This window comes from the organism of the source record quoted next, unplaced genomic scaffold (genome assembly GCF_019419815.1).
Source record: "Pyrus x bretschneideri cultivar Hongxiangsu unplaced genomic scaffold, Pyrus_bretschneideri_v1 Contig3, whole genome shotgun sequence".
NCBI classification, from domain to species: Eukaryota; Viridiplantae; Streptophyta; class Magnoliopsida; order Rosales; family Rosaceae; genus Pyrus; species Pyrus x bretschneideri.
The window spans coordinates 3,547,609-3,617,909 of record NW_025999612.1 but is presented as its reverse complement, the minus strand read 5'-3'; the positions used below and the strand labels follow the sequence as shown (position 1 = coordinate 3,617,909).

The 70,301-nt window shown below is 36.9% G+C and overlaps 6 protein-coding genes across 9 annotated transcripts; 5 read left to right on the top strand and 1 right to left on the bottom strand.

The window, feature by feature from the left end:
- Nucleotides 1–2,795: 2,795 nt before the first annotated feature.
- Nucleotides 2,796–8,863, bottom strand: LOC103963881 (general transcription and DNA repair factor IIH helicase subunit XPB1). The gene is made up of 20 exons (XM_048589607.1): nt 8,702–8,863; nt 8,563–8,609; nt 8,394–8,463; nt 8,123–8,285; nt 7,798–8,020; nt 7,627–7,683; nt 7,253–7,396; nt 6,847–6,927; nt 6,649–6,736; nt 5,884–6,221; nt 5,711–5,786; nt 5,421–5,614; nt 5,079–5,242; nt 4,919–4,991; nt 4,369–4,482; nt 3,958–4,038; nt 3,735–3,794; nt 3,529–3,612; nt 3,300–3,442; nt 2,796–3,192 (listed from the first exon to the last, which is right to left on the bottom strand). Exons 1-20 carry the CDS (start codon nt 8,709–8,711, stop codon nt 3,099–3,101), a joined length of 2,304 nt encoding a protein of 767 aa, XP_048445564.1. The 5' UTR covers nt 8,712–8,863; the 3' UTR covers nt 2,796–3,098.
- Nucleotides 8,864–21,317: 12,454 nt separating this feature from the next.
- Nucleotides 21,318–28,120, top strand: LOC103963883 (beta-adaptin-like protein B). Its single transcript, XM_009376762.3, has 15 exons — nt 21,318–21,479; nt 22,109–22,306; nt 22,969–23,082; nt 23,248–23,498; nt 23,633–23,768; nt 23,882–24,061; nt 24,193–24,285; nt 24,394–24,605; nt 24,702–24,765; nt 24,902–25,081; nt 25,380–25,472; nt 25,849–26,270; nt 26,569–26,758; nt 26,838–27,041; nt 27,593–28,120. Exons 1-15 carry the CDS (start codon nt 21,393–21,395, stop codon nt 27,890–27,892), a joined length of 2,724 nt encoding a protein of 907 aa, XP_009375037.2. The 5' UTR covers nt 21,318–21,392; the 3' UTR covers nt 27,893–28,120.
- Nucleotides 28,121–29,098: 978 nt separating this feature from the next.
- On the top strand, nt 29,099–32,816 carry LOC103963882 (serine/arginine-rich splicing factor SR45a-like). Of its 3 annotated transcripts, none has more exons than XM_009376757.3 (7): nt 29,099–29,289; nt 29,857–29,922; nt 30,034–30,117; nt 30,246–30,357; nt 30,968–31,117; nt 31,854–31,917; nt 32,438–32,816. In XM_009376757.3, exons 2-7 carry the CDS (start codon nt 29,900–29,902, stop codon nt 32,650–32,652), a joined length of 648 nt encoding a protein of 215 aa, XP_009375032.2. In that variant the 5' UTR covers nt 29,099–29,289; nt 29,857–29,899; the 3' UTR covers nt 32,653–32,816. The 3 variants fall into 3 exon arrangements, with proteins under 3 accessions (XP_009375032.2, XP_009375034.2, XP_009375031.2); XM_009376759.3 differs by having other exon boundaries at nt 29,103–29,289; nt 29,900–29,922; nt 32,444–32,816; XM_009376756.3 differs by having other exon boundaries at nt 29,105–29,289; nt 29,900–29,922.
- An 8,968-nt stretch (nt 32,817–41,784) lies between these two features.
- LOC103963884 (AT-rich interactive domain-containing protein 2-like) lies at nt 41,785–44,932 on the top strand. Its single transcript, XM_048589778.1, has 2 exons — nt 41,785–43,071; nt 43,576–44,932. Exons 1-2 carry the CDS (start codon nt 42,190–42,192, stop codon nt 44,443–44,445), a joined length of 1,752 nt encoding a protein of 583 aa, XP_048445735.1. The 5' UTR covers nt 41,785–42,189; the 3' UTR covers nt 44,446–44,932.
- Nucleotides 44,933–56,302: 11,370 nt separating this feature from the next.
- Nucleotides 56,303–60,568, top strand: LOC103963873. 2 transcript variants are annotated; one of them, XM_009376742.3, is made up of 8 exons: nt 56,303–56,522; nt 57,262–57,436; nt 57,573–58,003; nt 59,041–59,179; nt 59,433–59,566; nt 59,965–60,027; nt 60,121–60,192; nt 60,293–60,568. In XM_009376742.3, the coding sequence occupies exons 3-8, from the start codon at nt 57,812–57,814 to the stop codon at nt 60,377–60,379; spliced, it is 687 nt and encodes a 228-aa protein (XP_009375017.2). In that variant the 5' UTR covers nt 56,303–56,522; nt 57,262–57,436; nt 57,573–57,811; the 3' UTR covers nt 60,380–60,568. The 2 variants fall into 2 exon arrangements, with proteins under 2 accessions (XP_009375017.2, XP_018507067.2); XM_018651551.2 differs by having other exon boundaries at nt 57,249–57,436.
- An 840-nt stretch (nt 60,569–61,408) lies between these two features.
- On the top strand, nt 61,409–64,253 carry LOC103963870 (probable E3 ubiquitin-protein ligase RHB1A). Its single transcript, XM_009376739.3, has 5 exons — nt 61,409–61,551; nt 62,222–62,348; nt 62,618–63,053; nt 63,258–63,367; nt 63,466–64,253. The coding sequence occupies exons 2-5, from the start codon at nt 62,283–62,285 to the stop codon at nt 63,490–63,492; spliced, it is 639 nt and encodes a 212-aa protein (XP_009375014.2). The 5' UTR covers nt 61,409–61,551; nt 62,222–62,282; the 3' UTR covers nt 63,493–64,253.
- Nucleotides 64,254–70,301: the final 6,048 nt, after the last annotated feature.

Here is a 70,301-nt window from a genome sequence, read left to right as displayed (position 1 = left end):
AGTGAAAAGAAAAAGAAAGAACGAAAGAATCAGATATCTATTTCGAGTGAAAGAGGAAAACAAATAAACAATTAGGATTAGAGTGAAAGAGGAAAACAATTAGGAGAAGTGTTGAATCCCGCAAGCATTAATGTAAGATGGAGATTTGAAGATGCTGATAATAAGGTTAATTAAATATTTTCAAGATTTTTTAGCCTTTTATATGAATTTTTTTGTTGTGTCTCTGGGAATGCATGCCCAACTTAGAGATATAACTAGTTTCTTTAAATTTTAAAGAGATGGTGGAAATGCTAATATGTGTTGAAAATAAAATATAGAGAGAGAGAGCGAGAGAATATGGGAACAAAGAGAAAACAAGAAAGAGAGAGAGAGAGAGAGAGAGAGAGAGAGAGAGAGAGACTGGGGAGGAGAAAACAAAAGCGTGTATTTTCATTATCACTAGACCTCTCTATATAGGGTAAGAGTAACTTAGAGGAGAAACTCAAGTGTCTCTAACTAACATCAATGATCAATAAGTGATGAACTAATAATACTACACAATTCGTTATGAACATGGACAACCACATAGACAAAAATATTTACAACGCTCCCCTTTGAATGTCCGTGCATTAATGAAGTTATGTCCACCGTCAATTATAGTTGCCCAGATAAAACATTGCTCGGAAAATCCAGTGGGAAAAACCTAAGCGAAGGAGAAAAACCGAGTGCCATGATTATAAAATATTGATATATTATTGGATACGTATAATTTTGCCTCACTAAAACCTTGACAGGAAAAACCCAAGGAGATAAAAACCTAGTCAGAGGGAAAAAAAGTACAATGCGCACTTATATGTCCATTATAGCATATTGTCAATCCCCATGATGGATAACTCTGCTAAATAAGTGATTCCCCATTATAATAGTAAGTTTCCGTTGGTAATCATTGTCAAGTTTAAAGTAATGTGACTTCAGTCTCCAAAAAATTAAGTTTGGATAGAACTTGACCTGGAAAAGTGCGAAAGATTATCATGAGTTGACAATAGCCGTTTGTATTCTTCAAAGTACAAATACATACAAAATAAAATCTAAAATTCAAAATAAACTAGCATGAGTAGTTTAAACTCCATGGTAAATATAAACCATATATAGTCAATAATCCTAAGAATACTCCCAAGAATAACTTTTGGAGTTGAATTATAATTCACTTATTTCACGCTAAACCATATCTAGGGCTTTCAATAATCCTAAGAATGCACCCAAGAATAACTTTTGGAGTTGAATTATAATTCACTTATTTCACATAACTCAGTGTCATTCAACACTAGAATTTGCCTCTTACCAGTTTGGCAAAATATACATTGTCAACATTAATGAAAAAAAAGTGACTAATTAGTTGTTGATGATGAGAAGCAACTTTAATCAAAATTATCAATATCATCAATTTATGATCCAACAGTTCTTATGTGCATGCATAATTTATAATGATCTCATTGCTTAGCTATTGTGCGTCTTCAAGGCTTCCATTGTAACTTCTATGCACCGTTCTAAAAATCCTCGTCTAGCGCCGCCTAGGCCCTAGGCGGTTCACCACCGTCCCAATTAAATGCCTAGGCATTTGAAATTTTAGAAAGAGCGCCTAGACCGCTTAGGCACCCACCCAAACTCGCCTAGACACCCGCCTAGGTTGCGACTTACTTAGACAGAAAATAGATAACTTTCATTTTGCATTTTTTTTTTAATAAATTGTAAGAAACTTGCTGAATACTTAAATAACACACATTATATGCTTGTTCCCCCATGTTGTCATTATGTTTCAATACTTCATAATATATGTCATTCTATTTTGTAATTTATGATGTAGTTATATATATTTTAAGTATAAACAGACACTTATTTACACAAAATATAACAGATTTACTTAAATCCGCGTAGGCCCCCTAGCCTCCTAGGCGCTAGGCCTTAACCCACCGCCCGACTAGCGCCTAGCGTCTTTTAAAACCTTACTTCTATGACAAACGTCTCGAGATGAATTATTTAGAGAATTACATCATAACCTCCTATGGAACGTCATTTAAATTGGGCTTAAAATATTTAATCTCCACATCTTGGGATTTCAAAGTTTGGAACCCATATTCCATCATGCCTCAGGCATGCAATAGATTAACATACGTCACTTATGAGACAAAGCTGAATGTATCAATGATGAATCACGACGCTCTTAAAAATGTCATTCTTCTCCCTAATGGTGGACAATCCAAAAAAACATAGTAGATAAGAGCACCACTAAGATGGAAAAATTAAATTTGAATCCCAATTTGAATAGATGAGCAATCTTTGTGTACACAATCATTGGTTGGAAGATTAACTTGAACCGAACTAATCACGATGATGCATGCCATCAAGAGGCATCTCTCAGCCGAACTAGTTTCTTGGATCCGTTCCGTTGTGAGTAGGCATCGGTGGTGTTGTTTAAGTTGGTTGGAAGAGTCGTTTATTTAAGTTTCGTTACTGGTGACAGAAGGATTTCAGAGTTTACAATGTGATTAAGTGGCTTTCTTACCCAGCGGCCCCTGTTTTTATTTCCACAGTCTACGTATGGTGGAGAATGGTATGGATGTCTAGCAAAAATTGCCTTCTTCCTGTTCTTGGCCTGTTTTTTAGCATCAACCCTCCCTACTATCGTCTTTGCTCGATGTGTCTTCTCTGCTAAATGCTGAATCACATTTGCCTTGTTGCCGAAGAACACGTCCCATCAATGGATCGCGGACAAGGTCCTTTCGATAACACATAATTTGCCTATGAGCAAGTAAAGGTGGGGGAGATGTAAATTTGTTTTTATATCCGTTTTTCTAATGTATCGTACTCGCTTTCAAACAACTTGCGTTCCAAGTTTATCGATCTTCCTCCGCATAATAACTTCCATATCAAGCTAGAGTACAAGGGCACTCCACAGATCAGGTGAATTTTCTTTTACAGCACAATTTCTACCGAGAGCACACTTCGCCGCCAGTTTCCGAAAATTTACAAGATGTGGAACAGGGGTTGTTCCTATCCAAACATCGGAGGAGCATCACCTCAGATCTCTGCATATCTTTGTTTCTCTAGTCTCTCTCTTCTCAGGTAAAGCGTTTTTTAAACAAATGATGTCGCCTGGCTGGATCCTTGGGCTTACCCTTGATCTGGCCTTTGCCAAATTTGTTTCTCCCAGTGCTGGCACAGTAGGGTACACGGGGTCATGGTTAGCCAAAAAATGGTACATGCACCTTCTTCCTACTTCCTAACAAAGCAAAAACAAGGAAAACCAGATTGGCATATACCTGTATTCCATGTAAACCATCCCATTTGCACCCGACATAGCACTCATGGATCCACTGAAACGGCGAGCTTTATGAAGGGCAATGTCATCGGCGTCTTCTTCTAGTTGCTCCAAACCAACTGCATCATCACCAGCACTCAACACCTGGGGAAGATAAACAAGTCAGAAATTTCCATTTCTAAGAAATAATGTTTTGAGCAAAAACTTGGGAAACAATAAAAACAGGTAACCTTGGAGAGTAGTGACAGTTGGTCATTAAGATGGTGGTAGTTCAATTCTGGGCCTGAATCAGGCGGGGGCAAGCTTGTAATAATCTGTCAATAGTAAATAATACGAAAGATAATTACGGAACCGTAGAGATCAAGGAAAGATACAATTTTTTACAGCTAATGACAACAGCACTTCCGAGAGAACATAGATATATCAAATATTGTACCTTGAAACTATAACCTTGATCAATCAAAAACTGCTGCCGCTTAGTTGAATAGTACATTTCCTGTATTCCAAACAGATGACTAATTGAATACGGAGATATAACAATATGGAAGTTATATTATCATCTGAGCAATAATCTCATTTCTTGGGGACACTGTCAAAAAATTCTCTATAAAAAATTCCTTAATGTCGAACACAGGAAGAAGGAAAAAATAAGCACATACCTGTGTGTCCATCGATACGAGGGAATAAAAGAATGCATTGTACTCCTCTTTACCTCCTGCCATCCGGTCCTGAAGTCTACCCTGTACAAGAACACATTAAAATGAGATATCTAGTGATTGTGAATAGTGAATTCATGTGATCTCCAGATTTGAGAACACAGAAACTGCATCTTATGGCATTCACCAATAGTAATGACACAAAGAAAATAGCACAAAATTGCCTTGGCCCCCATTATATCAAAAATAAAAGAAGAAAACAAAATATGGTAACCAGGATTTTGTCAAACGGATGTATAAAGGGTGAAAAATACAGAAGTACAGAGTCATGGGGAAGAAAATGGTAACTAATTCCTCAAATAATAAAACCCCACTATCAGAAGAAGGTGCAATTATATCCGTAGGAACACAAACCTTAGCCCTCAGAATACGACCAAGACGCTGCGCTTCTTGACGTCTTGAACCAGCATGCGACGAAATCTGAATTATCACATTTGCCTCCGGAATGTCTATGGAATTATCACCTACCTGAAATTAACATAAAATTAATCAAACATCCTTTTTAGATCAAATGTTTAGCTTCAAATACAATAACCTTTACACAATAAAAATCCATATATCTCCCAATTGTCCGTGATATATGATATGTTTCAGTTGTCAAAAGTAGACAGACAACTCCTTTGAAAAGCAGCAATAGAAAGACCGAAACAATTCAATTTCTTATGACAAAATAGGCTTTTCTTTCTCTTTCCCCCTAAAAGCGCACAAGTGTTTCGCATCAAAGTAAATAAGTGATAAGCTAGAATAAAGCCTAACTGAAACACGAGATCCCAGCAACCAAGTAGTAATTATCACACAAATTCATTTAAAATAAATGGAAACTAATCTTCTTACAAGAAAAAGAAAGTGAAATCTATTTCATAAAACAAGAACATTATAAAGGATGACAACATTGATAGAGTACCTTAGACAGGAATATAGTGTTTACGTCACGACTTGTTTTAAAAGCTTCTAGGATTTTTGTCCTCTCCACATGGCTGACATCACAAAGATTTAGCCAGTATTAGATGCGACAAAACCCAAGGAAACATTGTTAATGAATACAAAATATGCCCATGAGCAACCTGGTGGCACCATAGATCATAGGTTTCCGAAGTTTCATTGCATACTCCACTAGTGCAAAAAGATTGTCAGCAAAGACAATAATTTTATCTCCACGTTGCTGTTCATGGAAACGTATAAGAAACTCGCATGCCCTAAACTTATTTGGATTCATCACATAAAGTGCCTGAAAATGAAAAGGAAGCATCAGGCGACAGCAACCAGAAACATTTTGTACCAAACAAAATTTGATATGTCACATGCTTGACACCAAATGACAAATGTTATATCTTGGCACAAAAGGAAATTATAAAAAATGAATAAACACCCGACCCTCAACTATGAGCACTTCAGGATGGACACACCTGCTTTTTCTTGGAGTTCTCTTTCTTCAAATATTCTGCAAAGAACTCTTTTGTCATTGGACACCATACTTCAGCGCACTGTACATTTGCAATAAATCCACCTTTTACCAAATCCAACCAGTTTGCTTCATACAATTTCGGACCAATAAGGAAGTTCAAATCTGTGATCCTCTCATCCTCTCTCACAAGTGTGGCTGCAAATATATTGATAAATAAATTAGGAATTCCAGGAGCAAAAAGATCAAGGACAAATGTAGGATATGGTCTGAAGCCATGATTATCACACTTACCAGTAAGCCCAAGCTTGCAGTGAGACTTAGTAATGCTAATGACCTTCCGAAACATTTGAGCAGGAACAACGTGCACCTAAATAAAAAGGAGGAAATGGTTAATGTTCTATAATGCATATGAGGTGTACATAATCTTACGAGTAAAGATTCATCCATGAAAATAATATAATTACCTCGTCCATGAGAAGCAATCCCCATTCTCTATTTCTTATTTCTTCAATAATCTTTTCAGATTCTTCTGACCTCTTTCCACCAAAGGCAACCATGTTATATGTTGTTACAACCACCCCAGCATTTCCACGGAACCTTTCTTTACTATCAGATGTGAAACGACAAATTTGATCATCGCGGATGGTTGACCACAACTTGAACTGAAAGGCCCACTGATCAACAGAGACAGCATTTGTTGCTAAACAAAGGCAGCTCTTTCTTATCCGGGAAGCTGCAGAAACACCAACAAGAGATTTTCCGGCACCACAGGGTAGCACAATAATGCCAGATCTTGCTCTCCCTGCAATGTTACATGATAAATTTGAAGATAAAAAGATCTAACTCTTAGCCAAAACGACATGTTTATTTCTTAGTATTAGAAAGACATTATGAACCAAAAAATAAAAACTCAAACAGAAAAACTAGGTCCTTAAATATTTTTCAGGAATTAAAATCAATAATAAAAGGGAAACAGGAAAAAGAAAAAACATCAAATAATGCAAGATAAATATGTTCTCTTTTCATTCAAAGGAACTAATGTCGACTGCTTAATGCTTATGCACAGATCTTTAAAGAAAAGTTAAAAATGAATAGTCCTTTACATGGTAATTCCAGCCAAAATTGAACAAGCCTGGTTAAATTGAATGAATTCAGAGAGCTCCCATGATTAAATGTTCAGAAAAGTAGATTACTTCTTCAAAGAATGCTTAAATTTTCAAGAAGCATACCGTTCCCAAACATTTTACTCAAGCTCTTCTCCTGATAAGGTCGTGGTTGAGCCTGAGGCTTTAGTTCCATATCTAGATCAGGGTTAACCTGCAGTGTGAAAAGAGTGATGGTTTTGATGAAAATCAAAAAACAAAAAAATGGTTGATTTATCAGCAACTAATAATTCTGTGCAGGAAGAAACTTGGTCATTAACTCACTGTATCATTTCTGAAGTCATACTCCTCCAACATGGGATAGTTCAAAGCATTTGGCAAGCAACGTTCCTTAACATTTTCAACCTGACAATCATACAAAAGCATGCTGATCTAATGCACATATCATCCAATGAAAATTATAAGATGAATAAAGTCTCACTAGATGGCAATATATTGACATTCAATGATTGCTTTCTCTGTTTATTGTGATGAAATCTAGGTACTTATCAACCTAATGGATGGGAACACGGTGCAGCAGGAAATATGCATAACCAAGGGCGTCAGTTTCAAGAAGATAGTGTAGGGGTAAGAGTCTAAACTGTGACCCTAATACCAACCATGACCTAGAGGGAGACAAGCTAACAATGAGAAACAAGGGGCATCATTTTTCAAATCACAAACAATCTACCTGTGAAGGATCAATTTCAAATGCATGAGTTTCTTTTTCTTCAGCTGCAGCTGCCAGTTCTGCTTCATTTAGCAAATCACTGGGACCAGCTCCAATTTCACCCATTGTTTTGCTAATGGTAAAATCATCAACTCCACGAGAACCCTATAAAAGAACTCCAATTTATATCAATGTTGAAATAGGTTTTTCCATGCACATCACACACTAGGGAAATCAAAGAAAACTACTCTTACAAACTAAATAGTTTCAATATAATGATCCACATATGCAAGTAAGAAGTTAAAACATATTACTGATGAAGACTTGGAGAAACAATATATATTAATAATTAACGCATGTACTCAAAAAGATTCTAGGAAGATCAATGTGCAAACCTCAGAGTTAAGCCTTGCTCTAGATATAACTTCGTCCTTAAGCAATGTCTTCAATACCTGCAACCGTTTCCAAGAACAGCTCAATAACCAAACAGATTGGAACAGCTCAATAACCAAACAAATCTGTATCCATAATATAAATGGAAAAATGCAAAGGCATAAAAAGCTTGCCTCTGGGAATGGGGATTCAACAAAATACTTATTCTTCTTAAGCACGAGCTTCACTTTGCCGTAATTGGCAGTAGAACCGTGTATAAATTCAATCATTTCTTTAGGGAGCTTGGTCTTTGACAGTTTATTCAAAACAGAAATGATGGTTTCTGTCTCAAGACCGACTGACACAGCCGCGTACAACGAATGTGGGGTCAAATTGTACTCGTGCATCGACTCTGGCCTATTAACCAAAACCCGCATACATTATAAATTTTCCTTAATTCAACAAAACAAAGAACCCGGCCAACAATTAGAATCTCGTCTGAACTCAAAAAATGGGTACCTGCAAACGGGTTCCGCAATGGCAATTAGGAAATCATAAGCCTGTTTGTACAAAGCAGAGAAGGTTTCGAGGAATATCCGGCCATCAGCGCAAGCCCATAAAGGCCGATTGGCGTGGTCAGGTTTCAGTTCTAATTTGGTAAAATCCCTCTTTTTCCCTTCACCTTTAATCAACCAATGACAGTCAAAATTCACCCAAATTAATTCAAGGTAACCAAAACCCATCAGAAAAATCAAAAACTAATTTCCAAAACAGAAAGTAATTTTAGTACCGTCGCGAGGATCATCGTCGACATCTTCGCCGCCGTAATATGGGTCGTCGTCTTCCACGTGAGCAATTTCCTGCAATTGCATACGACAGCTGATGTTGTGAGCAATAAATCGTAAGAAATTTATGTAAAATTACAGAAACAATTGGAAGAACAAATCAAAAACAGAAACCTTGGCGGAGAATTTGGGTTTTTTACTGGGTCTGCCTCCTTTATCACCTGAAAGATTGAAACAACAATTAGCACCACTAATCTATCTTAAATTCTGAATGAAATTAAAAATAAAATTAAGAAAAACAACTGAAAAATACCGTGTCCCATTGTTGGTTATGCAGATAAAATTGAAATTAAACCTAATTAAATTCGATTGATTTTGGTTTTGTTTTTGTTTTTGATTTTTCGTTTGGGTTTTTGGATCGAGGGATATTGGAAATTTGGAATGCTCTCTGAGTTCCGGTCAGGTTTTATTTATAGCGCAATGGAACCGCCTAAGCCAATAGTGAGAAACGATGGTCACCGAATCAAGACATGTGCGTGGCACGTGTTGGATCGTATAAAAGGACCTCGGTCCCGTTCACCACCGTCAGATCTAATCCAACGGTAGAGAAATATAAGTGTTTATTTAACATATTTTTGCCTTTTTACCTTAACACGAGTGAAGAGACACAATCGGACCTTCACCGACCGAGCTCTGGAATCTGCTTCCCTGTGTGATTTCTGAAGGTGCTTCAGAGCCAACGCCGCCATTCTGCCGCAGCTAGCATTTGTTTCTCTTCCAGAGCTCCACATTCAACGATTCTATCGTTTTCCGCAACTGATTCACCTCCTTCGGTTCGCCACCTTCCTTCTGGCTCGCTTAAGGCGGTTGACCTTCTGGCGGCGTGTTGAATGTGGCCGCGCTGGTGATCGAATCTGGCTCCGACGGTGAGAGAGAAGATGTGAGGAACGAGAGAGAAAGAGTCAACATAAAAAACACATATTTCTCCACCGTTTGATCTCATCCAACGGCGGGTGATCAAGCTTTCCCTAGACCACAGGGTCTAGAATTAAGACCTGGTTTGGTACTGAGGTGATTTTGAAAAAAGTTGGTATCAAAAAAAGCTAGGAGCTGTTTTTGTGTTTGGTAAACATTTAGCTTCAGCTTTTTTTCACAGTTTTGGGTGAAAAAAAGCCAAAAATAAGAAGCTGCAAAACCCAACTTTGAAAAATCGGCTTTTTTTCACATCTGTTTTACATAAAAGTTTACCAAACACTATAATACTATTTTTTTTTTCAAAAGCACTTTTACAAAAAAGTTTACCAAACACTCTGCTGCTTTATTTCACAGCCGCTTATTCTCACAGCACAGCAGAATCAGCTTTTTTTCAAAGCACAGCAATACCAAATCAGCCCTAAGACTGGTTTGGTATTGAGGTGATTTTGAAAAAAAACTGCTATCAAAAAAAGCTGGGAGATGTTTTTGTGTTTGGTAAACACTCAGCTTCAGCTTTTTTTCACAGTTTTGGATGAAAAAAAGTCAAAAACAAGAAGCTGCAAAACCTAGCTTTGAAAAACCGGCTTTTTTTCACATATGTTTTACATAAAAGTTTACCAAACACTCTAATACTGCTTTTTTTTTTCAAAAGCACTTTTACAAAAAAGTTTACCAAACACTCAGTTGCTTTATTTCACAGCTGCTTATTCTCATAGCACAGCAGAAGCAGCTTTTTTTCAAAGCATAGAAATATCAAACCAGCCCTAAGAATGACAACGGTTCGGTTTGAGAACTGAAATGCTATATCCATTCTCATAATCACGAAAATTAACCATATTTATAACCACAAATTAATCATTGGATCATTGGGTATTATCCATAACTATACTCACAGTGTAACGAACTGTTCATCGGTAACAGTTATATCCATCTTCATCAATACAAAAAATATATTCGTTCAATTGACGCATGATAATTTAGTAAATATTAATTTCATCACTAAATATTTGATGTATAAAATTATTTAATGAATGGATCTTGTGGAGTATAAAAATTAAAGCTAAACATTGATAATGTTGGCAGATCTTTGATATCTCCTAGAACTAGAAGTACTGTTGAATTCTTATAGATTTTGATTCGTATCAAAACTTTTGAACTTTCTCACAAAATGCAACTCATACAATGCAATTTTTGTATTCTTAAGGTAATAGATTCTGTGAATAATGAATATATATTATTTAATATTATATATTATTCTATTCTAATACGGGAAGAGATACAGATTGGAGATCCGTATAACCATATCCAAAACCATAACTAAATAATATTCATGGTTTTTTCCATACCCAAAATATACCCCGAATTTTCATATCAAAATTCAATTCATTCAGACAGTTATCCATTACTATCGAGTTTAACGGTTAGAATTATTATCTTATCCAGATCCCATGTTAGATTCCACATCGTCCAGGGAATGATCCTTATATGTATATTCTCATCTCTACCTAGCACGAGGCCTTTTGGGAGCTCACTAGCTTCGGGTTCCGTAGGAACTCCGAAGTTAAGCGAGTAGCACGCGAGAGCAATCCCATGATGAGTGATTCATAGGGAAGTTGCTCGTGAGTTCCCAGAAACAAAATCGTGAGGGCGTGATCAGGACCCAAAGCAGATAATATCGTACTACGGTGGAGTTGAGCCCGGGATGTGATGGGGGCTCGGGCCGGGATGTGTTATCCCAAATGTACGGGACTAAAATGAAAATTTGATAAACTATTCATTCATTGATCTTTTTTTTATTTTTCTTTTAAACAAATAATATTATCTACACTAAAGGGGAGGAGATTGGCTTAATCTCACAATTGGTTAGCAATAATATGATTCAAATTCGCCTTTAACGAGAATCGAACCTAAGACCTCTCACTTACAAGTCAAGAGGAATACTACCATACCGTAGTACTAAGTGGCGTTCATTAATCGTTTTAAATAAAAAATAATTCCAACACTACACTTATTATTAATTTTTGTCATATGTTCAACCTGTTATAAATTTATGTAACTTGGCTACTATACATGATGAACATTGTAAATTCATTGTGTATTGCGTTTATGTCAAGTCCAATCAATATAAACATGTTGAAATTTTTATTGGGAAGTTCTTCGTGCATAAGTATCAGGTTAGTGTGTCACTTAGTATTGCGATCTAGTAATATTATTCTTCACTTGTAAGTGAGAGGTCTTAGGTTCAATTCTCGCTAAATGCGAGTTTGAACAACATTATTGCTAGTCCATTGTGAAGTTAAGCCTACTCACTTTTCTTTAGTCTAGATAATATGATTTGTTTAAAGAAAAATATCGGGCCAATGCTGATCCAAAGTGTTTTTATCTCTTCTGAAAAATAGTCCTAAACAATGGATTAGGGCTCGTTTTCATAAGAACTTTTGCCAGAAGTAATTTCACTACGAACATGCTATATTTTTTATTATAAAAAATACATAAGAAACTCATGCATTTGAATTTCACTTTATTTTTTAAATTTTAATTTCTTTATATTCATGTGGGTCCCACATAGTGCCAAGTTATTGTCCATTTAAAGGTCACGCCACCGGTTAACAACTGACTTAACAACAAATTTAACTGAAATGTAAGACTTTCAAAATTTTGACTAAAAAAAACTTGACGATAGTAACCTTAAAATCTAATGGACTATCTCATAATTCTAAAATCTTTTAAAGTTCTTTCCAATTTTAATTAATTTGACTATACCCTTAGGATGCGTTTACTAACCCATAATCAGATCGAGGGGAATTGAATTGAGGAGGAATTGAATTGAGGGGGAATTGGAATGAGCTGGAATCAGAATTAAATTCTTGTTGAAGTTGTTTACCAAAATTGTTTGGAATCAGAGTAGAAATGACATTGATTTATATAAACTATTTACTAATTCATATGAATCGGAATAAAATCTAATATAATTACTAAAGTACCCTTGCTTAACTAATCTATTTTATTTGCTAATTATTTTTAGTAAAACTTTTACTCTTTCATTTTTTTATTTTTTAGAGAGATTTTTATTAGAGTACAAATTTAATATGAAATAATATTTTTTTATTTGCTTCCACATATTTGAGAAGATTCTTAATCACCCTAATTTATATCTTCTTCTCTCTCTCCCCCTCTCCCCAGTCTTTGTCAGCAGCCGCAGGATGCCCACCACCATCCTCTCCAATACCCACCACTACCACCGTCTTTCTTCCCTCCCTCCCTCCCTCCCTCCCTCCCTCCCCATCCTCTTCTTTCTCACCCTGCACCGCCTTAACTCACTCCCCTTCACCCACAAGGCTCTCCTCATCGCCAACCACCTTTTGCTCCTCTTATTATGCGAAGTAGATCAGCACAACCCGCAAAGGGGGCAAAAAATATCCCTGGTTCGTTCTCCCCCTCCCCCGATCCCAATATTACTTTGAAGCTTGAGGGTATTACCGGTACAAAACTTGGATTCCTGATGAACACAATTTCCATGAATCCAAATCCCTCCTCTCACCCAAGAATCCCACTCCGCCTTTTTCAGGAATTGAATTCCTGATTTTATGCGGGTCCCACTAATTTTTTTATTTCTAAAGTTTTGGTAAACACTTGAATGAATGGGGATGTTCCTATCATTTCATTTCCCTTTGGTAAACATACCATTAAAGTAAAGCAAATTTCAATAAAAAAAAAAAAAAAAAAAAAAAAAAGCAAATGGTGTCGTAGGATAGTTTAGATGAGAATAATATGGTCTTGTAATTAAAAAACCGGCCCGGTTTAGCTCAGTTCTCCCATTGGCTTGGATTTAACACAAGTAATTTTTCATCGGTTTTTTCTTTTTGTTCTCGTTCTTCTTTTACTGTTGTCGTCTCTTAGACGAGCATTTTGGTCTAAGGCATTGAGCTGCAGATGGAGAGAGAAAAAAGAGAGAGGAGTGGAGACGACTCCGGAGCAAAGAGATAAGCAGGCACGACTCCAAGTACTTCTCCACCACCAAGAAGGGCGAAATCCTTGAGCTCAAAGAGGACCTCAATTCTCAATACAAGGTCCCCTCTCTTTCCTTTTTCTCTCTCTACAGTCATATGTGCATATTCAAATTGATATGTGATCTACTTGTATTAGGTTTTCGATTTTTTTTTTTTTTTTTTGGAACAAACGATATTATCTACACTAAAGTAAGGGTGGGCTTAACCTCACAATGTGCTAGCAATAATGTGGTTTAAATTCGCTTTGAACGAGAATCGAACCTAAGACCTCTCACTTACAAGTCAAGAGAAATACTACCAGACCGTAGTACTAAGTGGCATTCATTAATCGTTTTAAATAAAAAATAATTCCAACACCACACTTATTAGTAATTTTTGTCATATGTTCAACCTGTTATAAATTTATGTAACTTGGCTACTATACATGATGAACATTGTAAATTTATTGTGTATTGCATTTATGTTAAGTCCAAGGTTTTAAAAAACGTTAAGCGCTAGTCGGGCGGTGGACAGGGCCTAGCGCCTAGGTGCCTAAACTGACACACCCCGATCGAGATCAGGGCATACTGGGCGTCACGCAGAAGTGACGTAACCATGTGCACAGTGCGGAAGCTAATAAAATAATAATAAAAGTACGAATAAATAAAAATCAGCTTTACACAAAGTAAGAACATACATGTGCAAGCGTAAGTGTGAAAAACAAAGTTCAGAGCACGAAGACCTAATGCAGTCCGAAAGAAATAACACTACAAAAACACACCCGAATGTGGTCCTACACTGGTGATAATCTGTCAGATATGCCGGGGAGATCCTCTGGGGAGCCACCAAAAGTGCTAGCCAACTAGAACCTGGAGGGGTGCAAAACAAAAAGCGTGAATGGGCAAAAACAAAGCTTTTCAAAAACCATTTCATAAACAAGATTCTAACCCCTCGCCGTAAAACCTGTATACTTCCCAGAAAAATAGAATATACATATATATATAAGTCATGCTCAGAAATATGCCATGCCAAAAGCCTCGAAATAAAATGCAAATGCTCAGGTAATGTCAAATCAATGTCATGTAATCTGTCAGTCGGAGTCACCTAACGTGACCTGTACGGCTGAATCTAGAGCTCAAATCTCCATCTCACTAATTATGCCTGCACACGAGTTGGAACCACCTAAAGTGGTCAGTACGACAAGACTGGGTGTATGATAAATATGCTCAAGTGCTACGATCACGTGAAGGTTAGGCGACTAATCGCGGGTCACCTACGAGTCGGAACCACCTAAAGTGGTCTGTATGACAGGACTGTGCACCTAACTTAGATTCAAGATGAGCGTGTGGTGCAGGACGTGAACATCACGTGAAGGATTGTCCCCAACTCTGGGTGGGAGCACTAACACCGGGGGTGCAGGTTATGAGCTTTCTATGCATCTCAAGTCACTACTGAACATAAACATAATTCATAACTCACATGGCACTTACCTGTGCGTCCACAGCACCAAACATATATATACATATGCGACTAATAATGCGTAAATAAATGGCCAACAATAAGCATGGCATAAAAACGTATAAACGTTTCATTTCACTTTCTGGAAAAAGCATAAGTATATAGGTATATACGGAAAACCAAAAGCCCACTCACTGGTATGTAGAAGGGTCGTAACCCCCTTACCTCGAGTGACCGCACTCGTCCTCGGGATATGTCTCACCTATATGCGAAACAACTATAAAAACGTTAATTTTAAAGCACATAACCAACATCACGAAATAATTTCTCATACAATGCTCAAATGGGGTGTATGAATACACCATCGTGATCTACTCAACCTCAGGAACATCCCCATATTTTTAGAAAAATTTTCTGACGCCGCACGCGCCGGCTAAGGCACGGCCACACACGCCGCCCACGCACAGGCACGTGCCTGGCACACTGACGGCGTCAGTTAATGCCGTCAGGAATATTCCGTTAAATCTGACGGATTCCATTAACGCCGTTAGGAATATTCCGTCCAAACTGACTAAATATTCCGTCGTCTTCTCTGGCCAAACTCCGACGTCGGTGAAACCGGGAAAACTTCAAAACTTTGTATCTTCTTCGTTTTTCAACCAAATTTCACAAAATTGGTACCAAAATGAAGCTTACAATAAGAGGAACAAATACATACCACTTGCAAGCACTAAAACCCATGGAATCTCACTGGGAAAACACCACCAACTCTGGCCAAGCTTGAAACTCACGATCCCGACGTCCAAAACCTTCAAACGAACCACCCCGAGCCTCCTAAGGACCTCACCAAGCTTCCTACAAGCTGAAATGGGTATGGTTGAACTCCCAAGGACCTCACGAGCACGAATATGTAATTTGTTTCCTCGATCTGTGAAGGTTTCAAGGGTTTTGGATGTCGTCCGTACAAGAAGAATAGGAATGAGAGAGAGAGAGAGAAGGCTCGGGACAGGGCAGGGAGAGAGGGTGAGTGAGTGTGGTCCAAAACTAGCCAAGCAACACTCAAAAATAACCACACAACGAAACAACCATAATGGGGGCAAAATCGTCATTTCACCCCTACGGTTCGAAAATCCGGAACAGGCTGTCACATAAACTGCGTAGGCAGATTTATGTAAATTTATTATATATCTTGTAAATAAGTATTTATTTACACTTACAAAAACTATACTTCTATAGATAACAAAAGAATGATAAAATGCAAAAATAAAAGTAAAAAAATACACAAAGTATATACGTCCAAAAAGACAGAACCCAAAAAGACCTTGTATGTTTAGTTATTTACAAAGAAAACCTTAACCTAAAGATAATAAAATATTCGACAACCAGCTCCTAGATATTTTGTGACACACCCCGACCCAGAAAGTCCACTTGGACCCTGAATCGAGCTGTGCTGGCCGACACCTGGAAGGTGACGAAGCCATAAAATGTGATAGTGTATAAAAAGTGAATAAATTTGAATCTAAAAGTGTCTAAGTACCAGAGTGCGCTACGAGTGGGAGCGAACCCATTCCACACGCGATGTCAGAGCATAAGTAAGGTACAGTAGTATGGGTAAGAATCATACCCTAAAAAATATCCATCAATACTAAGATTCGCCACAGATTCTTGTCGATACAAACTCAGCAGCTAAAACCTGGAGGGCACCAAACAGAAGGTACGAGTAAGCAATAAAACCAAGCTTCCCAAAGTTATTACCTCTCTAAAAGTAATGCCCCTAAATGTAAAACCTGTATCGTTTACCATAAGACAGTACAACGTATATACATATATCCAAACCATATTAAAAAATGACTAAAACCACGGTTTGCCATCAACTCCGCCATACATTAATAAGTAGGCCAAATGAACTAAATCAATAGAAAGTGATATATCAGTCAGAGTCATCTAAAATAACATGTACAACTTATCCATATCTCATCAATCATGGCTAGCATATAAGTCGGAGTCACCTGTAGTGACCTGTACGACTTATCCATATCTCATCAATCCTGGCTAGCATATAAGTCGGAGTCACCTATAGTGACCTGTACGACTTATCCATATCTCATCAATCATGGCTAGCATATAAGTCGGAGTCACCTATAGTGACCTATACGACTTATCCATATCTCAATCTCATCAATCATGGCTAGCATATAAGTCGGAGTCACCTATAGTGACCTGTACGACTTATCCATATCTCATCAATCCTGGCTAGCATATAAGTCGGAGTCACCTATAGTGACCTGTACGACTTATCCATATATCATCAATTATGGCTAGCATATAAGTCGGAGTCACCTATAGTGACCTGTACGACTTATCCATATCTCAATCTCATCAATCCTGGCTAGCCAATAGCTCAATAAGTATACCTGCACACGAGTCGGAACCACCTAAAGTGGTCTGTACAACAGGACTGGGTGTAAATAAATACGCTCAAGTGCTACGATCACGTGAAGACTGGGCGAATAATCGTTGGTCACTTACGAGTCCGAACCACCTAAAGTGGTCTGTACAACAGGATTGTGCACCTACCTTGAATCCAAGGTGAGCGTAAGGTGCGGGAGGTGAACATCACGTGAAGGACTGTGCCCTGGCCACGGACAGGAGCACTAACACCGGGGTGCAGGTTTATGAGCTCTCAATGCATCTCAATATAACATGTGGAATTCATGGCAACCAGTACGACAGTATCGAAGTTGCCTAAGACACAACTGTAGTCATGCTATAACTCAATCGATTCAACTAATACAATAAACTCACCTGAACTTACCTGGGTGTCCTGAGTTCACCTTTGCACTTGACAGCATTCCCAATAATTATACGCAAGTAATATACATATGGATATACCATGATGCAATTTAATACTCAACCATGTCGTAGCATTTTCAATTATACACAATACAATGAGAAGTGTACAATCAATAACGCCCTACACCCAAACTACTTATTTTCAGGGATAATTATCCATGACAACCCAATTAACACTAATTTAACAAACTAATTCACAAAACTAAAACTTGTCTTTACCAATTTCCTTCGCATTACTCAATTTCCCAAGCAAGGCTTTTGTCTCAAATATTTTATGACTGCATCTAACGTCTCGTTAGACTGCCTACGTACCCTAAACAGGGATCAAGCCATTCGTAGTTCATATAGTACTTCAAGCATTCACAATAATTATACGAAGGTAATATACCTAATCAATTTAAAAGTGTCGATAGAACTCTCAGCAATATGTACGATAAAAAGGAAAAGATGCACTCACCTGGAGTCCACACTATGATTCTCTAGCGCACGCATCGAGGCGTCATGAATGATCGGTCCCTGTGACCAATTATCAAATCACATCTCAGAACTCTTATCCGTAGAATATGTAATTCATATAAAACACAACCTCAACGACATTCTAAAATAGTTTGAGACCCATCGACCACAAGTCAACCGTCGATCAAAGATCGACAGTAGGGTTTACAACCCTGTATAACTTGACCCGGAAGATTCGCATATCAGATTTACAATCCGCAACTCCCAACGATCCACAATATGTTTCTAGAATAACATATTAAAATTTCATTACGATCCAACGGTCAGATCTCCGCCAATTGCCTAAAACAAGTGGCCGTGAACATTTATTTTACTAACTTACAAATCCAATTCAGGAAGATCCGTAAGTCGGATTCCTGATCCATAAATTCCTATGATCTTTAAATATTACGTATTATAATGTACCCAGTTTTGGTGACGATCCAACGGTCGGATCATCGATTTACATTTTTATCAAGTAACGTATTGTAACGAATTTAGGTTCCAACTATCAACCTACGTCATTCAAATGACAAAACTGAATTCAAGACATTTGACATAGCCTAAAAATAGCATTGGCGGCCCACTGGCCACGCACCGCCGCGGGTAGCGGTCGGCCACCCCGACTCGCCGGAAAATCCAACTATTTCCAAAAATTCTCAAACTTCACAGAAATGAAGATCTCAGTGAGTGGAGCAACTTTCATACCTGCCACGAAGTCCAAAAGTGGACGGAAGATGGTCAATTTTTCCCACAAAGCCGGCGGGTGCCTAAAACTTCCCGACGTCAATTCGTCGTCTACGGTGGTCCAACGGGGTCAAGGTTGGTTGGGTTTTGCTTCTGGGATGATGGGCTACAAAGCCCAAGTGGTGGCATCGGCCATCGCTTTGCCGATTTGCCGGAAAATTGAAAAGGGTGGCCGGAGCACCATTGATTTTCGTCAACTTTCGTGGCCTCAAACCACCCCATACCATGGTTAATCAAGGTGGTTCTTGGGTGGGTTTTGTAGAGGGGAACGAGAGCTTCAAGATGGTGGTGGTGGCATCCAAAAACTCCACCGGAGTTGGCCGGAATCGGCCTTGGAAGATGGACCCGCGGTGGGTGCGGGTGGACGGAAACCACCTCCTTTTTTTTTTTTTTTTCTTATTCTTCTTTCTTTCCTCCCTCCATTTCTGATTTTGGGCTTCACGTTAAATAACCAATTTCTAATTGGGGATTTAATTTAATTAACACTAAACCTTGAATAACCAATTTCGAACGTCCGTAACTATACCGTCATAATTCGGTCTCGCAAACAGCTTTCGCCTATACGTTCGTATCAAAGAGTACTACGAGGGTATGCTTAAAGAATAAGTCCCACATCTCTCAAGTCGATGGTCAACGGAAGTCAAAGTCCTTGCCTCTAGGGCAATTTCATAAATTCACACTTTTAAAATAAAATAAAAACGTAAAATTTGGAACGGGTTGTCACATTTTGTTTAATTTACTATATATTATCAATCCATTATTTATTAAAAAGTAATTTTCTTTATTCATTGAATCATTTCTGATTCTGACTCCTAAACCCAATTACTCTCATCTTTTTTTTCCTTATACCGTCAATTCCAAAGTCTCATCCATTCTCTTCACTTCTCCCTACCCAAACCCAATTACTCTCATCTTTTTTTTCTTTATGCCTTCAATTCCAAAGTCTCCATCCTTTCTCTTCGCTTGTTCCTTGGTTTAAGGAAGCCTTGCCCAATTACCCTCTCCATGTGATGTCATTCTGTCATTGAACAAACAAGCCTTCATCTTCATCAAACTGTAGATCCCGACCAACCCAACCCAAAAATCAACTGAATTGTGTAGGTCAGTGTAGTGGTGAACCCTGATGGCGATGGTTTCAAGAAGTTCCAGACAACTCTCTCTCTTCTTTCAACAACAAATTGCAGATCTTTCTCTCATTCCTCAACAGATCACTCTCTTGTCGTCAGTACAAATAGTTTTTTTTTTTTTTTTGTTACAAAACCAAAAGGCCGCCGGGGCCGCAGCCTAGCCTGCGTTGCCCACCCAATGACCGCCTAGCTCGCCCATCGGCCGCCTAGATACCGATTAATAGCCCTTCCGATTTGTTGAACGATTTCTTAATAATCGCGACGGAGGCCCGCCGTCCAGCGCCTAGGTGGTCGCCTAGGTCGCGTTTTAGAACACTGGTTAAGTCCAATCAATATAAACATGTTGAAATTTTTATTCAGAAGTTCTTCGTGCATAAGTATCGGGTTAGTGTGTCACTTAGTATTACGATATAATAATATTCTTTTTTATTTATAAGTGAGAGGTATTAGGTTCGATTCTTGCTAAATGTGAGTTTGAATCAAATTATTGCTAGCTCATTGTGAGACTAAGTCCACCCACTTTCCTTTAGTCTAGATAATATGGTTCGTTTAAAGAAAAATATTGGGCCAATGCTGCTCCAAAGTGCTTTTATCTCTTCTAAAAAAATAGTCATAAACAATGGATTAGGGCTTGTTTTCATAAGGACTTTTGCTAGAAGTAATTTCACTAACATGTTATATTTTTTATTATAAAAAATACATAAAAGAAACTCATGCATTTGAATTTTTTTAAGTTTAAAATTTTTAAATTTTAAATTTATTTTTTTAAAAATTTTTAATTTCTTAATATTCATGTAAGCCTCACATAATGTCAAGTCATTGTCCATTTGAAAGTCACACCACCAATTAACGACTGAATTAACTGAAATATGAGACTTCCAAAATTTTAACCTCAGGTACTATTCTGAGATGAAAAAAACTTAATGTATTAAATGTTAAAAAAACCAAAGAACTTGACGATATTAACTTTAAAATCTAATTTAACATTTCATAATTCTAAAATCTTTTAAAGTACTTTACCATTTCATAATTCTAAAATCTTTTAAAGTACTTTCCAATTTTAATTTGACTATACCCTTACAGTAAAGCAAATTTCAGTTAAAACAAAATAGCAAACGGTGTCGTAGGATAGTTTGGAGGAGAATAATATTGTCTTGTAATTAAAAAACCGGCCGGTTTAGCTCAGTTCTCCCACCGGCTCGGATTTAACACAAGTAATTTTTCATCGGTTTTTTCTTTTGTTCTTGTTCTTCTTTTGCTGTCGTCGTCTCTTAGACGAGCATTTTGGTCTGAGGCATTGAGTTGCAGGCGGAGAGAAAAAGAAGAGAGAGAGGAGAGGAGACGACTCCGGAGCAAAGAGATGAGCGGGCACGACTCCAAGTACTTCTCCACCACCAAGAAGGGCGAAATCCCTGAGCTCAAAGAGGAGCTCAATTCTCAATACAAGGTCCCCCCCCTCTCTCTCCTCTTTCTCTCTCTACAATCATATGTGCATATTCAAATTGATCTGTGATCTGCTTGTATTAGGTTTTCGATTCTTTGTTACGGCGTTTCGTTGCCAATCTTAGATTGATTTTAAGCAGATCTGTTAGTTTGCGATTTGAGTTGTTGCTTAAATTGCTGTTCGATTTCTTCGAGTTTCGTTACTTGCGACCTTAGGGTTCTGGAATTGTGCGGATCCGATACGGAATGTGTGTGTGTCACTTGTCATGAGGTTTGTGTTCTGTTTGGTGCTGGAGAAACTGATGGAAATGAAAACGAAAATGAAAACTTGCTCTTTTTGTTTGAATGCAATTCCATTTGTTATCTGATAATAGTAAAAATCGGAGCGTTTTCTCGTGGTGCAGTGAATTGTAGTTTTACATGATAAATTTACATTTCTGATATCGGCATAGTTTATGAGTTCATTCCTGTTATTTGTTTGATTCCCTATCACAATGACCACGACCGCTCGTTGCACCATCATATTTGATCTTTTCATTATAATCTTGGGTCTTTGTTTCGGCTCCAAGTTATGTTTCTGGTGTGCTTTATCGGAAACGTTGAGAACGTAATCGTCTTTTATGCGTGGTACAGGATAAGAGAAAAGATGCGGTCAAGAAGGTGATCGCCGCAATGACTGTTGGGAAGGATGTTTCGTCACTTTTCACAGATGTAGTGAATTGCATGCAAACAGAAAACTTGGAGCTGAAGAAGCTTGTCTATTTGTATCTAATAAATTATGCTAAAAGCCAGCCTGATCTAGCAATACTTGCGGTGAATACATTTGTCAAGGTAAAACTGCTATGAAATCTTCAGTGTCTTACAGTTCATGCAGTTATTTTTGGTGTAAATCTTGATTTCAAAATCTGTCCCAACATGTTGGTTGCTGATTTTGAAATTTATATCTTCTCATAGTTTTGGAGTACCACACATTTCCATGTAATCGGGTTAGGTCAATTCAGACATTTTACAGATGACTTGTATGCTTGTAATTAGGGGAGAAGAAAAGACAGGTGTAATATAGCCATTTGATTATAAGTTAACGGGCAAAGCATATGTGATAGATGCTGAAATTGCAAGGAGTCAAGGTTGTACATTAATAATTCAAACGTATAGGTCTTGTAAAGAAGAGAATGTTATCATGCTAAAGCAAGTAGAAATTTGATTTTTCACTCCATATTTAAGTTTCAAGTCAGTAATATAATTTCTTTTTTCTTTACCCCCTTTGGTTCAGTTAATTTTCCGTCTTTATAATTGACAAAGCGATGTTCCAAATATGATCTTGAGGACAGCCAAATTGGTAATATGGCATTTCCAAAGGATATAGGAACACACCCTTTTTTTTTCTTTTTGGAAAGGATGAGCTTAATTCCTATTTGTGTTAAAAATGAAGAAAGCATATATTTAATGATTTTTTGTTCTAATTGCCTTGTTTTGCGTGATCAATTATGCAGGATTCACAGGACCCAAATCCTTTGATTCGTGCATTAGCCGTCCGGACAATGGGTTGCATTCGTGTTGATAAAATTACAGAATATCTATGTGATCCCCTTCAGAGATGTCTCAAGGTTGATTTTTAGTGCTTATACATTTTTGCATACTTGCTTGTCGGAACTTAGTCTTAAGTTTGTTAATATTTGCAGCTTCGGTTGTTTACTTTTCAACATGTTGTAAAGTATTTTCTTGGCTTGTGTCTTGTTATCTGTTTCTTAGTTTTCTATACTTCATGACAGGATGATGATCCTTATGTGCGGAAGACAGCAGCCATATGTGTGGCCAAACTTTATGACATAAATGCAGAGTTAGTTGAGGATAGGGGTTTTCTGGAATCCCTCAAGGATTTGATATCTGATAATAATCCTATGGTTGTAGCAAATGCTGTGGCTGCTTTAGCCGAAATTCAAGAGAATAGTAATAGACCCATCTTTGAGATCACTAGTCACACTCTGTCAAAGCTCCTTACCGCCTTAAATGAATGTACAGAGTATGTTTACTTTTAGTAGTGCCGACTTCAATTATTTTTATGTACTGAATACTATTTATGCGGCTAGATCATGTTAGCTTCTTGTTAAAATCCTTTTTATTTGTTTATCTAACTTGCTTATGATAAGTGTTCAGGTGGGGTCAAGTTTTCATATTGGATGCTCTTTCTAAATACAAGGCAGCAGACGCTCGTGAAGCTGAAAATATAGTAGAGCGAGTTACACCACGATTACAACATGCTAACTGTGCGGTTGTACTTTCAGCTGTTAAGGTGGGGATTCCATTTTCTAATGTTCTGAATCATTATGTTGTTGTTAATGCTTTCAGTTATCATCATTGGTAACCTCTGTAATTGTTTTGCCTTTTCCATATTTTTACTTGCAGATGATCCTCCAACAAATGGAACTTATAACTAGTACTGATGTCGTCAGAAATCTTTGCAAAAAGATGGCTCCTCCACTCGTGACACTACTATCTGCTGAGCCTGAGATACAATATGTTGCATTGAGAAACATCAACCTTATAGTGCAGAGACGACCCACAATCCTCGCTCATGAAATTAAGGTAAATAAAAATTAGTTTTAGTGTAGAGTCTTGTTGTTTGATCCACTTTAACAAGGAGTTGATACTTGTTATCAACTATGTAGCCGAATCGTAAGCAAGGCAAGCTCCCATAACGCTCGATTCTTTTATAGGTGTTCTTCTGCAAGTACAATGATCCAATTTATGTAAAGATGGAAAAGTTAGAAATCATGATAAAGCTTGCTTCAGACCGAAATATAGACCAGGTATGTAGATCTTGCCAGGAGTTACTTTTTCATATTAGACTTTAATGGTTGAAAGTTGTCACCTCTCAAAGTGGAGTTAAAATCATGCTTGCTCCAACATTTCTGCAGGTTTTGTTGGAGTTTAAAGAGTATGCTACCGAAGTAGATGTGGATTTTGTCCGAAAAGCTGTCCGTGCCATTGGTCGCTGTGCCATCAAATTAGAAAGAGCAGCTGAGCGGTGCATTACTGTTTTACTGGAGCTTATTAAGATCAAAGTAAATTATGTAGTTCAAGAGGCCATTATTGTCATCAAAGATATATTTAGAAGATATCCAAATACGTAAGTTATGGGCTTTCATTTTTTTGAATTTTGAATTTTGTTGATGAAGGAATCTTCCCTTACAAACTTTGTAATGGATTGCTATCTTGATTACAGCTATGAGTCCATTATTGCAACTCTGTGTGAAAGCCTTGACACTTTAGATGAACCAGAAGCCAAGGTACTCAAGTATCCCTGGCTTAAGATTTATGTTTTTTCTTTTTGCTTTGCTATAAAATATTTCACTGCTTAAGCCTTCTGATTTGTACTTCATGTTTCCATGCTCATGTTCTTTCTCACTTTTTCTTCCCCAAAAGGCATCCATGATCTGGATAATTGGTGAATATGCGGAACGAATTGACAATGCTGATGAGCTACTTGAAAGTTTTCTGGAAAGTTTCCCTGAAGAGCCTGCTCATGTCCAATTGCAATTGCTGACTGCAACTGTTAAACTCTTTCTTAAGAAGCCAACTGAAGGACCACAGCAGATGATACAGGTTCTCCTTTTGTACTATTCATGCATAGTTATCCTCTCTAGCTTCTGTTCTCCTTCTTTTACCATAAATGACATATTAGAATGCAGAATACCATCATTAAAGCAGCCATTGTTCTGATTTCGTTGTTCTAATATAATGTAGTACCTAAGAGGCGACACTCTTTTTTACTATGAATGCGAATGTCTAAGGGTTATATGTTTATTCACTTCTAAAGTATTTCCTTGCGTACTTGGGCCATAGTTGTATTTTCTAGATACTATCCAAGTAAAATTCTCACTGTATAGATCCATATTTGCAGGTTGTTTTAAATAATGCTACTGTGGAAACAGACAATCCTGATTTGCGAGATCGGGCCTACATATATTGGCGTCTTCTATCAACTGACCCAGAGGTGGGTTTGGCCAAAATGATTTTCCATTTCTTTCTCAATATAAAAACCAATCTTTTTTTCCCTCTCTCCCCCTTAGTTGATATATAATATTTTGTTTCTCTGTCAATCCAATGGTTAATGCGTGCCCCTTTTCTTTTACATGTATAACCACAAATCTATTTTTACGCTTTTGTTTTCTTTGGGGGGACAGGTTGGGGTTAGAAATCTATTTTAGGTGAAGATTACTACTGGTTGCCATTATTGTGCTCATGTATATTCCACTCGAGTACAATGGCTTGCTGTGAACCCTTTGCAAAACCATAGTTTGACAATTTAGAATAGCATATCCTTGTACGGTTATGGTATTGAGCTCATGGGAATGCTTCTTATCTCACAGGCAGCCAAGGATGTGGTGTTAGCTGAGAAGCCAGTGATCAGTGATGATTCAAACCTGATTGATCCATCTCTTCTTGATGAGCTTCTTGCTAACATTGCTACGTTATCCTCTGTGTATCACAAGCCTCCAGAAGCATTTGTTACCCGTGTGAAGACCACAGCCCAAAGAACTGAAGATGAGGACTATGGTAGCGAAACAGGAAATTCTGAATCACCTGCTCATGTTGCTGATAGTTCTGCATCCCCAACCGGCTCTAGTTCAGGTGTTCCATATGCTGCATCTAGACAACCTGCACCAGTTTCACCTGCACGTGTGCCTGCACCTGCACCTCCACCTGCTCCAGTGCCAGATTTACTTGGTGACCTGATGGGCCTGGAAAATAGTGCTATTGTCCCTGTGGATCAGCCTGCTTCTCCTGCTGGGTAAGTATAATGGAAGTTGCATAGTGGTCTTATTTGTGTGGTGGATACTTTGTCATGTGGAGTGGACTGACCCCGCTGGCTGTGTGTGATTTGGTTTCCATTTTTTTGTGAGCATTAGTCTTTTTCTGTGGGTATGAGCTCACGCCAAAAAAAAAAAAAAAAAAAAGAAAAACTCCTTTTATATGAACTGTTTGATAAAGTGAATCCCGTGTTTAATTTAGATGCTGCAAATAGTCGTTGTTCAATGTTGGTGTAAGTATCAAAAGAACCTTATTGAATTTTCTGGCCTTGTTTGCAGACCTCCGTTGCCTGTCGTGCTACCAGCATCAACTGGTCAAGGTTTACAAATCAGTGCTCAGTTGACACGTAGGGAAGGGCAAATATTTTACAGTTTATTGTTCGAGAACAACACACAGATTCCGCTGGACGGGTTCATGATTCAGTTCAACAAAAATACATTTGGCCTTGCAGCTGCTGGACCCCTTCAGGTAGTTATTAAACATGTAAATTGAGTGAGATTTCTTCCCAAACAAAAATTTATAATACAAATACCTTGATCCCCATTAGGTTCCACAATTGCAACCTGGGACATCTGCGGGGACTCTCTTGCCTATGGTTACATTCCAGAATATGTCTCAAGGTCCTCCAAGCTCACTATTGCAGGTTGCTGTGAAAAACACTCAACAACCAGTCTGGTACTTTAACGATAAAATCTCATTGCATGTCTTCTTTACTGATGATGGAAGAATGGAGCGTGCAAATTTTCTTGAGGTAAAATCATCTTGCACCTTCTGTTTTCTTTCAACTTTTAGTGTAGGGTCATTTGCATCTTCGCCTAGTAGATATCAGACCCCACATCAAGCTGAAAATTTATGTTGCCTTTTTAAAGTTTATTGACTATTTGATTCAAGTATATATTTAAACAATGGCGTAGTTCGGTTAGACATGGAAAGGGGCTAGGTTGGGAGGTGATACAACAATGGACACCTAGCATTCCATTAGGGTCATTACTACAGCAATGCTGTGGTCATGTGGTTCTTTGCTATATTTCCTTTTTGTTAAAGAGAAGGATTAGGTTAGAATGAAGGTGAAGTGGGTCAAAATGTGGGTTGTAAATTAAAATTTGGAATATTTTAGCACAAAGTTTTGCTACAGAAGTTAAAATGGGGGTAAAAATACCGGAAAGCAGTGTAGTCTGGAACTTATTGATACAAAATTTCTGATCATTTACTGCCAGTTAAAACACTGATGCCCGTGTAGTCTGGAACTAAACGAGTCTTGATTGTAGCATTTTAAAACACTGATGCTTATCCCCATTACAGACGTGGAGGTCTCTTCCGGATACAAATGAGATTACAAAGGACTTCCCTGGAATTGTGTTGAGCAATGTTGAAGTGACTCTGGACCGCCTGGCCGCTACAAACATGTTCTTTATTGCGAAGCGCAAACATGCCAATCAGGACGTGTTCTATTTCTCTGCAAAAATCCCTCGAGGAATACCATTCTTGATTGAACTCACCACAGTCGTGAATAACCCCGGGGTCAAGATTGCGATCAAGACTCCAAGCCCGGAGACAGCACCTCTTTTCTTTGAAGCCATGGAGACTCTCCTCAAGGATTGATTCTGTTTATATGTTTAAAATTTGTGAATCTCTTATATTTTTTTGTGTGTTGGTTTTTGTAAACTCAGCAGTGGCTATCGAGTTTTTCTTCTTTTTTTTTTGTTGATCTTTCTGCCATTCTTTGTACTTTTCCTTCATTGCCACTTGAATTGACCTTACATTGTTCAAACTTTTGAGGTTTTATATATTTCAATACACCGGTTTTGAACTCGGTGTGTAATTGTTATATTCTTCACCGTAAGTTTGATGGTTCAATTTGCATTTGCGTATAGAATGTATTTTCCGTTCCTTGTTAAAAATGTCAGCGACAATTGCCCCGTTCATGGATGACTTTGCATCGTTATTACAGGACTCTATTTACATCAACGGTTGAAAATCACCCATGCCGGTGGCAGATTGTGGCAAGCACGCCTAAAATTATTGCTGTAGAAACCTGGATTTCCAGTTTCTGTATAATTTCTCATCAACCAATACCGTATTTCCATTAATATTCTATCCGCCGGGTTGATTTGATGGAACCCTTCAAAGTTTAAAACATAAAAATTGGTTGAGCCCAATAGTTTCCTTCTTAATCAAGCTGTATTATCATCAATTTTCTTCCCGTAATCTTCATACGGCCTAATTTGAGTTTGAGGAACGACCAGATGCAGACAAAAAACGGAAAATGAAAAGGCTGACGTTATTCACACATTCTCGGGCCAAATATGCGAGTACAAATGTTTTAAAAGGTATTGATTTTGCAGTTCGTCAACGTCGTAATTAATCTCTAGACGTTTAAAACTGATCACATTAAGAAACTTTTTAATAAATGTAGATCTTATCATTGTATACAATATAAGATAACATTTAACATAAATGTAGGTTCTGCCATTGTATACGATGTAATTAATATCTAGATGTTTAAAACTAATCACATTACGAAACTTTTTAATGAATGTAGGTCCTACCATTGTATACGATATAAGATCACATTTAACATAAAGGTTTAGATATTAAAATTAGAGAAATGCTAAGGAAACTCTCAAAATGAGACTCTCCATGAATTCTCGGCCATATCATATTTTTGACATAATTCTTATGCTAATATAATAAAATATTATGCTATAAAAAATGAGATGACGGAGCCCAAACAGTTCGCTTTAAGATAGTTCCTTACCATTTTTCTTAAAATTAAAACTAAGTAGTAAACTTTTAGGTGGAAAGTAAGGTAAAAGAAAAGGAAGAAAACATGAAAGCGAATGCTGGAGATTCTTCTACTTGCACGTGGGAGCTGAGAAAGCATCGTCCAAATTGCATTTGTTTATACGTTTTCTCCCCTTTCGGGTCTGAGGCAGTTTTCCTCTCGCTGAGTTAGGGCATCCGAGTTGACTCAGCAATTCCACCAGCCACAGCCAGAGGTAAATCTGCTTCCAATCTTTTCCCCTAATTTCCATCTAGAGATTTCAACCTCTTTAATGTTTTTTGCCCAATCAATTTTTCGATAGTTTCTTGGTATTTTGATTGATATAATTTGAATTACTTAAATAGACGTTCATAAATTGTTCGAATATTTCGAATTATTCTGTTTAATTTAACAGCAAAAGAAAACGTCCGGAGAAAATGCAGGAAACTATGAGATTTCTAGGTTTTTTTGTTGTCTAATATGTGTTTGTGACTTAATTATGCCTTCCATTGAGTTTAATTTTAACTTTTATAGCTGAATTATGTATTTTTGGGTTTTAGTCACGTCCTAGAAAGTAAAGGTAATGATAATCATAAGTTAATGAAGCTGTTTATTTGACTAATCTATGAATCTGAAACCAAATTATCAGTAATTCATACACGTATATTATTCGCCGCGGATTAGAATCTGAAATGAATATATGGTTGGAGGCCCGTATTTCGTTGTATGCATGTATGAATGTACACACGCATTCCCGACAGCTATATTGATACATTATACTGAATGTTTAATATTTTTGAAGGGTATCTAATGTTGTATACTTGTTTTTCTGTGTCTACTCGTAGATGCCATACCCAAGAGAAAGAAGGTCAGAATCCGTTTTAAGTTCTATTTGGAATTGCAAGTTTGTTCACTTAATAACGAATCAATGATAGTAGTCCCACAATTTCTCAATTGATTTTGGTGATTATTGACTTAGGTCCGCTTCGCCACACAACTCTCCTTCACCCGTCAGAGGCCGCCGGTCGAGATCATTGTCGAGGTCTAGGAGAAGTCGTTCTAGGTATACTGCAAATCTCAAATTCCCTATATTTAACCGGTTTTGGTTTAATGGATTTGGTTTTATTCAAACCTAAATACTGGGTTCATGCTTTGTTGAGTTGAGTTGAAGAATGGTTTTTCTTGCTGCAGGAGCCATGAATCTGTCGATGCATCCAATCCTGGAAACAACTTGTACGTAACAGGCTTATCCACAAGGGTTACCTCCACTGATCTTGAGAAATTTTTTAATAAACAGGGGAAGGTACGAGTTATTGCGCATCTAGTTTTTAAATCATATAGGGAACACCTGATATGAGAATGATAACTTATACAGTACAACTTACCCTGGGACAACTTCGTATCGATGTAATTTATTGCGCTTTGCAGTTCTAATGACTGCAAAGCACAAATATCTTACAAGGAAAGAAAGTGCCAACTTGGGAGATTGTTATAACGAGTACTTTGGATACAAGTTAGTCTAACTACCCATCACTGGATAGGTACCTTGTTTCCCATGTAGCTTACTAGCCTATTATGCTTGGATCTCCCTAGAAAGGAAGCGATAATTTTGAGTTCTATCTTCTAAAGAAGAGGGTGACATCTGTGGCAATTTAATGGATTCCCTTCCATTTACACTTTAGTCCTGATATTCAAGTGAAGCCTTACTATTGATTGATAAAAATAACTGTTCTAGCTTCTAACTTTATGTTTGTACCTAGAAAATGTGTAGTCCTTTCTTTATTAGACTTCACATAGAATAGCTCATGCTCCATGTTTACTATAGCTTCATGTCAACCTGGAAAGTAATTGTCTTTTGAGAGCCTTAATACATATCTTATTCCGAGAGAATCACAAATGAGCTCTTGTTTCAGGTACTGGACTGCCATCTGGTTACAGACCCTCGCACCAGAGAATCCCGTGGATTTGGCTTTGTCACAATGGAAACTGTTGAGGATGCAGAACGCTGCATCAAATATTTGGATCGGTCTGTGCTTGAAGGTCGATTAATTACAGTGGAAAAGGTATTAGTTTCTGTCAAATGATCGAGAAGGTTGCTGTGCAGTATGCAGTGGAATTGTTTAAACTTTTACTTGTGAAGATTTTACCTCTTAAAAAATGTTGCCTAATAAGTTTTGGCAGCAGGTCTGGTCACTGTAGCTTCATCGAATTCACAGTCTAAGCTCTAAACAGTCAAAACTATCCCCTTCACGACATGGGTTTCTGCGTCGACATTCAAAAATCATCGATACAAACTCAACTATTTTGCCAAGGGTTGTATGCCCTTTATCCCTCTTTTTCGTTGGCAACAGCGTTTTCCATGGTTGCTTATTAACCACAATATTTAATACCCTAGAGGCATGGTAAATTCTTCTTGTCACATTTGCTTTTTGGGTTCTCCTACTTAATCCATCCGAACTATATGTTGTATCTAATTAAAATAAAAGTTGGAAGTTGGACAGAAAAGCTCCTTGCCGCGAGTAAGGTTAGCAAGGCATGCCGTTGGCTTGGTATACAATTAGGAAGGTGACGTTAAAAATGCGATAATGCACTGCTGTGGACCTTCCAATTGTGTGGATCATAATCATTGCGATGGCCAGTTAGCTTCACGTAGTTTGAAATAGTTGCAAGCAGCTGCATATGGACTGTTTTGAGTAGATTGTTAACTTGTTTATCTGCCCTTTTTTTTTTCACACCTCGATTAATCTATTCGCTTATTTATCTTCCGTGATGTCATTTTGCATTTTGTTAAATATGCAGGCAAAAAGGAAACGAGGGAGGACTCCAACTCCCGGAAGGTATCAAGGTTTGAGAGATAAACGAGGTACAGACATGGATCGGTATTATAATTTTTTAGCAATTGTACATGGTTGCTGGCCTTGGGTTGGAAACCTCACATAGAGCTTTTGTCACTCCTTTCCCCGTAACCTTTTACACACTACCACAGAAGGTCTAGTGTGTTATTTTGTGCGTGGCCCTCTAGATCTGAACGATCTACATTTCGGGTGTACAATCGAGTTCACCATACCTAATTTTTGGATTAGAGTCTAGTATAATGCTTTGTTTGAGGGGTACTGATGGAGGAATGTGGTCCTCTTGAAATTTCCTTCCCTGTTCAGCACAACTTGATTTAATTTTCACTAAAAATGTTTCCTCTTTGACCTCACGCTTTTAAGCCCTGAAAATGCAGCCGAGGTATGAAAAACAATATCACCTCACCCTTTTCGTCATGTCCCATTTATCATAAGTCTAGAGTGCCAACTTCCTTTGAGATGGGAAGATGCTAGTTTTGATGTAGGATCCAGACACAGTATTCATATCTCATGTGAACATGGTTTATAAAGATGCAGGACGTGACCGTGACCGTGATCGTGATCGTGATCATGACCATAGACGATCTCGAAGCTATTCACCTCGCAGGTTGCAAGACAGAGATCCTTATCCCAGGGACCGCCGAGGAAGATCACGCTCTCCATATGGTAGGAGGGCGGATGAACACTCGCACTCGTACAGGAGGCGCAGGGAACGCTCCTTGTCAGGGGGCAGAAACCCTAGATAGAGAAAATCCAAATTTCTAATCGTCCCCTTGCATTTATTTGTTTTACAATTTGGTGTGAGGTTTTGGGATCTTTAGTTTTATTCTGACCAAGTATTTCTCCAATGTTGTTGTACTTGTGTATTGTGTTCGTATTCTTAATCAAGTTGTATGCATCTTCCATTTTATTCCCAAATCCTTTAAATTTGAAATAACATATGCGTTTTCAAGTTTAATAACGCTGTTCTTTTTATTACAACGATATTTGACACTAAAATACACTAAGGTGAGAGGGTAAAGTTGGTATTTGGAACGTAGTGGGTTAAAAAAGAATACTAATCACCATGACAATCAACCATATAGTTTTCAAGTTCAATTATGATATTTCAAGTTCATTTATGCTATTTAGACCTCTCTTTTTTTCTTTTCTTTTTTTTTCTTTCTATTTTTGTCAATTCTTCATGTATTTTGCAGATTATTACGTCCAAATTAAAAATACGTTTTAAATAAAGAAACAAAACATGAAAGTGAATGTTGGAGAGCTTCTTCTATTTGCACGTGGGAATAGATATAACACACGTCAGTGTTAATTCTAATTGCGTTTGTTTATAGATTTTCTCTCTTTTCGTGTTTGAGATTGTGCGGGCTCATTTGGTATACATAATTGGATTGAAATGAATAACTTACTAAATTAAAAGTATGTGGAAGGGAGAAGTTACAAAATTATTGACCACCTAGAATATAAAAGATGAATTGCCCATGAAGAAAACTTATCTATTTTAATTCTCTTCTAAATAGTAGGAAAATTCATCCCTTCTTTTTTTTTTCGATAAAAAAAAAAAAAAAAAAAAGGGATAAATTTTCTTCTTGGCTAATCTTCTTTTAATCCTCTCCATGTATAAAATCGTTCACTTTCATCTTCAATGTACTTTGAAATTTGAGAGTTCTTCATTTCAATCGATCATGTGTATCGAACAAGTGTGTATTCCTCTCACTGAGTTGGGATATGAGTCGACTCAGCAATCCCACCACTTTTAATAGCCAAAGTTCTAAAAGTCACTATGCGCTAGTCAAGTGGCAGACATTGACCTAGAACATAGGCGATTCTTTTTCTTTTTTTTTAAAATTAAATGTATTATATAACATGAATAAATGTCTAATTATGCCTAAAAAAAATACATAACTGTATTGAGATACATAAATTGCAAAATAGAATGACACATAAATTCACTGTTTTAAAACCGCTTTAGCAATATGTTGCTGGCTACCATCTTAATTAATCCTTAAACATTTGAAAATTAAGAAATGATGCCTAAACTTACTTAGGCGCCTGCCTAGCCTATCTAGGCGCCTGTTAGGCACCCACTTAGGTCACGACTTTCACTTAAATAGAAAATAGCTAACTTTTATTTTTCATTTTATTTTTTTAATAAATTGTAAGAAATTTGTTGAATACTTGGATGAACAATCATGATATTTTGGTTCCCCATGTTTTCAGTATGTTTTAATATATTTTTTAATATATATGTCATTCTATTTTTCAATTTATGTATCCCAATTCATTATGTATTTTTTTTAAGTATAAACAGACACTTATTTACACAATATAATAAGTTTACTCAAATATGCCCAGGCCCCACCTAGTAGCCTTGGTGCTAGGCCCCAGTTCCCCGCCCAACTAGTGATTAATGCCTTTGAGAATCTTACATAAATTATAAAGTACTAACATATTGAAAACATGGGGATAAAAATAGAATGAGTGTTCATCAAAGTATCCAATAAATTTTTTTTCAATTTATTGAGAAAATAAAATATAAAATGGAAGTAATCTATTTTCTGTCTAAGTGAAAGTCATGACCTAGACGGGTCTAGGCAGACACTTAGGCAGATCTAGACGTCCTTTCTTATTTTTAAAAACGATAGAGATTAATCGTAGTAGTGACTAGCCGCCAAGCGCCTAGACAAGACCCAGGTGGCACTAGGTGGGAACTTTTAGAACATTATTAATAGCACTTCCTTACCTCCTGTAATAAAAACGGCTTTGCCCAACCTTTCACATTGCAACTTAGTATTAAGATTCTCCTTAATATTGTCGAAAACCTTCGTTTTAGGCAATACCGATATCATATGTTAGTAGATTTGTTTTAACACACTACACTGGAGTGAACTATAAAGCTTTTATAATTGTTTTTTTTCAAACGATAATTTTGTTAAATTAGATTTTAGATTAGTCATTAACGGAGTTTGAACTCACGCCCTCATACAAAGACTCAACACCTTTCCACCAATGTGATAAAGGTCAACTTGCTATAACTATTTTTTTTTTGGCAAATTAGAAATGGTGACCCGAATTTAAGACATTTTCCAATAATCATGGAAGTATCACTAGACTAAAAGATGGTTGATTATTTTTTTTTATCAACCTTCTATATCACGTACCCATCCGCAATTTTCAAAATATATTATATATTCTAACAATTTAAAGAACATAAAATTAATAAAAGGTTATTTAGTCAATAAAATCTTTACTAATTAATCATATATTAATGGTCAAATTTTTTCTTTTTTTTGGAGACAGTCAATGAAATATTTATAATAATTATACATAAATCAATGAAGCATGCCACATACGTTAGTTAGAAAATAACTATTGTACCATTCTATCTTCATTTTATTCACTTCCTTATCTCCTCCCCTCTCTTGTCCTCATGTACTCCCTTCTCTCCCGATTTTCTATCATGTCTTTCCTCTGTTTATCTCTCTTCACTCTCTTATGTTTATCTCTCCTCTCTTTGCCTCTCTCTCTCTCTCTTTTCTCTCCAAACCCAGCCGCCCCCTCACCGACACAGGGATTTATCTGCATTCAATATCTGCCTCCATTTTTATTCTTCAACTATGAAGTGTTTTTGGTTAAATAGTTTGGTTGAACATGTATGAAGCTTTGTTGTATGCATAGCAAGGTGGCTATGGTGATTGCACTAGGAAGGTGTGTGATGGGGATTTTGGTGAATGTTTTATTTGGGTATTGAACAAAAATATTGGTTTTCCTTTTTCTTTTTTCTTTTTTTTTTTTTAAATTCAAAGTTGTGTTTATTCCTAGAAATTATAGGTATCATTTAGTTCTGCAAATATGTTACAGCGTTAAGACCATGGATCTCGAATTGCCCCAAGCAATCACTGATTAGATTAATTTGTTTTAAATGGTAGAGACGATGGGGTTTGATTCAATTAATTAGGTAAATAAATATGTTATAGGATATTAAATTTCCGTCCAAGCCATCACCGAGAGGAGAGCTAGTCTAGTGAAGTAGAGAAGTTTGCCAAGAGAGAGATGGTGAGATGAGAGAGCACAGACTTCTACGACATGGAATTCAAAACCAGGAAACAAACACTAAATTTCGGTGTCTGAATCTAAATGTAAAAATCAAGAGTTGCGCAAGGTAGGGTGGGTAGGGTTTGGTTTGACGCAGTTTTGGGTGAAACCAAAAGATAAACCAAATTTTTTTGCAGTGCGGTTTTGAAGCTTGAACTGAAATGGAACCAAACCATTTGGTTGCAGTTCAAGTCGGTTTCAAATGGTTTTGGTTTCAGTTTCAAACAATTTGCAAACTAAATGCTTTATGCCATTAGTACAACCTAATTGCATCGTTCAACCCCCTCTCTTTCCCTTTATTTTTGGACACTTACTCTTCGTAGGAGGCCTATGAGCTTGTGAACATGCTTGAGAATGTGATACTTGGGAAGACCATACATCTTGTGAAAATGAAACCGATGGATGAGAAACTGTTGAATCTTGTGAACTAGAAGCTTGAGATTGGCTTGGAGCTTGTTGTTCTGGTTGTGGATTAAGAGTAAGAGAGGTGATAGTTGAATTCAATTTGACCAACTCTACAAATACAAATACATAAACTATACAAATTATGTAACGACTCGTCCCCAATTATTATGATTTTTAAATGTGAATTTACAAAAATACCCTTCGAGGCAAAGTGTTGACTTTTGTTGACTGCCATGTTGTGTCACGTAAGGTTCGTTTTCTTGGCATATTCTTGTAGTACTTATCACTACAGACGCGTGGGCGCAAATGAAACGCAATTTAGAGTTATAACGAAGAAGTTATTAACGAACAAAGTTATGGACTAAATGGTCAATTAATTACTTCTAGAAAGCTCCAGATTTTTGGAGCCAAATCTAGATAGCCACGTGTGTGGCCCAGATTCAAAGAAAGAAAAGTTGGGCGGTGGAGATGAAATATAAAGGAGAGAAAGGAGGGGAGAACCGGCCAATGAGGAAGATAATGAAAAGGGAAGTGACCAATGGGGGAGACAAGAAAGGAGGGGAAAGGAAAGAGAAGGGATGCACCAGATCACCCTAATCCGGTATACCCAGCCAACCCGCGCGACTCGGTTTTAACCCAGTGTTAATTCCGGTGGTTTTCTGTTGTTTTTGCAGCAAATAGCAGTAATCCATCCCTACCACACCACTCATTGACCCTTCTTCTACCAATTCCACCCAAAGATGGAATAAATTAGACCCGATTACGTGAAGAACCGAGTGGATAGGTCCGGCGGTCTTAGGCGGCGATCCGTCATTCCCGAAGGTGATTCCTTCGACCACCACCACCATCATTAGGCTCCCCTTGAGCCCTGGAACAAAGCCCAATCAGTTTTAGGGGTGGCGGAACATCGAGGAATGAGAATTGAAGCTCACCTTTTATGGGGTTTTCGGCGGATCGAAGGGAATTGGAGATGTTTCCCGTCCAAATTGGCCTTGGTCACAGATATGAAAGTTTCTCTACTCACTAAAATCTTCATTTCTGTGAAGTTTGAGAATTTTTAGAAATAGTTGAAGTTTCCAGCGAGTCAGGGCGGCCGACCACCACCTGCAGCGACGCATGGGCCGAGACTTCCCCTGATCTTCCTAGTCTAAATTTTAATACCCTGATTTCATTGGTGAAATCCACTTGGCGAATTTCCGTCATTTGAACTTAGTTTCATTAAGGTTCGCCACTTGATTATTATAGCAATCGACGATCCGACCGTTAGATCGTCACCAAACTTTGATACGTTATAATACGTAATATTTGAGGATATTAGAAACTTACGGATTGAGAATCTAACGTACGGATCTTCCCGAATAGGATATGTAAGTTATATGTTCTATTGATAAGAAGTCTAAGACATGATTTGATAATTGTTCTAGGCGCCGATCGTTCGTGACGCCTTGATATTTGTGCTAGGGAGTTGTAGCGCGGACTTCAGGTGAGTGGGATTTTTGGTTTTCTATATATATGTATATATGTTTTTCATTTTCCCAGAAATTGTTTTAAATGGATTTACGTTTTTAAATGCCATGTCAATTGCATTACACTTTAGCATATGCATTAGTATAACTTTGCATAATATTGCATGATGCTTCGGAGGCCCATGTAAGTTCATGTGAGTATATATTGACGGTATGGTTGCATGGTAGTTGATTATGAGTTGATGCACGTAGAGCTCATTATCCTGCACCCTAGTGTTAGTGCTCCGGCCGTGGCCAGGGCCTAGCTTTCATGTGATCGTTCACCTCCCACACCGCGTGCTTAGCTTGAATCCAAGTCAGGTGTCAGCCTGTCGTACATACCACATTAGGTGGTTCCGACTTGTAAGTGACTTGCGATACTTCGCACAGCCTTCACGTGATCATAGCACTTGAGCGTACTTATTTACACCCAACCTGTCATACACACCACATTAGGTGGTTCCGACTCGTGTGTAGGTTTAGAGCTGTACATGTCACATTAGGTGACTCCGGCTGGATTAATGAGCAATAGGTTCAGCCGTACAGGTCACATTAGGTGACTTCAGCTAGCATATCACTTTTACATTGATTTATATCACCTAGCTTACATATTTACTGCTGAGATAGTGACATGGCATATACTTGGTTTTCATTACTCTCAAGCATGATTTATATATACGTATGTATTATTATTTTCTGGGAAATTATACGGGTTTTACGGTAAGGGGTTATAATGTTTTCAAAAGGTTTTTATTAAAAACTTTAGTTTCAGGCCCACTCACCTTTGTTTTTGCACCCCTCCAGATTTTAGCTGCTGAAAGTTCGCATCGACGAGGATTCTTGGCAAATCTTAGTATAGGTGGCTACGCCTAATGGTATAATCCTTACCCACACTACTGTACTTTACTTATGCTCAGACGCAGTGTTCTAAAATGCGGTCTGGGTGGCCGCCTAGGCACTGGGCATCGGGCCGCCGCTGCGATTATTTCAAAAACGTTCAAGAAATCAGCATGGGTATTAGGCGGTGCCTAGGCGGGCTAGGTGCTGAGCTAAGCGACCTCCGCGATGGTTTTGTTAAAATTTTCCGTCTCACTACACCGTGATTGTGACGACTGAGAAATCGAGAGAGCGTGAGGTAAGAGCAAACGTGAGAGAGATATGTAGAAGGAATCAGAAAATAATAGTGCAATTGCAGGAAAAAAACGAGAACTTTGACCTGGAAGCCCATATTTCTTCGCCGGAGATGATTTCTTCGCTGTGCTTGAGGAAATTGACTGGACTCATGATTAGGTTTTGGAAAATTATACAGAGCAAGAAGATGGAAATTAGGCGAATAAGAATGAAGGGAGAGGAAACAAGAAACTTAATTAGGTGGAGAAGATAGGTAATTGGGTAGAGCAATTGAAGAAAAAAAGGAGAAATTACAGAGGAAAAATGGAAAAAAGAAGAAGAAGAAGAGGGAACGGAAAGAAGACGAAGAGGATGATGAAAAGGAAAGAATAAAAAAGACAAAAAAAATTCCGGTTTTCAATGCATCAAAATGGACTCCTTGGTTTAGGAGTTTCTGACTGTCTTGGTTGATGTGAGGCATGGGTCTTGGCTGATTTGAGGCATGGGAAGTTGGGAATGGACAGGGGAAAGGATGCATACGCACCTTTTCAGAATTCTTTTTATTATGAACCACCTAACCGGATTTTTACTCTTAATCTTTAAAAATTAGATATAGTCATTTAAAATGTATATGCCTAATATGTTTTTAAATTCTAGACTTGCTAGATATTTTATTTGCATTTTATCATTCTTTTATTCTTTTATTTATGTATTTCATACAAGTATAATTTTTTGTAAGAGTCAATATGCATTTATTGACAAGATATACAAGAAATTTACCTAAATCCGCCTAGACCCCGCCTAGCCGCCTAGGCACTAGGCGCTAGCCCGCCGCCCAACTAGCGTCTAGCATTTTTTTAGAACCTTGTCAGACGTCGCGTGTGAAATTGGTTCATTCCCGCTCACAGCGCACTCTTGTTTTTAGGTACTTTTAGGTTTAAATTTATTCACATTTTCCACATCACTATACTTTATGCCTTCTTCACCATCTAAGTGTTGGCCAGCACAACTCGATTTGGAGTCCTAGTGAACATTCTGGGTTGGGATGTGTCAAATTACATTAGTTGTTATAAATTTTAAAAAGCCTACAAGAGTAACAAAACACATTGAAAAAACAAAACAAAGAAAGTCTACAAAATAAATTACCTAATATTGGTATTAAATTAAGTATTTATTTTATTTTTCTGTGTCCAATTCAATTTCAGTGCGGTTTTAGATGTTTAGAACCAAAACTAAACTGTTTTTCCATATTGTGGTTCGGTTTCAAACCAAAACCGGTTCAAAACCGCAAAAACCAAACTGTTACATGTAGTTTGGTTTGTTTTGATTCCAAGTTCCCACCCCTAACGCGATGTGTGAAGCGTAAGAGGCGTGTGAGTGATGGGAAATATAAAACTAGGAAAAGGACATTGCAACGCAACGTCTGAATCCAAATGTAAAGAAACAAAACAAGGAAACGGATATTACATTGTAGTTTCTGAAACCGAATGTAAAAATTAGGAGTCACGCAAGGTGTGAAGCGTAGGAGGCATGTGAGTGGTGAAAAACAAACGGAACCATGAAACGGACACTGAAACACAGCGTCTGAATCCAAATGTGACAAACACAATCAGGAAACAAACATTGGGTTGCAATGTCTAAATCTGTATTGATCTGTTCCAAAATATTTAAAAATATGAGAAAGGGGTGTTAGACGAATTGGGTGCTAGTTGTAGTGGCATATTTTGTAATTTTTGTTTATTTTAAATATATTTAAGTATCGCAATACATGGATGACCTATTCATAATTAACATAAATGTTGTTGATATATTGTTAACATTGTAACTTTTTATTAATTTTATGCAAATCAACCATTAATAAATATATTTCTATTTCTGTTTTTTGCTTAAGATTTATAATATTATTCCCATTTTGGATAGATTTTGTGTTTTGTATCATTAATTGCTTTACTCTTTTAAATAAACTCTTTTTGTTAAAAAAAAATAAATGCTAGCACAATCACTAACTTTCAATAATGCATCTTACAAAATTGCATAATACCATATACTCAAATTTGAAAAGCCAAATAAAAAACATAAACAACCAATTTCCCAAATTAAAAATAAATAATTGTAGAAAGATTCATAAAACTATTTTCTCCCTTTTGAAATTTTCATTTTTTTTGGATAAATTAAAAATGGTGATTCGAAAATAGGACCTATATTGAAAGAAATATCACAAAACTAAAAGTTGGTTGATTTTTTTAATCTAATATATTGGTAGATTATACCAACCCTTCTATATCATGTGCCGATCTATATTTTTAAAATATATTTATTAATTTTGAGTATGTTCTCAGAGCTCTTCCAGCGCCATGTCATGCACATTCTTTTAATCCTTCCCGCGTCTTAGCGCAAATGTATGCCTATAGTCCTAAATTGGAAATCGAGAGTACAATTGAAAACGTAAATAGCTTTCACGTCGTATATTCATATCAATGGTTATTTAAAATTTTAAACGTCAGTTAAACCAAAGAGATACAAAGACATAGATAATATTAGATCGACCCATCTAATTCATAAATCCACCCATTTCAGAAAACACATCTCTCAAAATCAACCTTCTATTTCTTTGGCCAGAAAAAAAAAAAAATCTATAAATTAGATTCATTGAATTGTTTCTCTCAAGAATTTTTTTTTTTTTTTTTTTTTTTTTTTTTCTCTTTTGCATTGTCTCCGCTTTCAATAAAGTATAAACATTTGTTTCCTCCCTCTGCTTATATATATACGTGTGTGTGTGTGTGTGTGTGTGTAATCTAATCTCTGTCCAAAACAAATTTTTGAGTCCACCTGGTACTGTCAGGGTGTCACCCGCTATCATTTTTCCGACAATTTCCTCAATTCCAACGTTATTCTTGCCTGTCCTTGCTCATCCCCTTGTCCCTTTTGCCGCCTCCGCATTTCTGCAAATTCACAAAGGTGGCTGCTTTCCGAAGCCAAAACCAAAAAGAAGCAACCCAGAAATGTCCAGGTAACAAACGACATTTCCACAACACTCTGCAAATAAAAGAGGGCAAGGGGTCTCACACCCTCTGCCCAAAATTTGAAATCATTTGTTTCTGTTGTTTTGAATTTTTATCTTTTGGGACAAAGATTCTTGTTGGGTTTTCATTAGTCAAATCGAAGTTCATGGCAGGATGGTCATCCTTAACCGCTGGGTCTGTCTCAGATTGCGTCGAAACTAATGACACATGTCAGAAAAATGGTGTTTTTCCTGAAACCAATCATGTTGGTTCTGTAAAGGATGGTGTGGATTTTGATGAGGGTGATCAAATGGGTAGGCTAAGATGTATATTTAATCGAGTTTTAGCTGTTTTTCTTAAGGAAATTGGTGATGGAGGTGGTTTTGTTAGGCCTGTCCCAGCAGTGATTGGTGATAGGCAACCTGTTGATTTGTTCAAATTGTTCTGTGTGGTGAAAGATAGAGGTGGGATTGATTCGGTTTCGAAGAACATTTTGTGGTCTTTTGTTGCCAATGAATTGGGTTTTGATCAGGAAGCAATGTGTTCTGTGAAATTGATTTACTTTAAATATTTGAATGAGCTGGATAAATGGTTTAGGGAGATTTGTGAAACTAGGAGTTCGGGAAATGGGGATTTGCATCCGTTGTCTTCGGAGTTGGTGAGAGAGTTTGGAGGTTTGTTGTCGGGTTGGCCAGAGCGGAAGGGCAAAAGTGATGGAGAGGTTCATCTAGTGTCTGGAGAATGCAATGGTGATGATGACGAAAAAGTTTGTAATTACGATCAGAGTGATATTTTGATATCACTATCTAGTCTCAATAAAAAGGAAAATGATCGTAAAAGAAAGCGAGAATACTTGGTAGGAATGCTAAACTGGGTAGTCCACGTTGCAAAGCAACCAAATGATCCTTCAATTGGAGCAATACCAGGGCCAACAAAGTGGAAAGAGCATAGGAGCGATGACGAGTGCTGGGTCCAAGCACTTAGAGCAAAGGAGGCATTGCTGATAAGAAGGAATGTTAATTCAAAGACTGAAGAATGTCTCCAGCAGGTACATTTGTTTGTTTGTTTGTGTGTTTCCCTAAATGTTTTTTCCTTTTGCTTCTTGACTACAGCCATTTCTTGAATTTTATATGCATAGTATAGTTAATCGTTCGAGTGTACTCCTTGCTCCGTAACATTTATCTATGAAATTAAAGAATTGTTGCTGTATCTTTAAATTTTTAAGTTATTAATGAGATGATGAATATCATCCCCTGTGATAAGTTGCCACTGTTTCGGCCTCGAGTAAGTTAACCTCCACAATATGATATCGCCATCCACCTTAATAACTACAAACCTAAACAGGTTTCCAGATAGTTCACACCTCAACCCTACTTAATTCAGCAATATCCGAACTCTTTGATCAGGTGCTTCTTGTTCATTAAGTTTGTCTAACTATGCTCTTCCTTTTCCTTTTCTGCACCAATTTTTGTTTTCCTGGAACTGTGAATATCCATGTATGAAAGTAAATTAGTTTCCAATTTTATAAACAGATCATGGTCTAAACTTGCAGAAGAAGCTAAAGATGCATCCATTGTTGTACGAAGATAATATTGTTGCTGGTCGCCAGTGCTCAGGGAGGTTTCGATGCAGTGAAAGGCTTCCTCATTCAGTTAAATCTCAATCATGCCCTTGTTGCCATAAAAAAGAGGTGGAAAACGATTCTATGGAGAAAGCTTCTGCAGAAGTTGATTTATTGGCCACTGATGCAACGTCTGAGGAGAATCCCCACGAAAAGGATGTCTCTATAGGCGCTCATGCTCAAGCTGATGTCCCTGAATGGACTGGGGTGGCTTCTGAAAGTGATATTAAATGGCTAGGCACACAGGTATGGCCCTTGAAACGTGAAGAAGACGGCCCCCTTAGTGAAACAGATCTTATTGGCCAAGGAAGACAAGATAACTGTGGCTGTGGATTTCCAGGTTCTGTTGCATGTTTCCGATTTCACATTACCGAGGCTAGGATGAAATTGAAGAGAGAGCTTGGTTCCTTGTTCTATCATTGGCGATTTGATCGAATGGGTGAGGAAGTTTCTCTTCGGTGGACAGCTGAAGAAGAAAAGAGATTCAAGGATTTGGTAAAGTTCAATCACTCAAATTCCCCTTTTTTTGAGGGAAATACCTCAAATTCTTCTTCCTTTTGGGATAGTGCATCCAAGTGGTTTCTTAGAAAAACAAGGGAAGACTTGGTAAGCTATTACTTCAATGTGTTTGTTGTCCAGCGCAGAAGTTATCAAAATCGTGCAACTCCAAAAACCATTGATAGTGATGATGACGTAACAGAGTTGGGATCTCTAAGTAATGGTTTTAGGCGTGAGATAGGCAAGGTTTCAGCCAATTCTCTACCATGTTCTCTGAACCAGCAGTCCACTGATTTCGACTAGGTATAAATTCTGTCCCAGGGAGTTAGATAATCGGACTGGGGTTTGAACCACTGCATTAACGTATCAAATGGTGATGCAATTTTGAGGGCTGTGTGTGTCATGGTGGAAGCGGGCCTGGTGGGATTGGTGGTGAGGCCAGAAGGTAGAATTGATGAAATGTGCCGAAGAATGTTGTTAGTACTCGACAATTGTCTTCAGCTTTCGTTTTGAAGAACCATGCTACAATTTTAGATGGATGCATCGTGATACTGTACGTTATACCAGGTTCTATAACCTTGGATACAACTATAGAAGTAGATTGGGAAACAAGAGAGGAAGAGACAGAGTTGTCCAAGTTTTCAGGCATTTCTTTCGTTTTTAGAAAACCATTCTTCTTTGTTGTAACTTCTGACAGGTTTTTTCTTTCTAAAAAACTAAAAATTAGCATATAGAATTAAATGTTGTGACCCTTTGCCTTTCAGTTTCAGTTTCAGTGATTTGTCTTTGCCATTCTCGTTTTGGTTCTCTCTCTGTTCCAACACAAACATGCCGGTAAGGCTTAGTTATCGGTGTTGCAACGTGAGAATATGATAGGTGACCGTGATACACGTATATTATTTGCAGCTATGTATGTGTAAACATAATGCAGCTCTCCTTCACCTGTCATAGGCTGCCCGTTGAGATCATTGTCGAGGACTAGGAGAAGTCGTTCTAGGTATACTGGAGATCTCGAATTCCCTATTTGCAAAACTGTTTTGGTTTTATGGATTCTGTTTTATTCAAACTTAGATACCGGGTTCAAGCTTTGTTGAGTTGAGTTGAAGAAAACTCTGGTTTATCTTGCTGCAGGTGCCGTGAATCTGTTGATCAATGTAGTTCTAGCTGTCGCAAATCAATGTCATCCTTGCATCACAGTTTTGTAAAAAAATTTGTTATGTGATCATGCGACACATAAATGAGTCTCATTAGTCTAATTAAATTAAAAATAAATTAGAAATAGGTTTATTAATTTAATAATTAATTAAAAAAGTGTCAACCCAGAAACTCAGTCCAACAATCATCTCTGATCCTAACTCACACTTTTCTACCTCCATCTATGGTAGCCTTTGCCGTCTCGTCTCTTCTACCTCCATTCTAATTTGGGTTTGGTACTGAGATGTTTTTATAAAAGTGGGTATAAAAAAAAGCTGAGCTCAAAAAAATGTTTGGTAAACACTTAAAAACAGATTATTTTCATAGTTTTAGGTAAAAAAAAGCTGAAAACATGATGCAACAAAAATGAGCTTATTCTCACAGCACAGCAGAATCAGTTTTTTTTTCAAAGCATAGTAATACCAAACCAGTCCTTAGCTTTTAAGCTGCGAAAATGCAGCTCAGATTTTAAAAGAGTAATGCTAGACTTACCCAATTCTTCCTGTAATGTTTATCACAATTCTACAGTACCTTCTCCCTTTGAAGCATGGTTTATACAGATGCAGGACATGATCGTGTTCATGCCCGCAAACGATCTGGAAGCTAGTTGTTATGGCAACGTTTAACGTAAAGATTTCGGATGTCAACTTTGTTGTTTGTTGATAATTTTCCCTAAGCTTGCAAGTGTATGTAGTGTTTTTTTACATAAGTTGTGCTAAAATCTTGGTTCTCATTCCTTGTAACACAAGACCAGTAAATTGCTAACCAATTCCCCTTCCCTATTGGTATTTCAATATTTTGTTTACCAAATTGTCTAACAGTTCATTTTTGTTGGTACATTTTGAATTGCAATATCAAGCATGCGGTATTACTAACTCACGTGTATGGACGGAAGCAGGCAGTGGCTACTGGGGATAGGTGGCCCCACTCAACTTTTCATAATTTGAAAATTCCATATAGTGCTAGTTAATCAAATAAATTGTCACCAAATAAAAAAAAAATAGAGTTTTAACGAAAAGCTCGCAGTACTGTTCAGTTTAACGAAAAACCACATTTTTACACTAAAAAGTCAATCTTGGTACTATTCACTTTACTCTTTATTTTGTCCTTATTAAAAAACTCAAAGTTTTAACTAAAAAAATTTAGACTTTAACCCATTAATAGTTTTTCTACTCCAACATTTTTGAGTTAAATTTTAAACCCGAAATTACTAAAGAATGAATTTAGGATACTTTTTTTTTTCTTAAAGTAATTTTTTTTAAGAAGAAATTTATGTAGACTATCCTAATTTAATTTTATGAATATTTTAACCTAAAAATATTTAGATTCCGATAAATATTGAAAAATCACTAAATCACCACCATGAAACTCGGGAAACACTATGAAAGAATATGAAATACATGAAAATATTTTTTTTTAACTATTTTAGCCGTTAGATTTAAATTTAGACCGTTAGATCTTTTTGCTATCGTTGGATTTAATGAATTTCAAAATATAAAACTAAAAAAAAAAAAAGTACACATATATGGTAGGCCAGGCCACCAATTAGAGGGAATTCTAGCCTAAATTTGCGTCAAAATTGAATTTTGGGTTAAAATTTATATTTGGTCTAATGGTTGGAGTAAGTTGGAGTAGGTTTATAATTCGTCAATCGATATGTAAAAGTCCACGAATAGGAGGTTTAGCATGAGAAGAGCTGCAGCAAATAACAACCCTTAAGACCTACTCCAACTCTTGGAGTAAAACTCAAATTTTATATTCTAAACTTACCCTATATTGCTCCAACCCTTGGGCCAAATATGAGTTTTAACTCATAACTCATTTCTGGGACAAATTTAGCCTATGATTCTCCCTGGGTAGTGGGGTCGGCCCACCATATATATATTTTTTGTAGTTTTATATTTATAAATTCATTGAATCCAACTGCTAAGATTTCATACGATCAAATCCAATGATTTAAAAAAAGATCTAACGGTTCAAATTTAAATCCAATGGCTAAACTAATTAAAAAATATATATATTATGTGTTTCATATTCTTTTATAGTGTTCCACGATTTTCATGATATCGGTTTTGTGATTTTTCAATATTTGTCGGAATCTGAATATTTTTAGGTTAAAATATTCATAAATTAAATTGAATAGTCTACATTTTTTTTTTTTTAAGTTACTTTAAGAAAAAATTAGGGTAAAGTACAAAAAACTACCTCAACTATTAGTATCACGACACTTTCATACCTCATCTTTTAAAATTGACAATGTCATACATCATATTTAGAATTTGTGCCAATGTTATACTTTCTGTTAGCTTGGCCGTTTATTTCTCAGTTAAATGCTGACATGGCTTAAATTTGAGGCCCACTATCTATTAAAAAATTAATAAAATATTATTAAAAACAAAAAATAATATTTAATATTTTTTAAATATTAAAACAAAAGTTAAAAAAAAAATAAATAAAAAAAGCCCCCACTTCATCCCTTCCCCCCTCTCTCTTCTCCCCCATCTTCTTCTTCCGGGGGGGGTTGGGTTTTAAAATTTTTTATTTTTTGTTGAAGATACAAAAAAAGAAAAAAAAAAAAAACGCAACCCAGAAAGAAGAAGAACAGGAAGAAGGAAAAAAAAAAAAAAAAACCAAACGCAGTTCGTTCCCCCCCAACAAAAACCAAACCCAGTTCCTCCGCCCCCCCCCCCCCCCCAAAAAAAGAAAACCCAACCCCCTGCCAACCCCAAATCCACCACTCCCACCCCATCACGAAGGTTTCCCCATTCCACCTCAACGTGATCTGGGTTTTTTCCTGGGTTTTTTTTTTTTTTTGGGTTGCAGGTAATGGGTGCATGTTTAGGGAAGACGGGAGGGGGGAAGAAAGGAAGGGGGGTCGGAGAAAATCGCAAGTGTGGGGGGGGGGGGTGATAAATTGGTATTTTTTTTTTTTTCTTCTTCTTTTTCCTGGGTTGCAGGAAGGGCGCTAGAAGGGGAAGAAGACGAAGATGGGGGAGAAAAGAGAAAAGGGGGGTGGGGAAAGGGGACGTGAGGGTTTTTTATTTTTTTACTTTTCTTTATTATTTTAATATTTAAAAATTATTAAATAATTTGTTTTTAGTTTTTAATAATATTTTATTAATTTTTAATAGAAAATGGGTCTCAGATCAAGTCACGTCAACATTTGACTAAGAAATAAACGGTCAAGCTAACGGAAGGTATTACATTGGCATAAATTATAAAGATGAGGTATGATATTGTCAATTTTAAAAGATGATGTATGAAAATGTCGTGACATCAATAATTGAGATAGTTTTTTGTACTTTATCCAAAAAATTATCTTTAATTTGTATTTAATTTTAAATTTTAAATTTTGAAATGATCCTTTTTATAAAGTTACTTTAAGAAAAAATTATCTTAAATCCGCTAGATCCTTTTTTTGGAGATCCATTGATCGTAACCGTTCATCATACATTGTACAGTCAGTTTTCGTTAGGTATTATTTATATTCAATTTTAATTTTTAATTTTTGAAATGACATCTGATCGTAAGATGGACGATAAACGATCACGGCACGGATCTCCATAATCTCCAATAAAATGATCTGGTAAGGATCATTTTCCGACAAAGATAGAGAGGGAAAGGGGGACCCACGCTTTGAATTCCCTAAAAATAAGAAAGCGGGAGGAGAAAAGGGTGCGCGCCAGCTGCACTTGTTACAAGGAAAGGGCGGACTTGTAATCCAATTTCAAATTTATTCTATTTCTTTTTCCTTTTTTTTTTTCTTCTAATAAAACAAATGGTGAGTGGGTGTTTTGCTTGCTTACTATTAATAACAAGCTTCTAAAAGGCTAGTTGAGTAGTAGGCAGTAGCTTAGCGTTTGGGCTTCCATAGACTATTTTTTTTATTGGGTAATTTTACTTAAATTTGTCATGTAAAATATAAATAAATATTTACCTACTTTAAAATATATAGTTCTATTGAGACAAATAAATTACAAAATAGAATAACATATAAATTATAAAGTACTATATTATATTACAAATATGGAGAATAAATATATAATGAGTGTTCATTCAAGATCCAACAAATCTCTTACAATTTAATGAAGAAAATGCAAAATAAAAGTTATTTATTTTTCTGTTTATGTGAAAATCGCGACCTAAGTGGTCCAAGTGAGTGTATAGTCGGGGTGACGTGTTATTTTTTATTTTTTAAGCGCCTAATAATTAGTCGCGATTGTGGTCAACCGCCTAGTACCTGGACAAAGATTGGGATTCTCTTTTTTGTCCCTCATCTTCCTTCCCTTTCTATTTGAACGTTATGAATAAGTCACGTTAACATTTTATATTAATTTTTTTGTAAGGAGAATGACAAAAATGAAAAGTGTGAGAGGATAGGAGAGAAGGGGAGATAATTCTTTCCAATTTTTTATACTGTGGTCTCAAGTGTACACTTGCTAGGATAAGGTCCGACAGTTGTGTTCCTGACACGTGTACGTTATTTCCCTCCCTCTGTTTAGTGACCGGTCACTTTTCATGTCCTCCGCTTCGACTTGCCTACTAGCTACTGACCAATGGCTAAATGGCTTACCCCCTATTCCAATCTCAGAGGTGGAGCCCAGGTTATACATTAAGGGGGCGTTTGTTTGCCCTCACTAAGTTGGACTGGACTGGACTGGACTAGTTATTAGTCCAATACTGTGTTTGTTCCATGCTGGGACTAACATTAATGAGACTAAAGGGGACTAGCATGGACAAAACCCTTCACTAAGAGGTCTTAGCGAGACCCCCCAATAACCATGGGACTAGCTAAGACTATCTTCTCTTTTTCGTCCTCGTCATGCTCAACGACCACTCCCGACAGACTCCTCGTCATCTCCGGTCACCTAGATCAATCATTAACTTTCCGACTCTCTTTCAGATCCATTTCACAACCAACTTTCATATAAAATATACCAAATTGAAGCTGGGAGTGACAAGATTACGATTTTACCTGAATCGAGGCCAAAATGTGGTCGAATGTGGTCGGAAAATGGCCTGGAAGTCTCGGCCTGTTTGGGCTTCTTCAAATTCATGACAGATTCGAGCATTCAAAGCTAAGATCTCGGTCCAGGGATGTGATGAATTTTTTGGCGGCGCTAACTTCATCCAATTTAACGAGGGTTGGCTGGAAAACACATCGGGAAACCTGCAACTCGTCGGGAAAATTGGAGCCGTGAGGTTCCGTTCGAACAACGCATAGCTAGAGAGGGAGGGAGGACAGAGAAATAGAGACTGGAATCAATAAGAAGTTTGACCATGAATGAGAAAGAGACATGAATTGAGAGTTCTAAGAGGAAAAAAAGAGGGAGAGGTTGGGACGATGAGAGAGGAGGAAAAAAGTGGGACGGAAATGGTAGGAAAAGATGGAGAAAAAGATAAGATCATAATAAAATATTAATAATTTATATATTAAATAATATAATATTAGAATTTGTTATTATCCAGCTTCTTAGTCCAATACTGCACCAAACGCTTCACTAAGTTAGTCCAGTTTAGTCTAGTCTAAGCCAGTCCAACTTAGTCCTTGAAGCTAATCCAGTCCGAGATAGTCTGGCGCAACAAACGCCCCCTAAAAAGACTAAATTGCCCATAATGACAATGAGAGCTTGTATGATAGAACTTGGGGAATGGAGGAGAGTGAATAGCAACCGTCTAATTTTCAATTTTGGTTGTCGGATAAATGGCACCCTGGTTAAATACATCATAAACATTTACAATTTTCTTTTTTGAAAACATATGTTTCATTGGTTAAGACTATTCATACACGACGTTCGTGTTTGAATTTTCTTTTTCATAATTTAAAAGAATTTAGTGTTGATTACCTTACCGTTTATAAAAAATACCATGAAATGAGTTTATCGATTTGAATGGTTGAACTTAGGGCTGGTTTTCGTAAGATGTGTTTTTGCCCTAGATGCTTGGAGGTTTTCTAATCTTCATATTTTGCTTCCTCCCTATCAACCTCTGCTTGATTGGATGTTAAATCCTTCTAGTTGGAACCTTCCCCCTAATATTTCTAAGCAATATTTTTGTAAAACCTTCCTCACTTGTTGGCAAGTTCAGGCTTTTAAAAATAACTTGATTTCCGGAAACAGAAACACCAATCCCCACCCATACCAAGTTGCTAAGATTGCTTAAGAGACTCCAATGGTCTCACTCTTGCTGCTACTGCTTCTCTTGGCCATGCGAGTGTGATGACGGCTGAGGATATGGCCCTTCAGATGGGTCTGGTGCATGCTAGGAGAGCTGGATTTTCAAAAGTTCTAGTGGAAGGAGATTCTAAATTAATCATCGATGTTGTGCTTTCAAAATGTACGTTGTCTTGGAAGCTTAAAATCCTTTTTATAGACATTACTTCTCTCAAGTGTTGGTTTGAAGACATCCACTTTGCCCATGTGTTTCATGAAGCTAATTTTATTGCTGATACTCTTGTCACTTTCGGTTGTTTGATCCTTCTCTTATGATCATGTTTGGATCAATGCAGTTTCTGAGTGCATCTTCTTTTATATTTGTTTGTAATGGATGCCCTAGAGGCTTTGCTTTTTAATTTAATTTCTCCCTTCTAAAAAAAAAAAACTTAGATCTGGTTTTGGTTTGGTAATTAACCCGAAAAATGGTTACCGAAAACTAAACTGAAAACATCAGAATAAGAAAAAAAAAATATCAAGAACTGAAAATTGGTAATCCCCAAATTTTTGGATTTCTTTTTTCGGGTTTAGGAAACCAAAATTCCATTTAAAAAAAAAAAAAAATAGGCCCAACTAAAAAATCATCCTCCAATTGTGAAATTCATCCCCCAGTTCGAAAATTTAAAACCTTAATTCTAAAAGAGGGAGATAAAGGGGAGAGACAGACGAACATTAACGATTGAATCGAGAGATCTGGTTGAGAATTGACGGAGCTCTACGTCAACGACTGAAACGAAAGGGTTTCTCATCTAGTTGGTAGGCAGATGAAGAGAGAGATGAGATCAACGACTACTTGATAGAGGAATGGGTGGTGGTTGGTCAAGATGAAGAGAGAGTTTATGCAAGCCGAAGGAGTGTGGTGGTGAGTGGTGATACCGAAAAGGATCAAGAAGGATTGAGGAAGACAGCGAGAAGGGTGTGTGTGTGAATTTGAGTAAGAAGCTGTGAGAGAGGGAGAAAGTTGAGTTTAAACGAACAGTTGAGATTCAACCAATGGCTAATATTAATTCAACTATATATACAATTATATTAAATCTCTAGTCAATTCAATTCAATTTTTACTGAAAAAAGGGATATGGAGATCGATTACCATACCGAATATTTATTCGATTTTAGTATTTTGACTTTCGGCATAATTCAGTTTCGATTTTAATTGGTTTGGGTTTGGGTTTTTTTGGTTTGGGTATTTCAGTAATTTTCTGACACACCTCGACCGGAGTTGAGACATGTTGGTCGTCACGTGAGGGTGACGTAGTCAAGTGCGTAACAAAAGTGATAATAATAAGAAAATGCGAATAAATAAAAAAACAAAACAAAACATATTTAACTAGAGATAATATGTAAGAGTATGAAAGTGATCAAGTATAAGATAAATGCATATCAAAGCATAGGTAAAACGAAAGTGCAATTGAACTAACCAAGTACTAATTATACAAACAGGGAGAAGATCCCTACTTTTATTTAGTAGAACGTCAGAACCGCCGTGTAGTCCTCTTGAGCCACCAAGGATGAACAGCTACCTAGAACCTGGAGGGACGCAAAACAAAAGGGTGAGGGGGCAAAAACAAAGCGTTTGAAAACGTATTTATCTTTATGAACATAATAACCCCTCATCGTAAAACCCGTATAGTTTTCAGAAAATACTACTACGTAGGTATGAAAACCAATGCACAAGAGCAGTGAAAACTGAAGTATGCCATGTCATGATATCTGAGCAATAATAAATGTAAGCCAGGTGTGAAACCAATATAAAATAGTATGCCAGTTCGAGTCACCTAACGTGACCTGTACGATTGGACCTATAACTCATCAATCTAGGCTAGCACATGAGTTGGAGTCACCTAGTGTGACCTGTACAACAGGCTGGGTATAAATATGTACGCTCAAGTGTTACAATCACGTGAAGGCTGTGCGATAATTCGCGGATCACCTACAAGTCAAAACCACCTATTGTGGTCTGTACGACAGGCTGGCACCAGACTTGGATTCAAGGTGAGCGTGTGGTGCGGGAGGTGAACAATTATATGAAGGCTGGCCCTAGCCCCGGGCGGGAGCACTAATATCGGGGTGTAGCCATGATGAACTCTAAATAAATGTGTGCATACCAATGCAATACAACCCATTCAATCACATAGTACTCACCTGAAGCTTACCTGAGTCTCTGCAACATCACATAATACAATTCACAAGTGTAACAATGCAATATTTAAAATGTAACTTATTTACGACATGGAAAGCAAAGCATAGTTCCATATAAAAATGTTTCTGAAAACTGTATATAAATATATATAAATAAATAAATAAATAAATAAATAAATAAATATATATATATATATATTAATGCCCACTCATTGATAAGTAGCAGGAGCCTAACTTTGCTTGTCCACGCTCGTTCTCGGGGTATGTCTCACCTATATGCAATACAACGATTTTTACGTTAATTAATTAGCACATAAACAAAGCCTAGGATTAATTCCTCATACGTTGCTCAAATGAGGTATTTGAATATACCAACGTGATCTACTCGACAACACGAACACCCTTATATTTTTATAAAAATTTTGGATGTTGGACGCACCCTCACGTGCCAGCCAAGGCACGACCACACGCACCGGCCACGCGCCAGCACGTGCCTGGCACATGGGATAGAAACTCTAACGGCGTTAGGAATATTCCATTAATTTTAACGGTGTTACTTGACACTGTTAGAATATTTCATCAACTTTGACAGAATATTCTTCTTCTTCTCCAGTGGATCACGCCGGTCTCTGGCATCCACCGCAGCTGGCCGTAGTCTGGTTTGCCGGTTTCTGGAAAAATTTCAAAGCTTAATATCTACTTCATTTCTTAACCAAAATCCATGAAATTTATATGGATTTGAAGGTCTTGAAGAGTAAAACACTTTCGTACCCATTAGGAGTTCAAAATCCTACAAAAAGCGGTCGGAAAATTCCTTGGAAAATCCAGTCAATTCTGCAACTTTCCAAACTTGCCTATACTGACGTCCGCTTCACTCCAAAACTACTCCAAAGTGTTAGGGAAGTTGCATGGATACCTTTCCAAGCCTTAAAACCTCGAAACCACTCCGGGATCGCGTTGGAGCTCGTGAGTCGATGGTCAAAATTCACCAAAACTAAAACCTAAGGGTAGGGCTAGGTTCATAAGTTTGCAAGGAGTGTGATGGTAGTCTTCGTAGGTTCAATTCGTGTTGTTTTGGTGTGGTTTGTGCATGTGGGGTGTCTCGGATGCAGAAGGAAGAAGAAAGGAGAAGAGTCGAGAAGGAGAAAGATAGTGTACGTGTATGTGTCTGTGTGTGTGATTGGTCGGATTAGAAAATAATATTTTCTGATTGGGCTGCTGTGAGAGAGAGATAGAGTTCCAATTGGCCCAAAGAAAAATAAAAGCCCAAAATTTGATTGGTTTAAAGGTAATAGGAGCTAATATAATTGGTTCGTGATTTACCCGTTTACGTATTCAATTAATCGTAACTTTTTCGTTACGAATCCGATTCGGCCCTAACTCGCGTCGACGCGCTCGCGATGTCAAGTACAATTTAATAATGACAGCGGAAATAATAATTTAAAACTGCATATACACATCCACGTCACTTAGCCAACGAGGGTAATATCGTCACTTTACACACTAGGGGAGAAAATATATGTAATAACTTGGGACGGGTCGTCACATTTTCGCAACCCTAGTTGAACTAATACAATTCAAACATTGACTACAGATCGAATAAACATTAACGCAAAATCAATCATTTTAGCAATTGAGATTTGTAGATTGATCATTTCATTCAATTTTTCAAGAAGAAAAATTAGTTTGTTGAATTTAAGACCTGAAGATTGGGGGACAAACCCTTTTATAAAACACGAGGAGCTACATGTTACCAAAAAACATGCTATTAGTTTTTGATACATAGGTTGTTTTCTGCATATTTATGTAGTATTAATATATAAGGTAAATTTTTTTCGGGGCTTTCCTAGTTTGTGGGCTTAGTAGGTTGGCTTCTCTCAGCTGCTCACACTGCCACCCTCGGCTACATTCCGAGCTTTAATTTAAATTTCATAGACGACAACTGTTGAATAAATAGAAACCCTTTGGGTAGAATTTCACAACCTTTTACTTTTGACCAACATAAATTTCTATTTCTTTGGAGTTAAAAAAGTGACTAACAATTTTTTGGGTTGAATCTCTCACTTCCAATTTCCTCAAAATTTACAAGGATCTTATAATATTTAAGAAACTTTAACGAAAAGTTCCCAATACTGTTTACTGTAACGAAAAATCATATTTTTACATTAAAAAGTCAATTCCGATACTATTTATTTTGCACTTTATTTTATCCTTATTATTAAAACTCAAAATTTTCAAGTTATTTTTTATTAATTTTTCTTAATATTTGTGAGTGGATTTGATTCGGTTGTAGTCAAAATTGAAAACCAAACCGAAATTAATATTTGGTTCGATTTTTTCAATTTGTAAAAGGAAACCGAATTATTTCAATTCAGACTTCAGTTTCAGTTTTTTTCTAATTTTTTCAGAACCTTTCACTTTTTGCCAACCTACACGATGTTTGGGCCACGCCCTTAAATCTCCCACTACACGACAAAACCACCCGGCTCACAAAACCTAGCCGAGCCGGAGCCTATAATTTCAACCGGCTATACCCGGTTCCACCGGTTACAAAGGCATGGCGGTACGGCAAATGGCAGGTCGTTCCATTGACAGTTGGTAAGCATTTAGTGTGCTCCTTCCTTCCCCCTTGCTCTACTTTCTCTCTCCATCAGCAAATTCCAATCCTTTTCACTCACTCTCAGAAAACGCCTCTGCATTTTCACAATCTTCAAATCATCCATTTCTCCACAATCTTCAGGATCACTCCATATTATTCAAAATCCTGTCTTGGGTACCTTTTTGTCATCTGGGTTTTTCTCAGAGCTTCCTGTTATTTTCTCGACAACCAAACAGGTAATGCACTTTTTTCTGTGCTTTTTTTTATTTTTTCCAGTTGGGTTTTCGACACATTTCGTGTCTCAGCCATTTGCAATTTTTTACTGGTTCAAGCTCATATCTTTGCTGAATTTAGCTCCAAAAGTTGCTATTTTAGCAGCTCCCTCACTGTTAGTATTATTTTATTCTTTTGGGGTTTATTGGGATTAATTATTTGATTGTTTTTTGTAATTTTCACTGGTTGTACTGTCATTAAGTTGTAATAATCCATTGTTGTTAACAAATTTTGATGCATGGTTGAGCTTATTTTTGAAAAAAAAATGAAAAAGTTCCAGAAAGTGGGGGCACAAACAGTCAAATCAAAAATTTTGTGCCTGTTTTTCTTGTGTGCTTTATTTAATCATGATGGTTTTCTGTACCCTTTGTCTGATTAGCTCAGTTAAGTGGGGGTTGTTTAAATATAATTTTTATTCAGTTTTTAAATAGGCCAAAAGAAATTTAAAACTTTTTATTTCTGACACTTTCGCAGCTGCCAAACAAATGTTTTGGGATTTGCCTTGGTTGAGTGCTGACGTATTTTCACCATAGAAGTAAATAGATTTTTCTTATCGTTATTATCTTTCAGAAAAAAATTCAGCTGTTTCTGATGAATTTTCGTAAATAAAAATCCGCTCCAAAATTTTATTCAATGCAGAAAGTGTGAGAAAACTAATCCAATATATGTGTGTGTATATATTGATTCAGGTTTTGCATGCAGAGTGAAGCTTGATGAAAAGCATAAATCTTTGATCTGAAGCAAATAGTGCTTCATTTAATGTGATCAATCGTTGCCCGTGAAGCAGTGATTGAAATTCTGTCTGTTTTGCATTGAAGATTTCCCTCAAGATTTCGTGTCAGAGCTCAAGAATTACACACATTCATAAAGAAGAAAGGTGCCTCTCTCTCTCTCTCTCTCTCTCTCTCTCTCTCTCTCTCTCTCTGTGTCCCTCCCTCTAGAATTAATTCCAATCACTGCATGTCTCTGGATTTATTTATAACATAAGGTCTTCATTTGTCTTTCTGCCACAGGGATCAGAATTGGAGGTTGGATTTTCTTGGCTAATTTGGTTCATGAATCTGTCTGGGAAATTTTAGTAGTAATGTAAGCAAAACCCATTTGAGGAAAAGGCCTTTAGGATCTAAAAAATGGGTTTTTGTATCTCAAATTGTTGAATTCAGAAGTTGGGTATTGGACTGTGGAGCGGTTTGGTTTTGGTTGTTTGATTGGGTTTAGTAGAAGCTCTAGTTTTTTATCAAAACTGGGAAGAATGCTGGAGCCAGAGCTCTGTGGTTCTCGGATGCTATCGCCTTTTCGGGACGAAAGCGGAGATGAGGAACTTTCAGTTCTTCCCAGGCACACCAAGGTTATTGTCACTGGAAACAACAGAACAAAGTCTGTTTTGGTGGGTCTTCAAGGCGTGGTCAAGAAAGCTGTTGGGCTTGGGGGTTGGCACTGGCTGGTATTCTTCCTTTTCACTTTTTCTAAATTATTTTGTTTTCATTTAATTATTTCTTAATTTGGTTTTTGTGGACTTGTTTACCATAATTGCTTTTATTTTTTAACTGTTTTGCCAAATTTTGCTCCCAAGTGGATTTGTTGATAATTTTGGTTGTTTTTGTTGGGAAAGGAAAAGCTGGGCTTTTAGTCATTTTTCTCTATTCTATAAAAGTTGTGTTTGTGAAACTAACTTGTAGGTCGGTTTGTTAAGAGCAAGGTTCCGAGTTTCATTACCTCTCCCCAACATCGCTTGCATTAAAAAAAAATTGTGTTTATGTTGTATTCTTTGGAAAGGGCATATCTTTCTAAAATTATGGGATGACCCACAAAATTAGGCATTAGTCGACATTTCATGTGCTTCGTTGTTTCCTGCTGTGAGAACAATTGGGGGTTTCGCATTTCAGACAAATATAAGGGTTTCATTGTATCTTGTGAGGATAGTTCCTTAGTTGTATGTGCAGGACACTCTTTTTCCCTTCTTCTGGGTTGAAATCCCTGGCAAGGTTTTTATTGAGGCCCAATAAGCAACCTATCCTCACTTTGTACGTTTTCCTACCAATTTTACGAATATCATAGGGTTTTAAGTTTCTTGCAGGGGACAACTGGAATTTGTAGTTCTTTTCCGAGTGCGTTGTCATTGGCGGGATTCTGGATTTTTCTCTCATTCTTTTTTTATCTTCTTGCATCATATAAGCAATCATGTCGAATGTAATTTTGGATATTTTGTATCAGAAATTCTGTTCTGGGGTTCAGTTTATCGGTTGTGATTTTGTTTAGATCATAACCTAAGCTTTTTGAATTAAGTATATTTATGTAATCCTTCTTATCATTGCCATCTAGGGCTTGTTATTATACTAATTCTTTCAATTCTTGAGTCTCAAGTATGGATTTTCATTGTTATTACTACTTGTGGATGATTTATCTTATAATTTCACTTCAGTATCCTGTTCTGCATTGTGGGGATTTATTTTTTAAACCGTTAATTTTTGGCGATACAAGGTTCTGAAAAATGGAGTTGAAGTTAAGCTGCAAAGGAATGCGTTGAGTGTGCTGGAACATCCTACAGGGAATGAGGAAGATAGCGATCTTGATTACTCTAGCGGCATCTCTGACCATGGTGATAAGGAGAATGATTTCTGTAAGTTGCATAAACCATACCTGATGAAGCATCAATTTAGTCATTTCTAAGGTTTTTACATTGCAACCTGGAGGTTGTGGACTCAAAACGGGAAAACAGCCTCTAGGGGATGAGGGATTCGACTTTACATCTGTCCCTTTTCAGATCTTGACGATGGGATCCTTGTGTATTGGGTTGCTCTTTTTACGATATTTTTGTTTGGCATTTGTTTGGAGCTTCTATCTAATTTTTATCATTGTATTTCTTTTGGCAGCTAGATGCTTTGAGTTCCATAAGCATAGTAAACCAAGAGTTCGATTTTCAAGGCCATATGTTCCACCCTCAGCAACGAAGTCAGTAAATCGCGGAAGTTATAGAGAAGTTCAATACATCCAAGCACCCCAATCGGTAAGTAACTTGGAAAGTGAGATCTGGGTGTTCATGTTTGTCATTGAAAATTTATCCTGTCTACTAAATGAGTCTCCTCAATATGTTTTCACTTATTTAAAAACAATGCTGTAAATTTTGTTAGTAATAAAAAATTATGAATTGGGAGTGTACTGCTTTAACGCCTTTGGATAGAACGCTTTTGCTTATGATTTCCTACTCAAATAATAACAAACACTTTGCTTCAATATGCTTGCATCGGTCACTCCAATGGTTCTAGTAGATGACACATTTTCTGGCTAAGTTGAATGGTCATGCTCTGATATATAGTTATCCTTCTACACTTAATGCGGTGTGAATTTCCGAATTTCTATGTACACCCATTATTGTGTTGCCTAATCTTCTGTGTGGATGATCAGAGAGTAAACTTGGGAAAACTAGGAACAAGCTCATTGAGGAAGTATTGCAGACACTTCAATCTTGTGGGTATCGCTGATTCCTGCTCTTCGTTTGTTTGTTCTGCCTGGTTGTGAAATCATTCGACTAAATCCTGCTCTTGCAATTTGAAATTGTAGTTAAGCGGCAATTCTAATCCAACAAGGGAACAATTGATCAATGCTGCACAACGACATTTTTCATCACAGCAGGTCTCTCTCTCTCTCATGTTTCTGCACACAGAAAATTACATATGTGCTTTGAATGCACAAATAGAATCCTCTGCGTCTTATTTATTGTTCTTGGTTGCAGATGCCATTGGATGAGGTATCGGTGGTCACTGAATTTGTCGATGCTGCCGGGTGTCGGAAGTGGAAACAAGCAGAACGAGAAATGTGAACGTCAAAAAAAGGAAATATGGTTGTATAATAATATACATATGTATCTACTAACCTAACCGTTAGGTCAGATTTAATCAGATTTAGTACGGTGACATCGATCCCTTGAATCCTAACTTTGTAATACAGGGCTCATACCTAAGTTGTTCTATATCAGTATTAGGTATTAATCTCATCATTATATCTGCCATTTGAGTATTATATGATGTGCTTGGTTTTAGAAGCATATGGTTTGTACAAAATCTAATGTGCAGAATGCCGAGGGCGAATAACTTATCCATTCTGGCTGCTAACCCCAGCTCTCTCTCTCTCTCATCACGTGATAGGACATGGTCTTACGTGAGAAGAGAGAGAGAGAGAGAGAGAGCGCGGTTTTGCACCACGAGAGGGAGTTTTTCTCCAATCATGTTTTTTCAGGTTCTTTATTTACTGGTGTAGATTGCTGAGACGTAGTGCCTTTATTTCTTGTTTACAGTTTTGAACTACGGAAAAGCATTGGTGGAAGTAGGACTAATCAAACCTAAATTGTATAGATAATTATGGTTTTAGGTGCGGTATTGATCATGTATTTCAAAAAAGCATACGTATGAGTATATACGTGCGAGTGACTCACGTAGGAATCTTTGCCGTATCGTTTTAGTAATATTTTTAGTCTTGGGTTCGGCTTTTACATGGTGAGTGATTATTAATGATGCAATGTGACTTAACCAAATTTTCCACTGCTCAATAGCGTTGTATCGAGAAAAAGATCACGAGGTTAGATCTTGAGTCGAGCTACAAAAGAGACCGAATTGGATTTGAAATGGTAAGGGATTTAGGCTCAAAATTAATTTATAACCTACTAGTGGGCTTTGAACAAAAAAGCCCAAAAACTGGTTTTTCCATATGCCACTGCCACCTGTGAATATTGGTATAACAACAATCAACAAACCCATACCAAAATTGCAACAAAATGTATTTCTTTATTATATTTCATAATTTTCAGCATAATTAATTAATTTAGTATTTTTGTTTTATTCCCCCTGAAAAGAAAAGCCACTTTCTCTCTCTCTCTCCCCTCCAATACGCTCCCCAACAAGTCCACCCTCTCTCTCTCCACTCACTCCCTCCCTTCCTCTAAAATCCCCAATTCCAATTTCGATTCCGATCGAAGCGTCTTCAATCCACAAAAAGGTACTCAAAATTCTCAAACCCTTGCTAAATTCGGATTGATATTTTTTACTTCTTCTTCCTCTTTGTTTTTTTTTTTTAATCGATTTTTCAAGAGTTTTTCTGTGAAATCCTGTTCGATTTTTTGTTTCTGCTTTTAATTCATTGGTTTTGAGACTTTTCGGCTGATCATGTATTTTTTTCCTTATTAAAAGTGTATTGGTATTGACTGCTTAGGCTTTTAGTTTATGGCTTCCCTAATAATTTGATGCTGTTTGTTGTCTCTGTATAATTTGATTGCTTTAGTTGCTTCCATGATAATTTGATGCTGTTTTACTCGTGATAATTGCTCGAAGTGTATAGAATTGGGTGTTGGTTGCGGAGAAGTTTGGATTTTCACTAATTTTTAATTATTTTTTAAGCTCCATGAATTGGGTTTTGCTGCTAATATGATGGGTTTGTTGGGTTTTGCAGTAATTAACATGGTGGGGGTTTTGTACTAATATCACTAGGAACGTGTTTAGGGTCTATTGTGTTTGAACAGTTGGTTTAATCCGCGGGTGTCAAGACTTGAATCGTAGTTATTGGTCATGGGGTTTGAAATCATCAATTGTAGGTTTTTTGTTTATTTTGGGCAAATTGTTAATCTTATTGCAGTCGTCCAACAACGTCCTTTTCGTTTTTTATGTTTAAGGGATATGTGGCACCAAGTGCCTCGAGTTCTCCACAGCAGAGATAATAAGTAAAAGAAGACAATGGGAGGCTGCTGCTGCTGTTCTTCCAAAGGAACGGAGCTAAATGCTGCACCAACATACTATTACGTAAGTAGAATGCTTTCCCTCACTCGCTCTAAATTCTAAATACTGTTTTTTATTTTTCTATTTATTAGTGTTGAGTTGCGTCGCTTTTGTTAAAAACATTTTGTGGGGTTATTTGTTTCTTGTGAATGTTTTAAGTGGATTTGGCCTTTGATAATTGACTTGATTAATGAATTCAGTCTTTTAAATCAGTGTGTTGGCAGTGAAATTGATTTTGTGATTTATCTTGTTTCTTGTTATTCATATTTTTGTGAATTTGAATTACAATGCAGTTTCCAAGGACATCGGATGAGCATGTTCCTTTATCGTCTCGCCAAGGAGGTGCCTCTGCAGTCTCTACTGGGCTCCTAGTTGATACAAATTTGGATACATCAATACCTGACACTTATAGACCACCTCCTGCCCCTATTCCATATGATGTGGCTATAGAGGATCCTCATACTCCACCATCGGTGCAAGAGATTTGTGGCAGCAAGAGTGAATCAGCATTGCAGACAGCAACAAATTCTGATTCTGTTCAAGAAGCAGTTGGTGGAAATACCCGAGAAGTTTCACCCAAGTGTGAAGACCTGAAGGGTGCGGACTGCAAAGCCCAAACTGATTCAGAACTTGATCCGTTGAAGAAGTCAGAAGTTGAACTTGCGAAATCAGTGGAATCTATTACTTTAACAATGGAGGAAGAGGATCTTTGTCCCACCTGTTTGGAAGGTAAAGTCCTTGGTTCAACCATTCTAGAATTGTATAATTAAACCGTTATCTTTCTTTTAAAGAGGAAGTTCCTTCATTTAATTTCTTATGATCAACGACATTGTTGCTTGAAGTTGTCCATTCAAACTGCACTCTTTGTTTTTCCGCTTGCCTCTAAATATGTGACACATTCAGTTACTAGATCATTTCCTTTCTTCTCTGCAGAGTATGATCCACAAAATCCAAAAATTACCACAAAATGCGATCATCATTTTCACCTTGCTTGCATTCTTGAATGGATGGAACGAAGTGACACATGTCCTGTGTGTGATCAGGTTTGCCTTGTTTAATATTTTCCTTATGTTGCGATTTAAGAGAAGAGATCCATTGTCACCCACAATACTGAGAGGCCTCTTCTTCACTTATGATGCAGGAAATGATATTTGAGCCTCCAATCTAGTATCATCCAGCAATTGAAGTCCAGTTCTCTCCATTTTGAAGTATGGTTTGAGATGCCGAGGTTACAAATGCACGAAGGTTTTTATTTCCTCCTATTCTGTGCTCACGGTTAGGTGCCAGTCACAGATATGGTTGGTTTTTGGTTTTGTTTGTGGAGCTATGCTCGTTCAAATGCAGTGCCCTCGTGCATTTGATTCCTTTCAACTCAATGATAATGAAAAGGAAGAGGGGTTAGAGTTGACACTGGCATGAAATTAGTATTGAACTCGATTTTCTATTTGTAGTGCATACATCTTAGATCTTAGAGCAAAGTATTATGAATGATAGAATGAATGACATGGGTTAAAATAGTGACTGAAGACGGGGATAGTAGTCAGAGTCGTTGTCCACAATGGCAGGTTAGTTTCCAAACAAGAAAGGTGAACGCTTTGTTCTCTGTTTTTTCAGAGTATAGTTTCTTCCTTGTTTTCTTGTGGTGAGCCTGGCCATATGTGTGCTGCTGATTTTTGTTCTCTCCCTTGTCATATAAATGGCATCAAATTACTGGTCCGTTTGCTGGTGGTGGGGTCGTTTAGTGTAATGGAGGATGGAAGGTGATGGAAGGTTCATATTGGTTTTTCAGATTATTTATGTATATAACGACGAGTTGGTGATAGGTTTTGATTGAGTTGATCGGCATGTAGATTCGTGTTATACATGTTCAACGTTCTGTCTTTTATTAATACTATACATATATACATATAAGTTGCTTTTTTTGGGTCACCATGGCTTCTCCCCTTATAAAAGGCATACTGACTCCGTTAATATTTAAGCATACAGAGGTGCTTAGCTGAAGTTTTCTATATTTTTTTTGCGATATTTGAACTTAAGACAACATTGATGCTTGTACATTTGCTAGGTACTTCCCCAGGCTGCTTCTGAAAAAATCACTACTGTGATTTTTTGTGCCATGCTAAACACACGCAAACGCATTCACCTCCAACTGATTGTTTCTGTGATTTTTTTTTTTTTTTGGGTACTTCCAGGGAATTGTTGCTTAGTTCCTTCAACTAGTCAATTTGCACTCGTACCCTTATTTTTCTTGATTAAGAACGAATGTTCTAAAAGACGATAGACGCTACGCAGACGGTGGGTTGGGGCCTTGCGCTTAGGCGGCTAGGCGGGGTCTATGAGGGCTCCTAAGTGGACTAGGCGGATTTAAGTAAATCTATTATATTTCGTATAAATAAGTGTTTGTTTATACTTAAAATAAATATATTTTCATCATAAACCATAAAATAGAATGACATATATATTATGAAGTATTGGAACATAATAAAAACATGGGGAACAAGCATATAGTGTGTGTGCATTTTAACTATTCTGCAAGTTGCTTATAATTTATTGAAAAAAATAAATTACAAAATGAAAGTTATTTATTTTCTGTCTAAGTGAGTCGCAACCTAAGCGAGTGGCTAGGCGGGTTTGGGCGGGCTAGGCAGATGTCTATGTGCCTCATTAGGTTTAGGTGCCCTTTCTTAATTTTCAAATGTCTAAGCATTAATTGGGGCGATGGTCAGCAGCTTAGCGCTAGTGCTAGGCGGGGATTTTTAGAACAGTGTTAAGAACAAGTGCAGAATGACTACTTTGAAGCTCCAATAACAACTTCATTATTCTAACCTAAAAGCATTTCACTAGGTGCTTTTCATGTTTCAAGTAAATATAGGTTAGCACCTTGCGTGGTTTGAGTGGGACGTTTGCAAAATTAACCAAATTTTGAACCCTATATTGAATTATAGCCACCGTTTTAAGTTAATGATAATTAAAACCAAAATTTTACATGAAACTACTAACATACCTTTAAAATGAGTTTTCCCATAAAACCAAAAAGAAAATTTGTAAAATTCAGGTTCGAGAAATATTCATTCAGATCGAATCTGCCATGTTAGTCGAATCTAGCCAGAAAACTATCGTTCTCCGGTCACATAGCAGGGTATTCGAAACCCATTTAGTCAATCTTCGCCACAGTTGTTTGTTTGAGAAAAAAAGAAGAGGAATTTAGCTCCAAAAGCAAAGCAACGAGCTTTATGGGATCACACAAGCAATCATGGATAGCAGCGTTGACACTATCAACTCCGCAGCCACCGTCATCTCCACCGAAGCTAGCGCCTAGCTCACCACTGTCTTTGTAACTCTAGCTCTCTCTCTATTGCATACATATCTTTATGCATGTGTGCTTTTTTTTGTTTTTTTGCTCTTCTCATTTGCACCAGAAAAGTAGAATTGCTGCATTTGCAGAAGCTTGAGAAAGGCTTATCATCCCTCGACGCAGTGCATGGAACTTACATGTGAACAAACAAGTAAAAGCAGGAAAACTATTAGATAAAAAAATCCACGTAACAAAAATTGAGAGAAGAGATGTCAACTAATATGACTTTTGGGTCCTTGTGAGAAACTCTAGGAATCTAAAATACACATATATGGACAGTTGGATTTTGCGTTCTTACATGTATTTTCAATCCTAAGAATGAAAACTAACAACGTTTTGAGTGTTTTTGTAAGATTTTGTTTCTTGGTTGTTATAGGAAAATTCATTTTAAGGATATATCAGTACTTTCATATCAACTTTTAATTATAATTATCATAAACTTAAAAACGTCACTATAATTTTATATAGAGCCTAAATTTTGATTATTTTTCCAAATTTCTCTATTTGAGTTAAGGCCCACTGGTGGACGTAGCAACCCAGCAAACTCCACCTGCTAGATTAGTGAATGGTGAAGATTAGCACTAGGACTGGTGGTTTGAGGTGATTAGTGAAGAACACTATAAATAGCATCACTAAAAATGTAAAATAATCAATGAAATCAGCCATGTTAAATATATTATCATTCAATTATTATTATAATAATCATTATTTTTAATATTATTTTGGGTAGTGTGAGAGAAACTAAATTGGAGATAAAATTTGTAAACTAAGAGTATTTCCAAAAAATATGTTAAAATCTTAGGTGGAATGTCACTGTACATATTTGACATCAAATGTCTCTCTAACCAAAATGTTATTTGCTGAGTGAATTTGAAGTCAAATTTGACATCAATGTCAAAATTATTTTTAATTAATTTTAATGGTGGGTCCCTTATTCCACTAACATCTTAACCAATAAAAATTTTGTTTCAACATTTTTTTTTAATAATTACAACCATTTAAAGTTCTATTTAAATAATAAAATAACATTTGATAGTTCGGTTGGAGAAGTATAAAATTTGAAATAAGACTTCAGATTGCCAAATCAACCATCAATTGTAATTTGACTCTTATAATTTGGCATCGCCATTGGAGATGGTCTAAATGATGTATCACCTATATAAATGAGCACGTTTATCAATAATTACGTAATAAAACAATCATAAACTTTTATGTCTTTTAGTTTCTAAAATTTTGTCTACAACTTTAATCTTTTTAGCATTACCCTGTTATTTTTATGGGTTTGGTTTGTATTTTGATTTGCCATGCTCCCATCTCCAACAGGTTAACTCTAGGTAGTGGCGAAGCCAGGATTTTATGTGAGGATGGACCTCACTTAAATGTTAAAAAAAAAGAAGATAATGTTTACCAGAGCGTATAATACATGCTTGGAGTTATGAGCTAATTAATTTCTTTTAGGCGCTAAATGCTTTTTTTCATGTTAAAATTAACCTTCCAATATCAAGTCAATATAGAGAGTTGTTAATCAAAATTAAAGAGGATTAAAATAAATTAACCTTCCAATATTAAGTCAATGAAAAATGCTAGGGAGATCATGTTTTTAGACTATATTATTAGTAAAAAGTTAAAGAGAACATAGAGATTTACAAACCTTAATATTGTTTTGGGTTGGAAATTTGGAGGACAAAACATATGAAATTCAACAAGGGAAGGAGGAAAAGCTCAAAGTTTATTATTCTTTTGGTTGGCAATCTAAAAGAATATTTTTGGATAAAACTAAATTAGACTTTAGATTTTAATTTTAAGAGTTATTGACTTGTTTACAAAATATAAGAGTTAAATTTAGTTTTAGGATGAGTGTCGTTAGGTAAAGAGAAAAAAAAAAGACCTATTGTTTTAACTATTAGTGAATAGAATTTAAGAGTTTTATGCAAACTAAAAGATGTATGATTTTATAAAAAATATAAATAAATATATAATACTGTTATAAATAGGCAAAAGTTAGAGAAATAACATTTGCTAGGGACAGGAGCGAAGCGGGTGCAAAATATCACACTATAACTTTAGTAGCTATAACACAAAAAGATAGCAGACAAAGAGAGGGAGGGATACTGATATTATTTCTTTGATTCTTTCTTTCGCAATGTGTTTTGATAGTACACGGAGTGTTCTATTTATAGAGCAACTCCCGTAATAGCAATCATCCAAATACAATGATGACACTTTTGAAAGTATCAAATACTATTCCCAAGTCTTTATTCCTTTGAGTGGGCATTCATCCACTAATTCTACAACACTCCCCCTTGGATGCCCACATATCAACATCAGTTGCCTCATTGAAACCTTGCTCGGAAAAACCTAGTGGGAAAAAACCATAACGAAGGAAAAAGAATACAACTTTACCTTGATATAGTGTTATGTATGCTTATGTTGCCTCATTAAAACCTTGATAGGAAAAACCCAGTGGGAAAAATCCTAATCGAAGTAAAAAGAGTACAACATGCATTTATCATGGATGCTCCCCCTGATATGTATCTCTCCTTGATTCCACATTCTTCAAATTTAGTTGATTGGTAAGTCGACGTAATCTGATACTCTGCACTAGACGAACGTGTACTTTGATAGATATTTGGTGAACAGGTTTGCCAGATGTCATTGGAACAGATTTGTCTGACTTCAATAACTTTAGCCTTCTGAAGTTCATGTGCACTGAAAAACTTTGGAGATATGTGTTTAGTCTTATAGCCCTTGATGAATCCTTACTTCATTTGGGCAACACATGCTGCATTATCTTCATGGATGACAGTTAGAGTGTCTATTTTTGAAGTTAGACCACATGAATTCAAGATATGATGAATCAGTGATCTTAACCAAGAACATTCACGACTTGGTTCATGTAAAGCAAGTATTTCTAAGTGATTTGAAGATGTAGCAACTAGTGTTTGCTTTGTTGAGCGCCATAACATTGTTGTATCTCCATTAGTGAACACATATCCAGTTTGTGAGCAGGCTTTATGTGGATCAGAGAGAAAACCAGCATCTATATATCCAACAAGGATTTGGTCATTTGTGGATTTTTTTAAGTAGAAGAGACTCATGTCCATTGTCCCACGAAGGTATCGCAAAACATCTTTGACTTCTTTCCAATGATGAATTGTTGGAGCAAAGCTATACCTCGCTAACAAGTTAACTGAAAAAGTTATATATAATATAATACATTGTGCTAAATACAATAAAACACCTATTGTACTCATATATGGTACTTCTGCACCAAAGACCATTTCGTCATCTTCTTTTGGATGTAATGGATCTTTCTTAATGTCTAAAGAATGAATGACCATTGGCATACTGAATGGATAAGCCTTGTCCATGCCAAATCGCTTCAGGATTTTTTCAATGTAAGCTGATTGATGGACCAAAATTCCACTAGCACAATGCTCGATTTACAGGCCGAGACAATATTTTGTTTTCCCAAGGTCTTTCATTTCAAATTCTCTTTCCAGATATTCAGCATTTTTATTAAGCTCTTCAGGGGTTCCAACTATGTTCATATCATCAACATATATTGCTACTATAGCAAATCCAGAATTGGATTTCTTAATGAAAACACAAGGGCAAATGACATTGTTGGTATACCCTTCTTTGATCAAATACTCACTGAGACGATTATATTACATTTGTCCAGATTGTTTCAGCGCATACAATGATCGCCTTAATTTGATTAAGAGCATACCTCGTGGTTTACTAGTTGTTTCAGGAAACTTAAGTCTTTATGGGACCTTCATGTATACCTCAGTATCTAATTCTCCATATAGATACGCAGTGATGACATCCATAAGTTGCATGTTAAGTTTTTCTGAAACCACTAAACTTATTAAGTAACAGAACATAATTGCGTCCATTACAGGAGAGTATGTCTTCTCATAATCAATTCCAGGTCTTTGCGAAAAGCCTTGTGCAATGAGTCGTGCTTTATATCTTGCAATCTTGTTTTTCTCATTGTGCTTTCTTGTGAATACTCATTTGTAACCCACGAGATTTACATCAGGAAAAGTTTGGACTACTGGTCCAAAAACACTTCGCCTTTCTAAGGAATTTAATTCTGCTTGGATTGCATCTTTCCACTTAGGTTAATCTTGTCTCTGTTTGCATTCATCAATAGAGTGGAGCTCAATATCATTACTTAATATGATTTCAGTGGCTACTGCGAATGCGAATATATCGTCGATGATTATTTCATTATGATCCCACAATTCATTAGTACATGCATAATTTATGGAGATTTCTTTGCTTTCATGTACCTTTGTCTCTTCAGGGACATATGTCTTATCAAGGACATTTTCTTTTTCTGAAAGTACAGAATCATGAGTTGTGGATTTGTCATTCATTATCTTTTCCTGAATGATTTCATTTGGATTCAGCTGTGCCTTCGTCTTTCTTTTTCGAGGGGATGAATTTTTTGAACTTGGGGGTCTACCATGTTTTAGACGTGCACTAGATGAATAATTCGCTACCACTTTATTTTGTCCAACAGGGACATCAATTCTTGCAGGTGTATTTGTAGCTGGTATATGTGATTTTGTCACTTTCATAGCATTATTAAATGCATTTGGCATTTGATT

Bases quoted from the DNA above. Each gene is read 5' to 3' on its own strand.
- LOC103963881 (XM_048589607.1), bottom strand. The intron at 7,684-7,797 runs GCAAGCTTTTTA...AAACGGTTGCAG, and splicing joins TTGAATCCCCATTCCCAGAG to GTATTGAAGACATTGCTTAA. The intron at 5,615-5,710 runs GTAAGTGTGATA...ATATATTTGCAG, and splicing joins CTGCAAGCTTGGGCTTACTG to CCACACTTGTGAGAGAGGAT.
- LOC103963870 (XM_009376739.3), top strand. From the start codon at position 62,283: ATGGGAGGCTGCTGCTGCTGTTCTTCCAAAGGAACGGAGCTAAATGCT. The intron at 62,349-62,617 runs GTAAGTAGAATG...ATTACAATGCAG, and splicing joins CTGCACCAACATACTATTAC to TTTCCAAGGACATCGGATGA. The intron at 63,368-63,465 runs GTTTGCCTTGTT...CTTATGATGCAG, and splicing joins CATGTCCTGTGTGTGATCAG to GAAATGATATTTGAGCCTCC.
- LOC103963883 (XM_009376762.3), top strand. From the start codon at position 21,393: ATGAGCGGGCACGACTCCAAGTACTTCTCCACCACCAAGAAGGGCGAA. The intron at 24,286-24,393 runs GTATGTAGATCT...ACATTTCTGCAG, and splicing joins CAGACCGAAATATAGACCAG to GTTTTGTTGGAGTTTAAAGA. The intron at 27,042-27,592 runs GTAAAATCATCT...TCCCCATTACAG, and splicing joins AGCGTGCAAATTTTCTTGAG to ACGTGGAGGTCTCTTCCGGA.
- LOC103963873 (XM_009376742.3), top strand. From the start codon at position 57,812: ATGCTGGAGCCAGAGCTCTGTGGTTCTCGGATGCTATCGCCTTTTCGG. The intron at 59,180-59,432 runs GTAAGTTGCATA...TTCTTTTGGCAG, and splicing joins TGATAAGGAGAATGATTTCT to CTAGATGCTTTGAGTTCCAT. The intron at 60,193-60,292 runs GTCTCTCTCTCT...TCTTGGTTGCAG, and splicing joins GACATTTTTCATCACAGCAG to ATGCCATTGGATGAGGTATC.
- LOC103963882 (XM_009376757.3), top strand. From the start codon at position 29,900: ATGCCATACCCAAGAGAAAGAAG. The intron at 29,923-30,033 runs GTCAGAATCCGT...TTATTGACTTAG, and splicing joins CCATACCCAAGAGAAAGAAG to GTCCGCTTCGCCACACAACT. The intron at 30,118-30,245 runs GTATACTGCAAA...TTCTTGCTGCAG, and splicing joins TCTAGGAGAAGTCGTTCTAG to GAGCCATGAATCTGTCGATG.
- LOC103963884 (XM_048589778.1), top strand. From the start codon at position 42,190: ATGGCAGGATGGTCATCCTTAACCGCTGGGTCTGTCTCAGATTGCGTC. The intron at 43,072-43,575 runs GTACATTTGTTT...CTAAACTTGCAG, and splicing joins CTGAAGAATGTCTCCAGCAG to AAGAAGCTAAAGATGCATCC.